The sequence below is a fragment of the Mya arenaria genome, chromosome 3 (assembly GCF_026914265.1).
Source record: "Mya arenaria isolate MELC-2E11 chromosome 3, ASM2691426v1".
Taxonomy (NCBI): domain Eukaryota; kingdom Metazoa; phylum Mollusca; class Bivalvia; order Myida; family Myidae; genus Mya; species Mya arenaria.
In genome coordinates this window covers 65,957,638-66,018,071 of record NC_069124.1, presented here as the reverse complement: position 1 = coordinate 66,018,071, position 60,434 = coordinate 65,957,638, and the positions used below count along the sequence as shown (strand labels likewise).

Genomic DNA, 60,434 nt, shown 5'->3' with positions numbered 1-60,434 from the left:
AAACCTTTTCACAATACGGTCGTCTGACGGAGCACTGTCAAAACATGATTTCGGAAACAGGTTTGTCGAAGTGTTTGATGAAACTAATGACTTTATCAAATTTCGGTAATAATACAAATGCGGGGCTCTTTAAGAGGCATAGACTGCCCTTTGTTTCATTTAAAATGGTGTTGCACAAGAAAAGTTATCTTTGATTGAAGTCTTCATTTTAAGCAAAATGTTGCCTTCCGACGTAGCATATAAAATTATGACGTAATTTATCACGTGGTATACACATACTGTGTGACAGGCCATTACAAGGCCATTTCCTGCTGGAGAACTGGAGAAAGTCCATAACCAATCAGAGCAATGAAAAGACCTAAGAAATTTATTTTCATCTATCTGAGCGGTGAAAGAAGCCCTCTAACCATAAATATTAATTACCCGCTGGTTGTAATGGCATACTGGTGATATATGTAAACCGTTTTCTGTGACAATTAGACAGCATACTTTTACAAGGGTTTCTGTTGTTGTTGTTTTTATCATAATTAAATTCCTGGAAATAAGAGGTACATAGAGTTACCAGCGGATGATTGAAAATTTGCAAAACAATGAAAATTTAACAATTTTGGGTGGGTTTACCTGTCGTAAGTGTGGATAAGAAGCACGTCAAGCAGTTACCGCAATAACAGGCGGACATGAATATCGTGCTTATGGAATTTTTTTTTAAATAGCTCCTCGATTGTCTCACAAGATATTTAATGCGAACTATGACTTTCGTATGGTGGGGGATACATGTTTTATGTAATATTTTACATGCTTCAGACAACATGGCGCTCTCATGCATGTCATCCCTGCTTATTTCCATCACTTGAAATACAACCTATATTTTTCATCATCACCTGATTTTAATATATTCATTGTTTTCATAAAATGTATATCATGTGCCATATCATGTGCTCGGTTATGTATTATTCATTTGTAGTTTTGAAGATGACGTTCTGTGAACAAGTCTAAATAAATGATATGTTCTGTTCTGCTTTTATCCGAAGAATTTCAACTTCTGTTAGTGTTTAAAGCTCCTCCTACTGCCACTCATCGGATACACACTCCCTCTATCAGATTTTGCGTTGACAATGTGTATTCTTTTTCAGTTTGATGATCTGAAGTTATTTAAATGTCATTACTTCTTGTCATCTATAACTATTATTCATTAGAATTTAAACTTACGTAACCATTTAATTCGAATTATGATAAATACTATATATTCACACCTGAACCAATTCAGTCGCGTCCCCGATGTCTTGTATAAAAAAATTCATCGTGTCAATTGTTCGGTTAAATACACTGTCCAATACACCTGGTGTCAAGTTCGCTGATTTTCCTGTCTCATGCTGCTGCGGACTGGCGCGTGACAACGACAGTGGCGGCTACGGTCGCGACGCCCTTAGAGTACCCTGCCCCAACGCCGCGGAACCAACTAAGTAGCAAATCAGACTTAATTAAAATTATTTTTTAAAATTTCACCGTTTTCAGAAGATTGTCCTAGCTTTGATATTTAATTAAAACATCTCTATGAGGACCTTACGTGTGGAAAGCGTCAAATAAAAATACGTAACTTGTTTTACCTTTCGTAAACAAGGTACTATGAACATGCTAGTTGTGCTAGTTATATACCAGTAACAATGTATTTGTATTTGCTTATTGTATAAAGCTCGAACGTTGTGTCAACTGAAAGATATTATCTAATAGTAGTAAAATACAGCCCCCTTTAATGTTCTTCACATATAACAATGACAAAAGGGTTAAATTTCAAATTCAAACAGATTGCAATTGAAAGATTAAAACAGAACCTTTCAAAGATGTCAACATTTTAATTACAAGCGCGAGCCTTTCATCACATCCTCGTGTGTATAACGGAACCACGCACTAATGATGAAACAGGATACACCCTTTTTCTCTTCGTTTAAACGCAAGGAGGCTATTGGGAGCGGGTAAACACCAATCAGCTCTTGATCCACGCAGATTACAACTACAAACCAACATAAGAGCAGCGTTCAACAGGAGTTTGTTATGTTTTCTTGGTAATATGCCGAGTGTGTTAATGGATAGTTCGAGGACACTGGTATTGTTTCTAATGGTTTCACTATGCCGAGGAGACCTGTGCACCGACAGCAAAACCAAGGTAGAGTGAAACATGTTTGCAATGTAAAACATCCACATGTGAAAATTAACTGTCATTGTTTAAGTTAAGATATCTGAAAGATACCGGTTAACAAATAGAAACGTATTTGTTCTCTAATCATTTTAACAATATAACATGACTTTAATATGGAATGAAGTTAAATATTGCATGAATATAGTTGTATGTTAATTTGATAATGAGTTACCACGTACGATATAAGATGGGTATATTCTGTTATCATAATTATGATATCGTGGTACCTGAAAGTCATGTAGACATGATATACAGGTCAAGTTATCTAGGAATTTTCTTGTTTCTAGTTCCAGTCCACTTTTCCTGCAATGAAAGAGTTTAGCGAAGATGGAATAGGCGTGGAATGTTTCTCTGACTTAAAACGTAAGTTAAATATCATGAATACTTTTTTACATGCAGCCGAAATCGAAGACATTTTAAAACTATTTGGATCGCTTCTGTTAAGTTTGAGACAAACATACACCTCTTGTGGTAAATACACTATGAAAATCCATCACAGCATCAATGAATGAAAGTCTGAGGGATCTAGGCGAAATACTTGAACACTATAAAAGTTTTTGTCTCCGGTCATATCCGCAAAGGAGGGAAATGAACTGTGCAAATATGTCAATCCTCCTTAACCAAGTGGTCGTTTTCCGAAAACCCTTCAGATTTCGCTGGTTATTGATCATCGGAACATGGACTCTTATTTAGCATTAAAGGGTTGTTTAATATTGTTTTAGTTCATGAACCAAAATCAGTGACGAGTCACTCAAAATTGTTATCGCAAGTTTCATTCATTCTTTACAAGATTATGAGATAAAAAATAACTGACGGTTACACTTATCGCGAATAAAGACAACATGGATCATTTGTCTCAATGCCTATTTTTTACGTGTTTTAAAACAAAGCATGTCGAATTGCTTTCATTTATATTTACATGCTTGTCATTGAAACTAAGACTATGTATTTATATTAAATAGTGCAATAATTATACATGCATTGTATACTAAACACATATATAATGACACAATAGTTATTATTTAATTCACGTGTACCATGTTACAATTACTATTGTTTAATCCACGTGTATCATGCCACAATAACAAGTCTTTAATCTACGTGTACCATGTTACAATATCTAGATTTTAACCCACGCGTTTTATGTCACTCTAGTTATTATTTAATTCACGTGTCCCATGTTACAATAACTATTGCCTAATCCACGTGTACCATGTTACAATAACTAGTGTTTAATTCACGTATATCATGTTACAATAACTAGTGTTTAATCCACGTGCACCATGTTACAATAACTATTGCTTTATCCACGTGTACCATGTTACAGTAAATATTGCTTAATACACGTGTACTTTGTAACAATTACTATTCTATAATTAACGTTTACCATGTTACAAAAACTAGTGTTTAATCCAATACACCATTTCCAACAAGTGTTTAATCCACACGGACCATTAATAACAAGTGTTGAATCCACACGGACCAATAATAACAAGTGTTTAATCCACACGGACCATTAATAACAAGTGTTTAATCCACACGAACCATTAATAACAAGTGTTGAATCCACACGGACCATTTACAAAAAGTGTTAAATTCGCACGCAACATTTATAGCAAGTGGTCAATCCACACAGACCATTTACAACGAGTGTTTAATCCACAAGCACCATTTATAGCAAGTGTTTAATCCGTACGCACCATTTATAAAAGTGTTTAATCCGTACGCACCATTTATAGAAGTATTTAATCCGCACGCACCATTTATAGCAAGTTTTTAATCCGCACAGGTCATTTACAACGAGTGTTTAATCCACATGCACCATTTATATCGTGTTGAATCCGAACGCACCACTTTTACCAATTTTTTTATTCTCCCTATACCATGTGACAATAACTTAATTTGTATTATGTCTATTTAAAAACACCAACAGTTACCTTTTTATATAGAATGTACGGAGAAAAGTCTGGAGGCAAGGTATGGGACCACTATGAAGGTTAATGACCTGGACGCACCGAAACCACATAACTTTGCCATCACGCCCTTTTGTAATGGCGATAAACCAGGCATCAACGTAACATGGAGATTGCCAAATAATGGTAAGTTAGCTAAGGTTTCACTTAAAGTATATGATTTAAATATCATTAACATACCACCATTACCATTGATTTTATCATATTAAGACAGTCAGTCCTTGCGTTATACATTAATACAGCTTAAGCATTTATAACATGTATGTAAAATAATGTACAAAAAGATAACAGCAAGCATGAAGAAGAACGTTTATTCAAGGAAATATAACACACTATGATGTGTAATTAGGAAATGTAACACACAGTATGTGTATTTGAAATAGGCCAACATGTTCCGTGATCAATGTTCATAGAATAAAATGGCTTACGTATACAAATAACGAACATGTAAACTATGAACATTCCATAAAAGAGATCCCCAAAAATACCTAAATAACAGTATTCTAATACAACGTCTATTTCTGAGTCACCATAATGGAATTGCAAATATTGTGGTAGTCGTCCGCCTTTCCTAAAACAACAACTGTCGTATTTTGCCTTTTTTACATATGGCTTCCATCTGTTACAGTAATGACTAGTCTTGTTAACTCTTTAAATCATGTTGCATTTCCTCATTTGTCTTGAAAAAGGTTACACTATCATCTGAATCAATCAATAGAAATAATTAAATTGTTTCAACATATATTTCTTTGGCCCCATTCAAATATAAAAACAATTTACTAAGTCATTTAGATGCAAAGAAAAATAAACGGGTTTAAACATTCCCCTTGACGAACACCAAGAAAACTTTCCAAAAAAAATAATACCAGTTTCTCCAAGAAGCTTAACTGTTGTTTTGACACTTCTTTATATACCTTTATAACATTAAACAGTATCCCTCGAATACCTAACTTACATCATTTATACCAAATGTTAGGTTGAACAATATAATCAAATGCTTTAAAATAGTCAACAAATAAACAAAACATTTTTTTCATTCAAATTTTGGACATGATTTATCAAACTATGTAAAACAAACATATTGTCAGTAGTTCCCATTAATGAACGAAGCCCAGATTGTGATTCAACGTGTTATTTTTTTTAAGCTCATGATGCCAAACGTTCATTGATACATCTAGTAAAGAATGTTCAATGCATATGGTTACAATTCAATTGAGAAATGCTTCCAGTTGATACAAATTGGCAAACCTTTAAAACCTTGCGATCTCATGATAATGCATTATTCATTTGTGTGTATGTGTGTAAATAAATCAATTAATAGATGTCTTAATTGCAGTTACACATCTCACAGAAATTGCCAGAATATGTTCTATTAGTGTGCTTTTTCAATCAAGTACGTTTATTGTGCTTGATTTAACTGTATTTTGAAATAGGTGAGCAATGACGTTGTTTTAATTTTTTTTTTAAACATTAAAACATGTATTCAGTTTCGAAACTGATATAGTTTTATTCTTTATTTTTCAATATAATATTTTTATTACAGGCATATTAGGTTTCTTAACAATAAAAAATGCAAAGTTACATAAAAAATGTAGTGCCACTTTGTAAAAAAATATGTATAGCAAAGAACGTTGAGATAACGTCGTTATTTAATGTTTTTCAAGTTGCACTTTGAGTGTAGTTTGTTGTCGATGTTAAAAGGACAGAACATCATACGATAACTTTAGACTGCAATATTCAAGAATATATAACTGGTATCGTTCTTTTAGAGCATTTTTAAACAGAGCACTTTACGGGAATGAGAATTGACGAAAAGTTATAAACAATGCTGTGCCGTACACATTCCGACGGCATCAATTTCTATCACCCACTTAAGTAATACACCTTGAATCCAGCAGATTGGGTTCATATTAGTTTATTAATTTGCTATTTTGAATATCTTACAAATAATTCATTAGAGCTTTCAGCCACAAAGTTTGATAGCAGTCCATGCATGTATATATGTTTAATCTTTAAAGCATTAACACACCACCCCATTTTATACGGTATGCTTTGTCATAGCCTTTCATTGCTAGAACAATAAACAAAATTCGGAAAATGTCAAAGAATTAGGATTATTTTTCTGGCAGTATCTTTCACAGAATGGCTTTATTTAGATAATATACAAATGTTTTGTACGACGGCAATAACTTAATAACGTATTTAGAAAGTCTTCGTATTTTTAATGGCCCTTGTGTATATATTATTTTTCCAACCATTTTATTGTGGAAATTATTCCGTTGTTATCATACATGTCATCATGGTTTCGCTTGCCGTTTAAACGGGTACCACAATATTGAGTATGTTCAGTGTTACCATTGTGTTGTGTTCATGTTTTGTTTTCACTGTTTGTTATTCAGTTTTTGGATTTTGATTTTACCAATGTTTAAGTAACTTTGGACTACCGTGCTTGTCCCTATAGCATCTTGTGTACTGTGAAATCATGTTTGGTAACCGTAAACCATATTTCAGCTGGCGCCAAGTCCATGAAAGCATTCATCGTTCGAATAGAGGTGCCCCGTCATGAGTATAGATGTGTGGTCGTTTCATTGAAAGGAGAAGTGAACCTAAGTAACGCCAATGTACGATATTTTGAGTTTCTTTTTCAAATGGAGGTTTACGAAAAAAGTTCATGGAAGGAATTGTTGTCACTCTTGTCACACTTGCAATATCCTTAATTGAATACGAAAATCTCCAAAAAATAATACCAACAAATATTGATTAGTAAAATGCACCGGGCCTGATGAGGTCTTGAGACTAGTTTAAACATTATATATTTAACAAAGATTGTTAAGTAAGTTGTGATAACTTATACTGAGTCACTCTCGTTGGCAAGTTGTTGTACGAGTTGTCTTGTGTTGTGGGGGAAACCGGAGTACCCGGAGAAAACATACTTGCCCGGCTTGGTGACCACTAAATAAACCCACATGCGCCCAGGCCGGGAATAGAACCCGGATCGCCTTGGTGAGAAGCGAGTGCGCTAAACACTATGCTAACCGGACAACCTGAAAACAATGAGACTTGATGAACGTTCCTTCGCGTATGTTGTATCATCAACAAATACTTTATGTCTGAACTACTTAAATAATCTGCTTCCAATCCATCACATACCACAGTTCGTGTTTGTTATATATTTCAGTCTGAGTTTCTTGGCAGTTTCATGGATTTAAACTACAATCAGAACTTCCATGTGTCAATAAGGAGTCTACCCTCGCAAAATGGAACACATTCATTGGCCTTGGTCACACGCACCACAGACTGTGGTATATTACATGTTTGTCATTTCCTTAATCTATTTATAAGATTGTTTTACATGATGACCCTATAATGTCACTTATACACATACCTATTTGTTTACAGCAATCATTTTTTTTAATTAGTACATTGTGGTATTACTAGTTGTAGTCTAGGATTAGAACAAGTCATGGAATTTTTCCTGTCCATTTTTGGAAAAAGACCCTAGACAAATTGGAATATTTTGCGACGTAAAAATTTACTTGCAAATCATTTTTTTGAGAAATGAACTTGTTTGAATGATATAACATTAAAAGGATTACAAAGGTCAATAATCATTTTTTTTTTAAATTAGTGTAATTCTCTAGTTTGATCATTTTAAATGTTTATGATCAAATACAAACATAAATAACAAGTTGAATTATGCATCTTAAACGTTTTATATTACTTAACAACATGATAGCGAAAAGTGTGATAAAAATGAAACCTTTGACTGAATGTGGACAAATCTCGCAGCAATGTTGAATGAAGAATGTTGAGCACGTCAAAAAGCGCCCCTAAAACTGAATTTCAAATGAGAACCCGGCAGTCACGTCTAGGCTTGTCAATGAAAAGTTTTCTGGTGGAATCCTGCTGCTGATGGGAAACTGCTCTTTCGTTTGTTTAATAAATAGTTGTTAAATAATGCATAAAGAGTCTGAACGCATATCATGCTTAAGAAGGGATATCGGTTCGTCAAATACCAAGCTAGAAGACGCAAATGTATTCCTTTCCATTAATCCTTCAGGCTTGTCCGATGGCACAGACAGGTGGTGCCCACCGTTGGAGAGCTTCCATACCGAGTACGACTACGCCAACAGGACGCTGTTTTTATCATTCCAGCAGGCAGAGTTCGGGAACCTCGATTTCGAAATTTTTGAAACGAAAGTAACAGACTATGCGGTTTTCAAAACACTGGTGAATACGGTAAGTAGTGCTTAGTCATTTTTTAAATATATGGTCGCGAATTATTCGTCTCTCAGTTCTTTATATTCCGAATTTGATGAAAACAATATGGACGAAATCTAGAATTTTTATAATCATGATACCACGTACCTGATGATACTTGTAATTTGGGGGAAAAAACACAACCTGAAAGACCTACTGTGTAGTGGTCAAGGGTTGAAGACATACTGTGTACTGGTCAAAGGTTGAATATATAATGTGTTCTTGTCAAGGGTTGATGATATACTTTGTACTGGTCAAGGTTATAATTATACTGGATACTGGTAAAGGGTCGAAGATATACTGTGCACTGGTCAAGGTTTGAAGATATACTGTGCACTGGTCAATGGTTTAAAGTATACTGTGTCCTGATCAAGGGTTTAATTCTTTTAAATAATCATGTGTACTTTTCTTCCAGACAAGTGTCGTCTTTCATGGTTTTGAACCAGGAAATTACAGCTTTACAGTAAGTCTGCTTCCGTTTATATATATTAATATAATTATTATGCAGGATGTTAACTTGTAAAATTGTTACATCGAACTGATGGAATGTAGACGGGATACCATTTTCGTCTTACTGTGCGTGATTGTATTCGCTTCAATGTTTAATGATGAGTCCAATAGAGGGAATATGTTTTATACGTGCATAACACATAAATATCTTAAACAATCTGAAGTTCCATATAACAGGATCCAACACCGCACACTGTTTTGGTGTTGGCATGCAAAAAATTGTAATTTCCCCTTTTAAAGTGTTTTAACGGATATTATTATGGCAATACACATGATATTAAATCTAATTTTGGTCGTCTAAAATCCTGTTCAAAATAAAAGTCTTAATATTGAGAATATTGAGTTGAGTTGAATTGACTAAAACGTGTACCGCTTCAGATATTTTGTGCAAATTAGGCCAGCCGAAATTATCACGAAAAGTCAATTTCTCAAGCTGAACTAATTTTTCCACATAACACTATGGCATGTTTCAAAATTACATAAGTTTGAGTCTTTTTAAAAGCCCATTATCTTATGCATTACGTTGATAAACCTTATTACTCAATATTCTTAATGAAATTATTTTTAGAGCACAAAATGTTCTTGAGTTTTTTATCAATAAAATCTATAGGAGAATGTGTTTTTGAAAAATGTATAAAACATTAACAATTTTGAATAACTTATAAAGTGAAGTGGTAAGTTGAGTAAAGATTGAGAATAAGATTTGACATTTGGTCCAGATGTGCAATGATTCACATTCCAATTTCCGTCCATTTAATTAATATATTGATTCTATTTATAACGTGAATAATTTAAAAGCAGAATTATATTATAAATTCTTCACTTGTTTTATAGATTATTGTCATATTACAATTTAAAAAATGTCATAAATGCTGTAAATTATCTGTGAGGCTTTTGTTATTCGAAACGAAAACATGGTGCGATTGAAGGGTGATAAATTCACTACTATTTATCAAATATGTGTCGTATTACAATTATACACATTTAATTTGGATTATACATTAATAACTTGTCACAACTATTGTAAAGTTCTCTTAAAATTGTATTTTGGCCTAGAGGCCTTGAACTTCAATTTATATAATGTTAAGTTATTCCAGATAACTGGTAGGGATCCCCTGGAGCACGATAGTAGCAGATGTCTTTGCAAGAACAAGTACGGTGGATGTTCGGCATGCCAAATGTGCAAGGATTATAGTGAGCAAAATTACTCTATTATTCTACTTTTTGTAAAAAATGGCATTATGTTACCTAGCAATACAAAAACTCCAAAAAAAGTTTACTATTTTGATGGACAATTAAAATGATCGAAATGGTCCATTCTGTGTTTTGAGACCTTGCCTCATCATGCAACATTGTCAGCAATTGAAATACAAAACTTTTGGAATTGAGCTGTTACCATGGTAGGCGTGGCTTATCAGAGCAAACCTTACAATGTGACAACATGAGTTAAACCAAACTCCCAAGTATTGAAAATATTAACATTGTGATTATTTTGGGCAATATGTAGACCATTTTAGTAGCAAACGTTATATATTGTTTTAACTATCACGTTAACAGTTATGAAGCTCTGAGTCACTTTAAAGACGAATACATGCTTTTCGAACTTTATTTTTGATAACAAATAATAGTCAGGCCCTTTTCGAAGTACAGTTTTGCGTTTCTGATTTTATTTGTGCAGAGTATTGATGATACACTTATATAAATATATATCTTTTATCAGTCGCAATAGCAGCAGCAAACTCCCGCGGAAATGATACAGCGTCTGCCTCTGCAGGTTAGCACTACATGTACATGAGTAAGGATAGTGTATTTGTGTTTGAGGCTCAATTAGAAATAAGCCTTTGTTTTATGCAAGCTAAACCAAGGAGACGTGGACATACCCTTCTTTAACCAAGGTTTGTCTTGGGGATGGATCTTCGGGGGGGGGGGATCTTGGGGATGAATCTTGGGGGGGCAGGTGAATCTTGGGGATGAATCTTGGGGTGAATCTTGGGGGTGGGTCTTGGGGATGAATCTTGGGGGTGGATCTTGGGGGTGAATCTTGGGGATGAATCTTGGGGATAGATCTTGGGGGGAATCTTGGGGATAGATCTTGGGAATAGATCTTGGGATGAATCTTGGGGATAGATCTTAGGGGGAATCTTAGGGGGTATCTTGGGGTGAATCTTGGGGATAGATCTTAGGGGGAATCTTGGGGTGAATCTTGGGGATAGATCGTGGGGATGAATCTTGGGGGTGGATCTTGGGGATGAATCTTGGGGATGAATCTTGGGGGTGGATCTTGGGGGTGAATCTTTGGGGTGAATCTTGTGGGGTGAATCTTCGGGATGAATCTTCGGGATGAATCTCCTTTTAATTCCAAATACATATCTTGGGCTTTACACATCATCCACTAATAAAGTTAACGTTCGGAATCGGATCATTATACAGTCAACGGGTGCCTTCAGACGTTAAGCATTGTTATACCACCGCAAGTGTTGTGTACTGAACGCCCATGTGTTTAAATTTTGTTTCTATGCAACTCTGCACTGCACCTTAGACCTCCTATCCCACGTTTAATGGACCTCCTATCCCACGTTTAATCATTGCCTGCTAAAAGGTATTTGTTTCGTACAAATAATTGTTATTATCAGAACATAAACTCTGCATTATCCACCCAACGCAAACATCAATATTCGGACGTTCTCAGGCGCAAAGCCGGTTCTTTACTGACCTCAAGGAGGTAATGTCAGCATTTTAGCTCTCTTTTGTTACATGTCAGCACTGAGCTCTCTATTGTAGCATGTCAGCACTAACCTCTCTATTGTAACATGTCAGCACTTATCTCACTATTGCAACATAACAGCACTAAGCTCTCTATTGTAACATGACAGTGCTAAGCTCTCTATTGTAGCATATCAGCACTAAGCTATCCATTGTAACATGTCAGCACTAAGCTCTATATTGTTACATGTCAGCACTAAGCTATCCATTGTAGCATGTCAGCACTAAGCTATCCATTGTAACATGTCAGCACTAAGCTATCCATTGTAGCATGTCAGCACTAAGCTATCCATTGTAACATGTCAGCACTAAGCTATCCATTGTAACATGTCAGCACTAAGCTATCCATTGTAACATGTCAGCACTAAGCTATCCATTGTAACATGTCAGCACTAAGCTATCCATTGTAACATGTCAGCACTAAGCTATCCATTGTAACATGTCAGCACTAAGCTATCCATTGTAACATGTCAGCACTAAGCTATCCATTGTAGCATGTCAGCACTAAGCTATCCATTGTAACATGTCAGCACTAAGCTATCCATTGTAGCATGTCAGCACTAAGCTATCCATTGTAACATGTCAGCACTAAGCTATCCATTGTAACATGTCAGCACTAAGCTATCCATTGTAACATGTCAGCACTAAGCTATTCATTGTAACATGTCAGCACTAAGCTATCCATTGTAACATGTCAGCACTAAGCTATCCATTGTAGCATGTCAGCACTAAGCTATCCATTGTAACATGTCAGCACTAAGCTATCCATTGTAGCATGTCAGCACTAAGCTATCCATTGTAACATGTCAGCACTAAGGTATCCAATGCAACATGTCAGCACTAAGCTCTCTATTGCAACATGTCAGCACTAAGCTATCCATTGTAACATATCAGCACTAAGCTATCCATTGTAACTTGTCAGCACTATGCTCTCTATTGTAGCATGTCAGCACTAAGCTATCCATTGTAACATGTCTGCACTAAGCTATCCATTGTAACATGTCAGCACTAAGCTCTCTATTGTAGCATGTCAGCACTGAGCTCTATATTGTAGCATGTCACCACTAAGCTCTTTATTGTAACATGTCAGCACTAAGCTCTCTATTGTAACATGTCAGCACTAAGCTCTCTATTGTAGCATGTCAGCACTAAGCTCTCTATTGTAGCATGTCAGCACTAAGCTCTCTATTGTAGCATGTCAGCACTAAGCTCTATATTATTTTATTTACTGTTCCAGAAACATCACTGACAGCAGCAAGTTCTGGTGTTGGGAATAAGAAAGACAATATGAGCGCGGTTCTTGCTGTCGTCTGTACGTGTACAGTAGTGGCCCTGGTAGCGATAGTAGCTGTCACATGTACGTTGTTTTTGGTACTGAGGTATTTGAAAAAAGATACATACGAATTGTAAATTCTTGTATTGTTTGGATACAATTATGTTTCATGTATCAATACATTTTTATGTAGAGTATGTATTAATGGAGATATTTTGGGGAGAAATAAGAACAATTATGATTTAATTTAATTGTGGTATTGATTTTCTGTTTTAGGGTTGTGTCATCGGAGGCGTAGAACAGTTTCTTCTCACGTCGAGGGGGGGAAAAATGAATGTGCAGGTTCAACACATGTTTGTGGTACAGTCACAATTTTCATACTGATATTAACATTCAGTTTAATTTTGAAAAAAGTACCTTGACCATATGTCGAATGTCCAAATAGGACATCCTGAAAAACAGTATGTTCGTATGTCCCGGCTGGATTTCCAATTGTAAATATGACCCCGAAAAATGGACGAAGTAAGGTTTGTAAACATGTTTAAAATATTTCGACCAAGTTTGATAACACTGGAATGACTGGCACTCTTCATCCATGAAAACCTTGTTTCTACATCATTTGAAACACGCAGTACTTATAAGTCAAGCCATGTTTTATAATCATGTTTTGACAGTATAATTAAGGCAAACTTAGTATAAAATCGGTAAAAAAGGATTATTCATTACTTCATTGTATTAATCGTTCTACAAAATGTACTTCTAAATTAAGTCAACTTCGCGTATCAGTTCGGTATCACAGTACAGGAGATCAATATGAGTTTTGTTATTCTTATTAATATTTTGTCTTTTAGACCGGTACATCATAATGATCATTGAGAAGACAAAATCTCCTCTAACAGAAGAAGTTAAAGAACACATCTTAAAACACTGCAACCCTGACATGAAGGTGATTCATACAATCGGTGTGAACGAGTTGAAGATCACTATAAGAAATCTAAGTTGTAACGTCGATAGAACCGTGTATACTGCGAGGGTAAAGGATACCGTAAACTTGGGTGTTAAGGATGTTGAAGTATTTGGTCTCGTTTTTGCTAAAGAAGACTTATCAATCTTCTATGCGGACGTTCTCAGGCATTTTCAGGACGCAACATTCAAAAACAATTGGTTGAAATATAAAACGGCAGCTGTCTTCAGAGATTCCTGCGATGGTCTACCGAAAGATGCTTGCTATAGATTGGACAAAGACAATAGTTTATTGCTTAAGGATATCTATGATTATTTTAACAAAACGCCAGATTTACAGTCATTTGAGGAAACTCATTTTGTCGATTTAACGTCGGAAACACCTTCCGCTCCTAACGCTAAATGTCACAAAGAAAGTTTGGTATCTAACGCTTCTTCGAACGTCTTTAGTGATAATTCGACTTATGTGCACACACAAAAGTGCCGCCCGCGGTGTACCTCTCAAGATTCAGCCAATGGTAGAAGTGTTTCATGCAGCGAAGTGTCTTTCAGTCCTTATGTCAAAGAGCACATTTTTTACACAGGAGAAGATGAAAAGCATTGCTGTTTAACAGTGCCACTCAAAGACGTTCACTGTTACACAAACAGTGTTTTAGACAAATTGGAATTTATAGAGCCAGATGAAGATGGGTTATCAGATTCAGAAACTGACGACGACCCAGATGGCTGGTCAGAAACAGATAATCTAATTGCACGAGAAGATACCACGGAGACCGGCAATTCAACGAGTAATGGAGACTGGAAACATTTTGTAAAAAAAATAAACTCAATTCAAAACAGAATGGCTGAATTGAATAAAAGAAATTTATTCATTTGAGAGATTTACTGTCAACAATATACTAAAGCTATTTAAGACACTGCAGACATAGGTCATTTCTTACATTTTGATGAGAATGTACCTAGATCCTGTTTCCCTGAAAGAAATCGGTCAACAATCATAAACGCAAAATGAATTCTCGTCCTTGGTATATATATATTGAATATACATGAACATAGTCATGTTACGTTTGCGATACACTGTGTATATTCCATTATAAGCAAGGAATAGCATTGAAATATCGATGTTTTTTGTTCGTTTATTACTCATATTTAAACAAGGGGCTTATATATTGCAAGTGTTTCTGGATTTACATGAACTGTTATTCAAATGTACATATACACTAAATAACTTACTGAAATGCGTCCCACTTCAACATAAAATAACATGCCCATATGCCAAACGTTTTAAAACTTTTTTGAGATAAATAAATTGACAATTATTAGTGCAATAATAATGTTACACAATAATTAATACTTATGTTCTCCTGTCATTAGTTAGTGAATATAATATCCATGACCGTCTTGTTTTTGTGCCAGTCTTGTTTGTGTGCCAGTTTGTTATGACAGCCGGTTTCGTATTTCTATAATTATATACTGGGTAGAGATTTTGTGATTGAAATTTTTTCTCACTTCATTTTAGTGCTTAATACTGTGTCAATTTTATTAATTATCTAGCTGGTACATAGACCAATGGTAACTTAAAACTTCTGTCCCATACTCTCTGCATTATAGTGGTAGTTTAGACATATTTCTACGGGCCGGGAATAGTCTATGTGCATGTGTCAATGTAAACGTCAAGACAAGGACAGCCAGGCGCCCACTTCACTTATACAGTTGCATAAAATCACACATTAAAGTTCACTAAATTAGGAGTACATCTACTTTCATCTACTCTCTCTCTCTCTCTCTCTCTCTCTCTCTCTTTCTCTCTCTCTCTCTCTCTCTCTCTCTCTCTCTCTCTCTCCCTCTCTCCAGCAATGATACATATCGTGTACCTATTTCTTAAATGTTAAGTAAAAATTCCACACTATTTTGTTTTAGAAACATCATCATCTATATCTTTGAAAGCAGCGTTGTTTTTGCCAGTCGATTCAATAAGTAAAAACCCGTTTGTTCTTGTTATTTTTCAATACTCTGTAGAATGTATACTATTGTTAGCATTGTTCTTACTATATTTGAATTCACTATTATTTGATTTCGTTATTTATAAGGTATACTACTCATGATTGATGTATATACTATCTGAAATAAATACGTGTTAAACCAAACAGTTTTAAAAACAATTACTGATTGACAACTTGAAATTAAATTACAAGTTGCTGCAAGTAGTTTATTATATCAAATAGATGATTGTTGATGTTAACGGACTATAGATGGGCGGTGCTCAAAGTGGAAGTATCAGTCACGATATGTTCTTGCCAAGGCCATGCTGCTATAGTCCACATACGTGAGGTTACCCTGTTTAGGTTACACCCCATCATTGTTATTCCCTATATAATTCAATGTAAAATTATAATTTTTAGACAAAATTTAAAGGCGAATGCAGGCTATGATAACCACATATATTCTTTAAGTACAAGCTTTAAATTACCTTTTAAGCCAAAAAAAGGGGGGGGGGGGGGTCAAGTTATTCCTAAGAAAAATCACTCCACTTGAAAAACAAACTCTAAAAATTGCACCGTCCGCCATGACAGTTCTTCCAAAATGACCTTTCAGCTATAGGGCAGCGGTTTATGCTTTAATCTCTACTCTAAATGATCATTCGGAACTAGGTTGTTTTCGATAAAATGGCCGAGGAGCTCCAAATGCTAAATGATAAATCAAGCAAGAATAGATACTTAAGGTATAAAAGTTTCAGGAATAATGAAATTTTTGATTTACAGTGTATTGAACATGTGAAAACATGTCTGTCAATCATAAGAACATTTTTTTTTTATTGAGACAGTTGACTTAGTATTAAATCGAACTTCATTTTTCTAATCGAATCATGGTAAAGGTACATGTATCCCTATACACGACTGACCTTGACTCGACACCTTCATAATTGTGTCGATGTGAAATGGTGGGGACCCGACCCCCGATTCCCAGGAACCTTTAAATTCCGTGAATATCGTAAAAAATATAAATACGATACCCGAATGCACCACTTAGAACCTAAGTTGGCCAAAATGTCTGCAGGTGAGCGGCCCCCACTTACCTGTATGTATGTATTTCTTTAGACCTTGCGGTCAAGGATAACCCGTGAAAGTGCAAGCACTTATTTCCAACGGGGTCCTTTGTTTTTGCTGAAGGGACAGCACACTGAAGAGACAGTGATGGGATACAAGGAAGTCCGGGTGCGACACTCTAGCTCTTTTTCGAAGAGATCCCTTGTTTTTTTACGTGCTCGGTGTTAAACCAGTACTGAGTACACCACTTTTCCAAGCACTACCCTTTAAATGCGGAGCGCCAGGCAAGGGAACTACTTGTACCAATTTTTAACGTCTTTTGGTATGACGCGGCCAGGGATCAAACCCACGACCTCCCGCTCCGTAGGCGGACGCTTAACCACTAGGCCACGGAGACGGTTACCTGAGCACTAATGGAGCGTTTTTTCTTGTTCCTGAGGAAGAAGGGTACTTCCTATTGAACATTTTTATAGATAAGTGCGGTGCGGGTGATACAGGAACCCAAACCCACTATAAACGTGAGAACCACTCAGAACACATTCGTTTTGATTAATAGATAAAAATTATTTTATAAATTTTGGATTATGCTTCATAAAGGTTAATATTTCAAATTTTATTGAAAATGGTCATAAAATGAAGAAGTGAGAGCAATACTTCAAATTTTATTGAAAATGGTCATAAAATGAAGAAGTGAGAGCAATTTTTCCAAAATTGATCGGAAATCGAAATGAAATCTAGTTTTCAAGAAGTGAAATCCACTTATAATTAAATCATTTTGTAACAAACGTTTTTTTTTAATTGACCATTTTTGTTAGAACGTTTTGACTAAATTTTGAAATGATTCGACGTCATTTCCCGCAAAATTTAATATTACACAGTTTCTGAATTTAGCGAAGAAATGGACGATGGCAGTGCCTCAAAATCCCAAGCGTAAGTTTTGCTACTTGACGTTGCTTTACTTTGGTTGTTTTTGTAGCTGAGCTTTATTGTCACTAAGAGTGAAAGAAATGAAATGTTCAAAGATGTATCCATCCGAAAAAGTTATCCGAAATGTGTGCGATGAGCGATCAGGGATACTTCTTTATTTATTTATTTATTATTTTGACATTTCTTATGTATCCTTGTAACGCTACAACTCTCTTTCATTTGACACCGGGCGAAAGAATATATAGTTATATTATGCATCGATGTTGAATAATATATTATATACCTGTCATAGTAAAAAATAATAGACGTGTTATACGGGATTCTTCTAATCCCTAACATCTAAACGGGAATGTGCAAAAAACGGGGGTGTTTTAAAAATATTGAAATTGTTTTAAATGAAGTATTTTATGGTTGAAATTGATCATAAAGAGTTATATTCATATTTTACCATGTAAATGAAATGTTATTTTGCACTTAACAAGCATTTAATGCATTAAAACAAGTTGTTTACCTTTCCAATAAATCGAAAGTTGACTGACACAGACAACAATTATGCAAAGGGGAACAACTCGATACAATGGTAATAACTCGGCCTCCTCCGACAAAGCTTCGAGATAGACCTCGTTATACAATCGTAACAACTCGGCCATGCCCGAAATGATCCGAGCAATTTAAAACTGTGCCCTGAAGCTTTGCAGGTGCCCTATATGTATGTATCATTATGTTTTGACAGAATGAAATGAAGGAAAGCCGTCAAACTCATAATTATAAGTTGGATATTTATTTTTTGTGTACAGAACTAATATAAAATAACATTATCTGGTAATATTTCTTGTTTTTATGATATTTTATAGACGCTATATGCTTTAACCCGGAATCCTGATCGGAACAACTACCCGCTTTTGATACTAAACAATTTGTACGTGATGGATTTGCCATATCAAAAAATCCGTCAACGTACAATTATTTAGACTAATACCTGTCAGTGATCTAAACTATCTAGATTGAAATTGTCATTAGAGTCGTTATTTTCACCTAAATATATTCTGGGTCAAGAATTACGTTTTATACATGTACACAACCTGTCAGATTTGTCCCAGATTTACAGATATCGGGATGCTTGATAAACAATCGACACATGCAAGTCATCGGAATATGTGTTTTGGTATAATGATATAAATAAAATTATGTGTTTAATAGTAGGCAATAATATTTTTATAGTTTTACTTTTTGTAGAAAAACGGAAAGTTGCCAATGAGTTTAATTATTTTTTTCTTGCAGGTTTTAATTACAGTCTGTTTGTATTGCGTAGGAAGTCAAACAATGAAGTCACCATTTCTTGCTTGGCTCCATCAATTTTTTTATCAAATTCTTGGTCTAGCTTTGCAGAATCCCTTTGATTGCTGGTCTGCAAGGTCGTTACCCCTGATGTGTTTTTTGTCCCTGTATCCAGTGCACTTTCAAAATGTTCTTGTTTTCATCAATATTGAACAGATGTGATTTTATGTCAAGTACAGTTTCAATGTTTATTGTAGCTCAGTAGAAATGAAACCTATGGCAGTCTGTAAATATTTGTTTCGTCCTGATATTTAGCCCGAGCGAGACTAAGAACTGCAGCGCTATTTCTATGCCGACAAGTTCTCCTGTGTAGTTGTTTCTGTGACTTGAGACACTCTTGTTTAGAAATATCTGGTTACTGTTACCCTTATAGCAGCCCCTGCTCCTGTAGGCCCTGGATTTCCTTGCGGTGTGGAGCTATCTGTGAAAGCCAGAATATCTGTCTCTTTGCTGTTTGCTAAAATTGCTTCAATGTTTACCATTTGGTTTTCTTTGCTTTCCGTAAATGCTTGTGTATTTACTTTTGCTTAAGTGTTTGATACACCTGTGAACTTTGTTGTACTGAAACTCATTTTCAATATTTTCTTGCTGAAGTTCATGTTGACTTTCATTTCATTGAAGCGGCTCATCAATAAACCAAACATGGTTGGTTTTCCTTTTATCAAAAAGAAATGAATCAAAAATACAAATTGTGCCTTTTGTTTTTATTTCATAAAACAATGCATTTTAAACACGATGCGAACGCGCAACAATAGCAGGAACCAGTTCGATCCGGGATAAGGCCCGGGAAATACACCGTTTCTGATCATCATCACCTAGACGCATGTAATTTGTCTAATGACACTGATTAATTTGATTACGATTTTCGATGTTTTGACTTCAACTTTCCGGCAAACAATAACAAATAATAAGTGATAGCATTACCTGATAGCAAAATGTAACATTCAACTTAAAAGTTTAATCATAAATATGTCACATAATTGCAAATACTATGTTAAAAGACTCAACAAAAGTGTTTTTTGTTACTTATGTATGATTTCAGTGTAACTTTGTTTTAATATTGTGTTTTTTAAGATCTTGCATTTAATTAACATATCACAATACCAGAAAGCAGTAATTGCAAATTCTTTTTTTGAGAAAGTGATAATGCTTTATAGGGATCATTTGGCACAAAAATCATTTTAATGTTCATTGTATTTTCCCAATTTGGGAATTAACGGGCTTATTTTCCCAATTGTAAAGCCACCGGTGGTTTTGAAAATTTAAATAAAAATCACTGGGTCTGGCATATGTATAGTGGATGTGTGTTCCCAATGAAAGTGTCCAGTCCTTTTAATGCTCTAAACCCACTACTGGTTTTCTCCTCAATTGAATTTTCAAATGACAATTTGTCATCCAGTGTGATACCTAGCATTTTCTTTGTTTTAACTATCTGAACTTCTTTTTTATTGAAAGTTATTATCCTGTCACATGATGTGGCATCTGATCCAAACAGAAGAGTGTGGATTTTCTCTGGTGCTATCGCACCATATCCTAATTTCTTCAAAATCTTTGTTGGTGGCGGCTGGCCTGTATTGCATCTCCAGGTGTTTTGTCACAATTCCATACACTTACGTCATCAGCAAATTCTACATGGTTTCCCGTCCATGCTGTCACTTGTATATGTTTTTCATTGACTTTTCTGTCACATGGCTGTTGCTAGGTTTGGTCCTGTGGCCATACCAAAGACGAATTATGCTGAAAAAAGAGGATTTTTCGCATTTACACCTAATATAAAAAAAAATATAAAGTAAAAATCAAGTATGCAATGTCTATATTATTGGCATTTTTGGCAGTTTATGGAGCACTTTTGAACAAGATGTATGCTCTTGCATCGATATGTTGAAGAGCGCCATGGACATGTAGCAAGTCACTTAAATGTCCCTGGTAACTGAGAAATTTATATGTTTTATCATTTCCATGGATCTTTCCTTAACATTTTTATAGTTCTTTTGGTGGAAATAAAAAATGAGTTACTTCAAATGTATTTAGCCTTTTGTTCAATTGTTTCATTTTTTGTGCATCATAAAATGTACACTGAGAATTCTCTATATTTAGTTGTATCCCTGGTGATTTCCAGGTTATATGGTAGTGTAATAATGGGACAAGGATACATTTAATTATATTGTGAAAAAAACAACACAATTTGTTTTTAACTGGAACATTGTTGTAAAAATCACCTATTTTAAGGCACCAAACAACATACAGTAACAGTGGACCAATTATTTTAGAATTATTCTTGACAGATCCAGTGGCAGATTTACCAACAAGAGGGAAGGCTACCTTGAGTGGCCTGATTACTTCATGGCCATCGCATTCCTGTCTGCCCAGCGTAGCAAAGATCCAAGGACACAGGTACATTCATACTTCCATATGGCAGATTTCACGTTTTGGTGACCAAAAAGTTCCCGGCGAATATTGATTTTTAAAATTTATTGCAGATTTGTAATTTCAACATAATCTTTTACAGCAATTTCTTACCTATCATATTTTAGAACATTTGCAATGATTTATTCATGCATTTTTATAAAAAAAAAGAATTTTGTATCACCATACCATTTGTGCTAGTGTTACAATATTGCCGGTAAAAACTTGTTTTTTTTTAATATTTTGATCCAAAGAAGTATTTTGTCTTGCACTAAATGGTTCATTTATCTATAAAACAGATTGTACAGACAAAAAATAAAGATTGTTTCGTTTTTCTCAAATAAATTTATTGAAACAAACCCTAATTGGACAACAAGACAGAAAATGTTTTCTGCAAACATAGGTTTTCTTTTTATATCAGATCAGATAAGCTATAAACATAAATGTTTTGTTGTGGTAATATAAATGTCTCTAGTATGGTGCAATTATCATTACCTTTGATATTAAACATATATATTATAAATTGCTAATTGTGAGTATGTGCTAGTGTTACCACAAAACAGAATGAGTAACATTAGCAGTATGTCACATTAGCAGTTGGACAAAATGTTTCACAACAAATTAAAATACAGACCTACCACAGACTGTTTGAGCTTGATACAGTATAAAACAAACTATATAAATGATTGATAAACACGGTCAATTGATAATCACAAAAATTCTTAATTCTGTCCAATAAATAACGATATCAAACACAAAAGCGGTATGAATTCAATATAAACTACGTACCTAATGAATGAATACTTACAAACGATAGTTTACAGACGACATTGTTATGTTTGAATAATTGACTCTGGGAAAGTCATCAAATTTCAACGATTTTCTTGCTTTATTAAGCGCTTGTCTTAATGCTAGCGTGACATAATGTTAACGTTACATCGAAGGACAGAATGAGCCAAACTTGGATTAAGTTTTTATCAACGGTATTCACCACTATTTTTATCATTTCAATGTCAACTGTGAACCAGTCCAATATAAAAGTAATCGCTACCCGGATGTTAACCCTCAGTCGGTGTAAATTATTCACGAATAGAAAAGGTGCTATCGTCATGCTAAAATGGGACAGAATTGATTTTGAGTAACATTAACACATTTTTAGACCTAAAAAACTTTATGATCGGGAATGACCAATTTCTTGTTACATGCAATTCTGTTTTTATCCGACACGTAGTCTTTGTTTTCAGTGATTTAATAAAAGTGTGTTTAGGCTTAAAACAGTTAGCAGTGGATCATGTCTGCTAATGTTACACAAAAATTCGAGGACAGATTACCGTAACGTTATCACCATGCGCAAATACCGAAAATTTAAGTATATTACGAACGAAATGCAATCATTTTAGATATATTATTGTTTTAATTAACATTTCTTGCAAACATTATTCAACAGACAAGAATAAAATACTTACCAGATGTTACTGAAAAGCATCCTCAAAAAAGTGGTATATTGGTACCGGGAAGATTTTCTGTCTTTTTTGTCCTAAATATCAGCATATTTTTACATTTTTTACCTTATTTAACACAATATTTTCATTATTTTAATACAAATCACTTCTATTAGGTGTTTTTATTGGGTTGGGAAAGGCAATTGCTGTATATATGACGTTGACATGCAATAACAATAAATGAAAGCAAATGGGCCAAATAATTGCCTTTTTTGTGAAATCTGCCATATGCGATCTAGTTGTAAATTAAAGTCAGACATCTGCATGAAGAATCTTTGACTTTCAGGCATCTTTGTTCACTTAATATATAATGTAAGTAAAGCAACTGTATTTATAAATTTTATGTATTCAAACTGAAAGATGACCTTGATTTTTATCCAAGGTCGGGGCCTGTATAGTAAATGAGGAGAAGAAGATCGTTGGTATAGGATACAATGGGATGCCAAATGGGTGTTCTGATGACCTCATGCCCTGGGCCAGGGAGGCTGACTCAATACTGGACACAAAACAGCTCTATGGTGAGTGGTAGTGTATTGTACTTTAAATGAAAAACAAGCTAGCAAAGTGCAACCAACAAGGCTTAAACAGTGGTCATTGTATTACAATTGTACAAAAATTTATTATTAGTTGTAATTCATTATTTAAAAATAGGTCTAGTGTAGGTTGTTGCAAAATAGAATGTTTTCTGCAGTGTTGAAATAAGCACAAACCCACAAAAAGTGAACTGTTGAAATGTTTACTCTGCTTGTCCAAATTCAGAATAATAATTTCATTGTATTCTAATTTTGATGATAGATTCTGTAAGACAAGGATATGCTAATAAACAAAAAATGCTTAAACATTAATGTTTTTTCTGTCATGTATAGTGTGTCATGCTGAGCTGAATGCAGTTCTGAACAAGAACTCCGCTGATGTAAAGAACTGCACAATCTATGTTGCACTGTTTCCGTGTAACGAGTGTGCAAAGGTTGTCATCCAGTCCAGCATTAAGGAGGTGGTCTACTACTCTGACAAGTACAAGGACCGACCGGCATTCATGGCTGCTAAACGCATGTTCGATCAAGCTGGGGTCACTTACAGGTACTTTGCTGATCTGCCTCAAATGCCAATGTTCTCATGAGTCGGCAGGGATCTTCCTAAACCAATCAACTACCAAATTTCTCCCTTTTTAAACTATAAGAGAGCCCACAGAGGCTGTAAACCAAGTTTTCACAAAGTAAAACCTGGTAAATAGAGCAATGTAAATCATTGTTTTATCAAGCAGAAGGTTGGCATCTAACTTTCCTCTCTTTTGCTTAATTAAATCCCCTGACAAATAAAGTTTGAGATGGGTATATTTGACGCACCCTGTGGTCGGTCGATCTATCTGTTGCAATTTTTCTTGTCTGAAGCATTTCTTAAAAACTACTGGATGGAATTTATTTAACTTCATGAGATGGGAAAGCACAATGAGGGAAAGTGCACTGTAAAATACCAGAACACAATTTCAGCTAATTACAAAGTTATTGCCCTTTGTTATTTTTCTTTTCCTAAGCATAACTTAAAAACTACTAAACATAATTTAATTAAGCTTCATAGGATGATTAAGCACATTGAGAGGAAGTGCATTGCACAAGAGCCATAATTTTATTTCAGCTAATGACAGAAATTTCAAGTTTTACTTGATCCCTGCTTTTAATACTGGTTCCAAAGTCATGTATCTTATGTCACATTGTAGCATTTTAATTGCATACATACATTAGAATACATGACATGTAGCCTTAAGTATTTGATTTACCTGACAAGTTTATTCTCATGTCCACGATTGAAAATATATCCTTCCATATTTCAGGCAGTATCAGCCGTCCAAGAAGAAGATTGTTATAGACTTCTCTTTGATCGAGGCGATGTCAGATTGTGTTATAGCCGACATGGACAGTCTTAAGATTAATGCTCCCACAGTGGACAGTCAGCCAGACTCCACTAGTTAGTGTGGCAAGTGTTGTAGGAAATCAGTGCTAAATGATGGAATAGGCTTATTAAAGCCCTTAGCTAATTTTAATCCTGATCAGTGAATTGAAAGTCATAATTAATCGTGAAATCAGGATTGAGAGCTTTTGACTTCAGACTATTGAACAGTTATGATTGTGAAGATTGTTTTCTCATGGGAAATTTGCATAAAACAGTTTAAAGTGCCTTGAAATAAATATAAATAACTGGAAAGAATATTAAAAGAGGTAAAAGCCCCGTAACCCTGTTGTGGGCATGAACCCTTCATACTTAAACCAACCTCTGGCTGTATTTCAGGATTGACAATGGTCAGCAGTTAGAACCCCTCCTTGATTCTTTATTTTATTATGACAAGAAAAGGATTTATTGTTTTGTTAGAATATTTGAACAATCTCATCATATGTGTACATGTCACATTTACATGTATGAAATATTTGTCCTTTGGTACCTGTTTACAAATATATTGAATGTAACCTTCAACACAAAAAGCTGCAGTTATTTCTGCTGGCTGTCTCCATACTATAGGTGCTAAATGATGCTTTGTTTTGCAGAAAATGATTTGTCATTGCATGACTTGTCATATTTTCTGAAATGTTAAATTTTATTGTATTTTTAACTAAACTATTTGAAGAATAAGGAAGGCTATACTACTCGCCCCTGCGCCTGCGTCAGTGTGGCGTTGTTCACTTAAAGTTTTGGGGCCAGATTTAGGGCATTTTCACTGATAAACTTTTGTACCATTGCAAGTTTTTCTTCTGGCTGTGTCCATACTTCGATTGAGTGTTAAAACATGCTTTGTTTTAGGACAAGATGGCATTTTCACTGATGAATTCCAATACCGTTCATTCAGTAGACTTCATACTTCACACAGTAGTTCAAGGTTATCTCACATTTTTCAATATTATCCTATTAAAATACAAATATTTTCCTATTGAAATACAAATTATGGCCCTTACTGGACATAAAACTATTGGTTAAAGTTTTAGGGCAAGTTTGGATTTTCACTTATAACTCTGATACCCTTCATTCAACTCACTTCTTACTTCAAACAATTGTTGACAGTCATCATACAATTAGGTTACATAACTCCATATTACCTGAATTTTTTACAAATTATGGCCCTTGATCAACCTAAAAATTTTGGTAAAAGGTTTAGGGCAACTTGGCATTTTCACTTATAACTCCAATACCTCTATTTGAATGGATTTCATACTTCACACAGTTGTTCAAGGCTATCAAACAATTAGGTTACATTACTTCATTTTATCCTATATACAAATAATGGCCCTTGATCGACTTTTAATAGAAAGTTTGCTTAAAGTTTTAGGGCAACTTGAGGGTTTAACTCGGATAATAACAATAATGTTCATTCAATGCACTTCATACTTGTTACAGTCATTGTTGTTCAGGCCATCACACATTTAGGTTACATAACACCATATTAACCTTTATACAAATTATGGCTCTTGATTGACTTCTTTTTTCTTGCTTGTTTTTGACATGCACACAAAATATCATTAATGCATTCATTTCTAAGACAAAGTGGCATGTAGAAGAGCATACTGTCCTATGACAGCTCTTTTTTGTTCAAGCCATATATGACTATATGATTTTTACTTAACATATATGTTTTTGTGATACATAAATATTATTTCATATGACCTGAAGAAAATATAATGTATACAACTGAGCTAATAAATTGTCTAACAGTTAATTGTTATTTTTTAACTGCATTTGTATGTACTTATGTCGGCTCTATTTAATTGACCATTTTTTGACAAATCTTGTCCAAATAATTACCAAATTAAATCACTATGTAATGCTTTTGGGTTTGTTCCATCAAAGGTTAAGGTCACTGCTGCTTAATATAGAAGTTTTGTTCTGACGAATAACTACAATTTCTTTCATTATATAGACACCAAACTTGGTGTATAGTAAGAACAAGTGGAGAGTTCGCTTGTGATTGCTTTTGGGTCTATAACGTCAAAGGTGAAGGTCACCATTACTCAATATAGGAATTTTGTTTTGCAGGGAATAAATACAATTTCTTTTATCATATGGACACCAAACATGGTGTATATTAAAAAGCTGGCTTGTTTAAGACATGTCCACAAAATCTTTAACTAAGCAAAAAATGGACATTTCAAACCCACTGTGCTGGTGCCACAACAGTTGCCAGACATTGCATCAGGAGATGACCATTTAGACAAAATTATAAAAGCATTCTGTGTAACTTAAATAAAAAAAAATGTGTTTGTACATACTTAGTGATTTGAATGAGTATGCTGAGCTTTAAAAAACAGAAAAAAGAGAAGTGATGTCACTCACACATATTGACCAGCTGTCCATAATCAAAGATGAACTGTGCAAAGGTGAACTCACACTGTGCTGTTAATAACATACATCAAACAATTTGGTAGCAGCTATTAGGTTCTTTACAGGCGGGTTTGGTGTCAAAATTGCCTTTGGTATTGAATAATTATAGTTAGGTTTGACATACAGTGACCAAACTTGGAATTGCATTTGGTGCCCTTATGGTCAAGGTTATTGAAACAAAAAAATAGAAGAACAGTTGGTACTCGATAACTTGTTAGGGTTGACATATTGCGACCAAACTTGGTACATGTATGTGGGAAGAGTTTATGGAGGACCTTCATGGGATTGCATTTGAGGGCCCTGCGGTCAAGGTCACTGCTACACAAAATAGAAAAACAGTTGAAACTAGATCTCACAATGAAGGCTGAAGTTCTTCTTAATAGAAAACCTGGTTTCATTGCATTGCAGTTTTTCTTTTTCCTAAATGTATTGGTAAACATGATTAAAAAAGGCCATCTGACCTAATACCATTATGGTATGATATGTTAAAATATTAAATATATATTTGTTAGAAATACCTGAACAAGATAAAAATTCTGAAGGCACCCATGGGTTGCATCAGGGCTTGACGGGCTGTTCCATCATGAATAAGTGTATTTAAATGAATTGGGATTACCTAAGGACATTTTTTGAAACTTCTACAGTCCTGTGGTGATTTTCAACTCAAAAAATGTCATACGATAAACTTTTCATGAAATGACTGGATTAAATCATATTTTTCTATTTAATTTTAGATCCTGCATTTGAAAACAACAACAGTAAAACACAATAGATCTGCACTCCTAATGCTTAAATGTTTTGGTCTTGTTTACATACGTGTTTTACGAGAACCCCACCCCCACCCCACTAGGATTCTTGATTGTTCAAATCATTCTGCACTTGCTGTATCATTGCATCCACTTGATTGAAATGTTCAAACCTTTATGGCAGCTTAAATAGGCATTGGTGTGCAATTGAGCCCAGAGGATCGTTCCAATAAAGGATTTTCGTTGAGCCATTTGACCACAAATTATGCTTGAGGCAAGTATCATCGAGTATACATGCGTCACAACTTCATCTGACAGAGTAACTGAAAAACATAAGAGAGTCAGCACCATGCCATTGGAGTTTGTTAATGTAGTAGACAAATAAATTATATACAAGGTGCTAACCTCATGGTAACAAGTAGTACTGGATTGCATTGCCCTAGTTTGTGCTACTTCAACTGTCATTTTAAAATTCAATCAGCAGACGGAAAACAACTGTCATATCCATACTTTGAGCATTCCTCTGAATTATGGACAACGTTATGTTTTGACCAAAGCATAAAACTAATTTACAAATTCAGTAAATGCTTTATTCAATTATGTTTAACAAGCAAAACAATAATCTCATATATTCGTTGTCATTAAATAAATATATTAACCAATAAATTTATTGCATTTTGATATTATACTTTGAAAATAAAAAATTAGTGTTAAAAAAAATGTTCATACATGACTACTACAACTGATCGAAACTTAAAATCTTTAAATGCATTCAATAAAAATACAAAGGTAAACATTTAAGAGAAAAGAAAATGGCAATTGATTATTTTTTGATAAATAACTGCACAAGGTAAGACCAAGTGTTTGACCAAAGATGACCCATATTCACACTGGTAAGACAAAGTGTTTGACCTGAGATGACCCATATTTTCACTGGTCGTGAATATCGTAATGAAAATTGTTTTGGATACACTTTAATAAGAAACTTGAACACAACATTTTGTCTTGAAATTTAACATAGTGACAAAGATTTTGACCCAAGATTATCCATATTCATTCATGTTGACAAATATTCTAACCAAGTTTTCATGATGATTGGTTTAAACAGAGTTATTGTCAAGGTCCTTTGAAATTCAACGAAAAACGAACAGTCCAAGTCCTCTCACATTTAAAGTCAACAGTCAATGTACTTTGACATTTAAAGTCAACAGTCAATGTCCTTTGACATTTAAAGTCAACAGTCAATGTCCTTTGACATTTAAAGCAAACAATGAATCACATGTTTAAATGCTATGTTTTTTGGCTTTTGTAATAAAATATTCTTATAAAATAACAATCTGAATGATAATTGTGATGTGAACAACAGGAATATTGCATTGAATATTGTTTCAAAAAATATCATTTCACTATTGCAGTGGTGTACATATTTAACAAGTCTACAGATTTAAACAATCTGTTTTAATATTTAATGTTCAAAAGTATTCAAAAAAACTTTTAACATCATTTAGCTGCTATTACAAGTTCCAAGTGGAGATGATTTAAGTAAGGAACAGGTTTTATCTATTGATACATGTATATATCATCTTCATTATTCCAGCACTCCAGATTAGAATGGCAGGTATCCCATTGCCGTCTTAAATGCCAGCTCTATCACTGTCTGAGGTGTTGATTCGTGGAAACACACGAACACCTCTCTCTTCATTGATCGAGAGAGTAGCCGTCTAAAGAAGAAAATGACAGATAAACCAATTAAACTTGTGTCAGTAAAATGTCAGTAAAAAATGAAACAAGAAGCACAACAGAATCAGAATAAGCACAATGTGGTGACAATAAAGAAGCAATTGAATAAAACTAATATGTAATACTAAATTAGACACTGATTCAGTACATGCATAGAATCTCATTATTTGAAAGATGGTATTCTTGTAGAAGTTTTATTTTCATTATTAAACAATTTTTACAACATTATATTAATCCCTCTCATTGGCACAACAGTGTGGTCCTATGTTGTGGGGGGAACCCGAGTACCCGGAGGAAACCCACTTGTCAGGCTTGGTGACCACAAACTAAACTCATTTGCGCCCTGGCCTGGAATCAAACCCAGGACGCCTTGGTGATAAGCAGTGTGCTTACAGGACAACCGTTTTTTATTCTTGCATATCAATTGATGTAATATGAATTGAAGTATCTTGTGAATGGGAATTATGCACAATATGTTTGAGAATGAGTGGATTTTCACACCTACCCTGTAACCCAATAGCACAGTGGTGGGGCCTTTTTGTCCTCGGACGATGGTGAACATGTGAACATGACACCTTCCTCCCGCACATGAACAAAGTCCTGGTTCAATCCACACACGTGAGCCTTCTCATTCTTACTTTGTTCCTGAATGGGGAATAAAGAGTATGTCAATAATTGAGTCAAGAGTAGAGGATTGAGATGCCTTTCATTCCGCTAATTGTTATTCAGGCCTGTCATAGTGCATCAAATCACATACAAGTTATTCTTTTAATTGGAATCCATGCAGTTCAAATAAACATAACATTACTGTTAAGGTTACAAGGAGAAACTAATTACTAGTATTGCAAATCAATGAGAGATCTAGTTCTCATACAAATGTTTGCCCTATTATTGTTAGACATTAATGCACTAAATAATAGCAGACCACTAGCAAATTCAAACTGAACATTTAATATGATGTTTTCAAAAGGCATTGAGTTTAGCAAACTACATACTTATTTACTCAATTTGCAAAATCTAAAACCTTTTTTATAAACATGAACACACCTTGACTTTCCTGGCATTGTCAAACACATGTTTGATTTTCTGAGTGGCAAGCTGGAAAGAGTGGTGGATTTCCGCCTCTAAGGGGCTGCATGCCCCACCCTGTTCCCATAGTGATGAGATGACCACACCCTCCAGGTGATCTATGTAGGTCAGGTGAAATAGACAGTTGTCTGCACCCACTGTCAGTCTGGGAAAGCAGCAAAGAGTGATATTTGAATATCATAACAGTTCTTGTAAATAAATAACAATCATATAACATCAAGTGCTGTTAATTTTGTAACAAAAAAACTAATAAAGCCCAAAACATCTTAAACGTCATTAAAAATCTGATTTGTATGATGCAAATTTAGGTATGGCTGTTCATGAAGAGCTTGAAAGTTCATTGGAAAATAAGCACATGATTTCAGCTAGAAAAGATATGTCCACTTACTTTCTGTGCGAGTTGAGAGGTGGATGGTCTTCACGTGCTTCAGATATGTTCTGTAGCAGATCGGCTGTTTCCGGGAACAGACGACCTTTCCTCGAAAACTGTAACACAAATAACAGATTGTGTATTTGAAACTGATATTGATACTGGTACTGACTGAAGTATATGACAAGTTTATAAAAAAACCTACATATTTCATAATATTAAGTTTGAAAGACATCTTAAACACTACATGGAAGATTTCCACAAAAGCAAGATGCATGTACAGTATTATGCATACAAAAGACAGTCTCTAAATTGGTGAGAAAAAAAATCAATAAAACAAAATATGCTGAATCTTCATAATTATTTCAATCCTTTACCTTAAAGAAAGATTCTCCGCTGCTTTCACTAGAATTATCAGACTCATATGAGTCCTTTCTCTTGCTCAGTGGTCGCCTTAGCAGTCCAACCTGGTCTCCCCCGGCAACCAGGTTTCCAAGCACTGGGATGTCCTTGTGAGGTAGTTTCTTCAATGACCTTGAGATAAGGTCATGTCGTCTTTGATCCGGGTGCAATAAACTTTCTGGCTTTGTGACTAGTGAGTTGGATGGGTAATTGAGGCTGGAAATCCGATGGATAAACATTAATTTAAAAATCCCTGCATTGCAGTAACGTGAATGTTGGAGTTTTTTCTTTCATTCCACATCATGTCTTCTGGTAAACTAATAACTGTCAGTACTATTTAATAAACATAGTGTCATTTATCTCGGACAAAAAAGTGCACATTATGAATCAAGACCTTTAATTACAATACAATTATTATGCCAGATATACATTGCTGCCATGACTTTTGAAAAAATCCAATCTACATGTCGGTACTTTGTCATGACACAAGAGAAGCATAGCTGACCTGTTTTGGCAGAGTGTAGCCATATTTTGAGCATACAGCTGTATGAGGACAGCGCGGGCCTGGTCAATCAGAAAGGGGTCAGGAGGGGACACACCATCTACACTGTAAACAGATAAGTTCAGTCTAACAACAGATATACAACCAATGAAAACAAAATGGCCGAAAATTTCATTTTCACTTTTATCCTATGTAAAAGTAAAATACCAGTAATAAATATGGATCCAAAATGTTTCAGAAACTTAAGTGACATCATTATTTTTTAACCATATGAACAGCTGTATGAACATTGTTAAATGAAGGCTAGAAAAAATATGTTGAAATAAAAATACATATTTTTACATATATGTTTTGTATACTATGTATTAAAGTACTCACACTTTTGTGCATCCACCAATTTCCAAAGAAATGCACATAATGAGATTTTTCTGAAAGAGATGCAAATTGGTAATATATATATACACATTCTTTCATTTTAACCATTTCAAACCTAGCGTGAGGAGAAATAGCAATTCTATTCACTTACACTGTAAGCAGTTACTTCATCCACAAATTATTAGCTTTTTGATAATTTCAATAACTTAGATTATGAGTACAGTAACATTTGCTTAAACTTAAAGTAAGATAAACTTACAGTATATAGTAATCAGTTATAATAACACAAGGCCTCGAATCAATCTCATGAGAGTGTTTATTTTACAAGAGCATGAACCCCAAATTACTCACATATCCAACAACAAGCCAGAACCACCTGGCAATGAGGGGCTCTGTGTAGCCAAACTGTTGTTCGTCAGGTACGGAGTGGCAGTGACCGGTTGGGTAAACTTCACGCCACACAACCAGCTGCCCAAGCCCCTGGTCAGCGGTGAGGGTGAGGAGGGAGTGGTATGTCAAGTACGTTGTAAAGTCCTCTAGGTCCTCCCGACACAGGTGGTTACTTATGAGGTAGTTCTGGAATGTGGCAATGTACATGGATCACTTTTAAAAAATCTGTCTATTAACTCTGAACATCTTTAATTTCTTAAGACTGTTTAAGTTTAATAAAAAGTTGGGACTAGAACCATGTCATGACAAATATTCTAGGATATGACTTACATTTTTTTGTTTTATTTTGGGGATAAAAACAACAACAGACAAATATAAAATACCTTATAGAACAGACAGGAGCCCAGAATATTGTAACTTCTTCTGCAACCATAGTAACTGTCAGACTGAAATTGGAAGTATACCATGGTGATATCGTTGAGCATAAAACAGATCTAGAAATTGCTACTTGGTCATTGTTATGCTTAAAAACAGTAATAGGAAAAACACACACACAAAACCCACATGGATTGGGAATTATTCTTACACCAAAAACAAGAGTGCAAATTTTGGCACTCTATTACCCGGTACTGTTCTTATAGCTTGAAGGAGCATAACACTGGTCAGACATAAAAAATGTTATTTTTTTGTTGCTATTTTTCTTACCATGTCACCAAAGTCTGCAGATTCAAATTCTGTCAGCATCCGATCAGTAAATGTCTGTAAACAAATAAAAGCATCATGTACAAATAACAATATGTTTATATCTAATTTGACAAATGCAATACAAATCTTTGTAAAAGATTGAAGTGGACATTTTTGTAATGGTGATTTTTTTTGCTGTACTGCTGTTGAACTTGCATCAAATAACATGATTCATTTCAAGTTTGCAAATCTCATTAAGGAATATGTACTGTATTCAACTTACTTTAATCTCATTTGGCAAGGTAAGGACTGTAGCTGATTGGCTAAGATTGCACAACTTTTCCTTGACTGGCACACCATTGTTTGGCTGAGAGACACAGTTCTGGTGCAGAAGTGTGAAAAAGCAGTCTAGTTGACTATGATTGGTTGATGATGTGAAGGCCTGGTGAATGGAACCGTGGGTAACTTGGAGGAGACGCACGAGGTCTTTGATGAGTGTGGTGAGAGAAGGGAGTGAAAATCTGCAATAAAAAATTGTAAGATTCTACATGTTCATCATTTTAAGTTCAATATAACAATCTGAATCTATTTTTACAGTTTTTTTTAAAACTTGGCATTTATGTACATGAAACAAGACCACTGCAAGCAGAATGCCAAAGCAGGCCATGCTATGTTTTTTTTGTTAAAGGGGCAGAACTCAACAGTTTCTGAAGCCAAGGTTATGAGCCTTGCAACACACGTATTTTAACCTTTGGAAACTTTTAAACATGTGTACTTAGTTTCATGGAAATTGCAATTGTTTTTTTTTTGCTTATAAACAAAGGCTAATGTTTTCAACAAGACCAAAACAAATGCAATGACAATACATACAACAATCAATGTATATTGTCTTCTAAATCAAGCCAACCATTAAGCAGGTAGACTGATAGTCATCTTAAACTTGCAGGTCAAATAAAGACAGACATTTTATAAACAAAATCGAATGCAGAAACAGCCTTACCTATTTTCAGGTGCAGATATGACAAAAAGGTTTTGTCCCTCACAGTGATATACAATATTTACAAGACTGTTGTCAACCATCAAGGTCGTGCTGAAAACAAAGTTAAAGTGGTTAAAGAGGTTGAGATGAAATATAGCTTCCAAAAACAATTAAAGATGATAGAAAAGGCTTCTTCAAACATATTTTTCAACTTAATTTAACATTAAACCTTTACAATAAGTCAATTTTAACACTAATATGGCAACATTCAATCAATATCTGTTTGTGAATTTAAACGTCTTTAGTTTCAAAACAGTTATATAACCCTCAAAATAAGTAACTTTAAAGTCTGTCACCTATTGTGAAACATAAAGGTCAATTTACTGAAGTTAAATTTCCTGCCATTACAATTTTTTTTATTCCATTCAGTATGAATTCAATTGATAATGTTACTTTCAATAATATACTGCAGCAAAGCAAATACTAAATAATTGATCAAGTACAATAGCGAAAAAGCTCTATCTTTCTTGCATTATATTTTTTCAAAAGTGGAATACCATAATTCTATAGCATTCCCACTTCAGTCAGTGATCTTTGTCATTATGGACATTCTGTGAGTGAATTATACCAACATAAATTTGAAAGGGTGAAAGCCCTACCTTTGAACAGTAGATTGTGTGGCGTCATTAACACTTCCAGCTAAAGTAATGAGCATCCCTCGAGAAGCTATCACTTTGTTGTCAACCCGTGGGAACTGATACACAATATCTTCCTGCAACAGATATACTCATTTATGACCTTTATAAATGACATTTATGAACCTGTTATGGGTTCAAATAAAAGTTTTGGTAAAACACTTTCCATAACAAATATTTTTAAACAAAAGTTTCACAGAATGTCAGACTTTTGCATGATCAACATCATTTACCATTGGAACAGTGCCAGGTGGTCTTGATTTTAGAAAATAATAATCTAAAGTAAGTCATTACTATTTTCATCTCTAATTGTAACAATAAACATGTACATTGCAGCTTCTTTACTCTTCATGTTTCACTGCATATAAAAAAAATTATATTGTGTATAGTCATCCTCGCATAATGTCTAGTAAAATTAAGTACAACAACCATTGTAGTCCACATAAGAGGGTCAACAATCACATAATAAGTATACCTATCCTGCATTTTGATCACCATGTTGGTGATTGTGTACATTTGCAAAAGTTAGAAAGTGGACACTGACAATTCCTTTAATTTTGTCAATTCAAGGGCCATAGTAAGGTGGACACTGACAATTCCTTTAATTTTGTCAATTCAAGGGCCATAGTAAGGTGGACACTGACAATTCCTTTAATTTTGTCAATTCAAGGGCCATAGTATAGCGGACACTGACAATAATTTTATTCCTTTAATTTTGACAATTTAAGTGCCATTAATACAGGGTACTGGGACATTCCGGCTTGTTATATGTGACCACATTTAGTGGTGTTTAGTGTACAGTTACATTTTTCAGCTGTAACATACATGTAATCCAAGCTCACCTTAGCTTGCATATTATCTGAATTGACTCCATCCAGTGAGAGGTACATGGCGCCATAGAAGGGTTCCCAATTTTCCGAAGCAATGTCAGCCAGACTCACAGCACTGCTATTAGAGCCAGTAACCAGCTGAACCAGTCTATTGGTTGGCTGGGACTTTGTCGGAACAGCTGACCTTTGTTTGCCTGACTGCCGTATCAGCAACTTGGCCTGCAATGGAGGGAAATTATTTTGATAATGAACAAATATACAAACAAAAATGTTGTTGTTGTTCTTCTTTGGGGGAGGGAGATTTAAAACTCTACAATATGCTAAGAAAAACAAATTATATTGCATCAAATTGTATCAATAACCTCATCTTAAGGTTTTATATTATCAGATTAACATCAACAGTAAAAACATGGACAGCAAACAAGATCACTGTAAGAGAATGCTCAATGAATATGTCTTAGTTGTTTTCCTCAGTTGGCCAAGGGGCATCAGGTAACAAATGTCAAAGCTAGAGTGATAGACCATGCTGAACATAAGTGCATCACCCTTGGTAACATACTCATGTTGAAATTCATGTACATGTAAATATATCTTGAAGGGTTCAGTGTAATGACCAAAAGTTTTCAATAACTCTGCCAACATCTAGAACAACATCCGTAGTACGAGAATGACAGTTCCTCAAGCTTTTGCTTCTGGAAAGTGACAAACTAAACTTGTAAAAGGATCCTTTTAAATACACAAACTATGTTTCTAGTTAACAACTGGTAAAGCATCTGAGCATCATTTAAATTATGTGTTACAACAGTAGCTGACCTGTCTCTGGTACTGAAGGACAGTGAGCACGCTGTCCAGGTTGTCCCAGGTCACAGTCTGGTCGTTGATTGACAACAGGCAGTCTCCTGCAAATCAAAAACATCAAAGGTGTTTATATAAATGTACAGCAAACAAAATACATAATTAAAATTCTATAATTTTTCATAAAAGTAAACAAATTTATTTTTATCTGATAAGTCTCCTTATCCAAGTATAAAATTTCAGTAAATAAAAACAATAGTTACAAAACCTGTCTCAGAGACAGTGTGCATGGCTATTCCCCCACTTTTAGGTTATAGGATTACAAAGTTTCGGAGAAATGTGATTGGTTCACAGTAAAACAAGATTACATGCAAAACTAAAACAGAAAAACATTAAGGGGCAACATTTGCATTACTGTATATATATGCAAGATAGAGTTAACATACTTGATTTTATAAAGTTTCAATACAATATATATATTAAGTACATGTAGTTGCAGAGTTATTGACCTATATGTGCTTACATGTAATTCATAAGTCTACTAAGAAATGAGCAAAATTTATATTACATGCAAAATAGAGTTATCTTAATTGATTGATTAAAAATTGAATTGTTGGGAGCCCTTGTATAAAGTGTCAATGCAATATATGATGTATTTGCTGAGATATTGTCTTAAATGTGGTTACATGTCAATTTGCATAATATTAAAAAACCAGTTATCTTACATGCTTATTCAAGTAGGTTGGATAGTTGAGTACTGTTGTATAAAGTCTCAATGCAATACATCAAGTCTTTGCTGAGGTATTCACCTATATGTGCTTGCATGCAAAATCTTAACCATAATAATGATTAAAGGCATTAAATGCAAAATAGAGTTTAAATAGAGCAAAATAATTGTTTTAACTTTAATAACTTTAAGTGGCAACTAACAGTATTCAAAGTCAGATTATCACCACGCTCATGTAGCAACTTACCAACTCTTATTTCTGCATATTTGGAAGCAGGTCCTGTGGGTATAAGTCCCCTGATTTTAACACGTCTGTCTTTTTTTCTGCCATTGCTGTTAGGTGTCTGACTAGATCCATAATGTCCAGGAACTATTCCAAGTATAAACTCACATAACTCAACTGTTGAAAGCTTATCCTCTGGTAATATTTTAGGTTTTAACTTGACAGTTATTTCTACATTATGCTTTGATGTAGAATTTCTTTTTTCACATTCACATTTCTTGGAATCTGACATATTCTGAGACAGTGAAGACAATTCTAGAAATGTATTGTGTTTTTCTTTTGTTTGTTCAGATTTGTTCTTCACAGAAACGTCTGTGTACATTTTGTCAAAGCTGTCAGTTTTAAAGAAGTTATCTATGTTGAGTGTAAAATCTTCTGAAAGGTCTGGTACTGTAATATCTTCACTGTGACTGACAGATGGATAATCAATTTGTGACTGGAAAAGGCTGTCAATGTCTCCTTCAACTCTCTGAAAGTCCTGTGAGGTTTTGTCATCAAAGCAACTAGCAAAACTACTGTTTAAAATATCATCTACATCATTAAAATCATTCAAAGGGTCTTTTGTTCTGAAGTCATTTTTCCGTAAACTTGAATACAAATCTGTATCTGTACCATAACCAGTGTCATCTGTGGCACAGTCACTACATGAACACAAACAGTCTTTTTGCACACTGGCCAAGCCTATCAGTGTTGAAGAATTTGCCTCCTGTTCCAGCTGCAGTTCAAATATTTCACCGTTTTGGTTTACCTTTGACAACCACAAGGAAGGCTCTTTTAAGCAACTGAAATGAAAAAATTAAATGCATAAAATAATATGTTTTTATTTTTCTATTCAACATCTAATGACATGTATGTGATTAATTATTGTATACTGTAATACGTATACATGCTTGTTCGGCATTTTTAGCATTTTTAAAGACAAAAAGTAAAAAAGAAAGGTAAACAGTATGATATCACATTATTGCCCAACTAACAAGTGCATTTTTCAGGTCGACACCATTTCTGTAAAGGCTTCTAGGAGATATTCAGGTCAATACCATAGCACAAAGACTTCCCCACTGAAAAGCAACCATATGGGAGACAACTATCATAGGTTAGTAGATATATTTAGAACGGAGTGCTCCCAAATTTCCAGTTCTTTTCTGACATTGACTTTCGCATCTTGTTTAATGACTTATGTATCTTGTTAAAACAACATATCGTAATAATTCGTAATCATTTTTGCTTTTCATGTGACATTTTGGGAAAGGGCCGTAACTGATGTTGGTAAAACTCGTGGCCCAATCCCTTTGCATGTCCTTTTTATATGTACGTAAACTTTGTTACATTGCACTGTTTCTGTTCCTTTGTTGTTATCATCATCCTATAATGTGTAAATGTATCGTTATGCAATAAAATATGTTTAAACTAACAACATATTGGCCCACCACAATCTCAAAATAATGATTACATTCGAACGCGACATTGTAAACATGGTTAAGGCAAGATATGATTGTATTACAAATATACTTTTAATAAGGCCTTGAATATAATGATATTTTAACAATCCCGACAACAACACATGATAATTGTTTAAGTTACTTAGTCGTTTTAACGAGAAAAGTACTTCGTTTAAACATGATACTTAGTCGTTTTAACGAGAAAAGTAAGTTGTTAAACAATATACTAAGTCGATTTAACGAGAAACATAAGTCGTTCTAACGAAATACATAGTCGTTCCAATGAGTTACGTTAGTTGCTATAACAAAGTAAAAAATAAAACACATATGCCAACATACATTTCAGCGAAAAACTGCCGGTAAAATGAAAAATAGACGAAATTTACTTCCTTGTTTATTATCCGGGCATTTCGTAGTTCGGTGTCGAAATAATAATAGTACATGAATATTGCAAATAAGAAGTTTATTTTGCGGTAAATTCAAACATAAACAATTAAATATCAGATATTCTTGACGACATTAAGATAGAGTACCTCAAGTTCAGAAAATTTATTTCCTTGAACAAATATACTCACTTAATTTATTACGTATTAATCTTAAAATATCAAAAACGAATTAATAATCACAGACATTTGGTTCGTTGTATGTGCCTTAAATGTGAGCTGTTTATTATTTTGGTGACATTTATACAGGGAGAATTACAACACGATCCTGCAGGACATGTAATGCCTTTAATACAGATTGTGTACGTTATATCTATATGGTTTCCAAAACTATAAATTTCGCTCACAACTAGATTAGATGCATGTGTTCCCCACAACAACTTTGTCAAAAAGAAGCTGAATTATTTAGTTTGTTCGTTTAAATTGACTGTTATATTTAAATTATTTATAATAAATACATAGAAATGTAACGACTCTTATGACATATATATATATATATATATATATATATATATATATATATATATATATATATATATATATATATATATATATATATATATATATATAAGCTAAGTTTATATGTGAAACAGTACTTAAAAAGTCAATGACTCATGTTTTACAATAACATATTTTTCATTGCAAAATTTCCCAAATCGGATTATCAAATTGAGTATGTATACCCTCTACAACGAACACCTTATACACCTACCAAGATGCATGCTTTCAGAGTTCATTTTTATCAATGTCGATGAATCATAGTTATGCAGTATTAACATTTTTATACATGTTCACTCAGATTTTAGACACATGTGTGTGTGGGGGGGGGGGGGGGATGGGGACAAAAAATATCAACCGGCAATTTCGTACCCAAAGGCATAATAGCTTTTATGATAAATTCAAAAAAGCGGATTAAAATTTCCTTCAGGTTGAACGAATATTACACGTTGTTTAAGAAGCCGAAATCCGCCCTATTTATTTTATTTAAGCCTTGGTAAAACCCCTGCGAATAACGATTAAAGAAATTAATGCGAAAAGATGGAATTAAATCTATAACTCCATTTCACATGTTTATATTATATTAGTCAAATACGGGCCACATCAATGTAAAATGTATGATTTTAATGAAGTAGGGCGAGTAATGATCTTGACGACTATTTAAAGCAGCTTAGTCCACTCCTTATATTGACACATTTGCCAAAATATTTAAGTTTGGATTAGTGAAACCAAACAAATAAACCGTAGGTTATTCATAGAACCATTCAATTAAAATTGACGAAAAAACCTTCTTTGACCTAAAGCAAAAACTAAAATTATGCCGTTGCAAAATGTATGATATTTAATGACCTTATTGCTTACTTTTTATTCAGTTTACTTCCACCCATAGTTTGAAGCTATGTTGCATCATTTATGATCATTCTATCAGTTTATCGAACATAGCAGTGTTTGTTTCCTGTCTTAAGGCAAGCAATCATTTAGTATTAGTAGTATGTATTATATGTACAACTGATAAAATTTAGATGAAGCGGTCTATACGCAATAGGTTCATTAGCAAGCCTTAAAACGAAGTCGGCGTTTGCATTCCATCAGTATTATTCACAATAGAAAACGAATCAACTGAAGAAATTTGTTTTGAATGACATTTTACGGGTTTCACAAAAAAGCCTTGCGCAAACGTAAATGAAAATTGAACAGAAAATATTACCATAATAAAACACTAGAGGTCGTGGAGCGAGCTGGTGTATTGTAGGGATGACATTTATCATTTAGCCTTCGATCCCGCGCAAATAAATCTATTTACTTGATAAAAGAAGTACTTGAAATACGGTGTGAGGTAAACATTTAGTTTTACAGGTGCCCAAATGAAGAATCTCAAAAAGAGACATTAACCTAATTTATAATATTACAGATACACGGGTCTATAATAAACAGAACACCCTGTCGAGACATTTAAAACAATGCATTTTTTGTTCTTATTCTTTGCTTGACATTTATGCTATTCCTAAGCATTTAATAAAGCTGTTTGCTTTGTACTTCAATGGCACCAAATAAATACATATTCTGATAAAACAGTCGCAATGTGATATATACTGTATACACTAATATAGTCTTTTAGAAATATGCATACATTGAAGTCACAATAATTCATCATATTAATAAAAATGAACTCAAAAATATTTTTTGAAATGGGATGAACGTATTCTTTCGTCTGTAAAAAACTTAAGGAGTTTTCAATACGAACGTTGTTCGAACCTGCCTTAGGTGCATTACTTGTTCGTGGTAATTGCAATTACTGATCGATTAATGCCTTGGACAATAAAGTGTCAAATGTCATGCATGGGCACGAATTCCTTTCTATCAAATATAGTTTGTCTAAGCTAAACAGTATTGTGTTGGACATATGTGGAGCTTGCCTGGCATGTCTGGTGTATTCTTTGATTATAAGAGGCAATGATTGTCCTGTAATAGGACTGTGAAAACAGCTCTCTAACTCTTACATGTTGAAGTGTCAATATTTGAACAACAATCCGCACCGTAGCAGTAAAGGTTTTCCACCTAATTAACTCTTCGATATAACAACATTGTGCAAATATCACATGAAAGGAACTTCGACATGATAACCCGAATATACATATTTAATAATGTACTATAGCAGGAAAAAAACTACTGTGCATAAAAAGAACTGTGTATACATTACGCATACCAATGTAACCCTGATATAGTATAGAGGAGTACTGTGGCCTTTTACAAAAATGAATAATCAGTCTAAGTTGCTTTTTAAGCATTAATTTTTAAAGGCAGTATAGTTTTGCATAGGCAATTTCTTTATTCCGCTAGTTTATAACGTCGTAAATTAGCGAATACCCATACGTTCGTATTAAAATATAAATCGAATGAATGCTAGTCATTTCGATGTGTTTTAAAACGTTTACAATTTATGTTCATTAATCTTAAATAATAAAAAAAACAGTATCAGGAGTATAAAAACTATATTTAGACGGCATTTCATAACAAGTGCTCTGGAAACGGTACTTTATTGAAGGTACTCAAAGTAGCTTAGAAGAACACACCCCCTCCCCCACCCCTCAGCTACGAGTTAAAGCCTCTTTTGCGAGATTTTCCAACGGTCGAACATCAAACAATAAACTATGGACAAATAAATATGGACACTAGGGACGTTACCAACCTGTGATTTAGAATGGTATGAACCCCGTCGAAATCCGCGGAGCCGAGGCTGTGCACCAGCGGTACTCGTAATCCGAACATGACTGAACTTCCAGAACCCGAATATCACACATTCCACTGAACCACTTGATCCTCGGAACCCGAAATTAAACTTGTCAAATTAATGTTCCGAAATTCATCCTGGCATCATCATTTTTTTAACAATGCGTTAAACCTTGTGTCCCCGTTCACTTGATCGCCGCGATAAGGCGATTTTTAAAAATCTTTTAAAATCCTTAATCTCATTTATTAAATCCAAACCATAGAACAATTTCTAATAAAGTGATCGACCCTATTTATCACAAGTTTTCAAGTTGTTCACTTTCGTTGTATGAAATCTTCGGCAATACAATAGACAATTTATCAAACTTCAAAACACGCTCCTGTCCAGAAACTGTATGTCCTCTGTATGAAATCTTCGTCTGTTAGTCTGAAAATATAATTAGCAGAACATAATGAAGCAGCAGCGGAATTAAGATAATTAGCTGAAATATTTAACATTTAAACGAATGTTTCAAAATAATGTATATTGCTTTCTATGTATTCCGTCTTGAAATCATTTTATTATTATTATACTAGCGGTGCTGAACCTGCACTCGATGCCCCCGGATCATGAACGCAACATCACTTTCTATGTGTCCTAAAGAACTGTCACGGATTCTGAAAAGCGGTGTCACACCTGGTCTGGCAGAACGTGATGAAATCAATAACTAGATCAATATTAATTAAAAAAAACTATCACTTACGAGCACCATAAGTCACCGCCGTGAGCGCCCGTACAAAGAACTAATTATTACGTTAATTTAGCATCATTAAATGTACGTCTTATTACCGCAAACACAAACGTGTTGTTCCTATGAATCACCAATAGATGTCACTAATAATCGATCTTTCTATCATTTATCAATCTTTAGACAGCCGGAGCATTTTCCGTTCTTCTTGTATATATGATATTTACCGTGTGTACGAATACTGTTGTTTTACTTCAATAGTTCTGATCACAGATCGACCTTTTTAAACTTTAAATCGAGGTTCTTTTTGAAAGATGAATCGTTTGAAAATATTAATGACCATTAAGTCCAATTAATTTCTATAAAATAAAACACCACACACCTTTCAACTAACCATACTAAAAAGACTGGCAAATAGAAAATAAATCAACTATCATTTCAAAGAACTCAAATAAAATAAATTATCAGAATAACCTTAAATGTCTATATTTACCAATTTCCAATTAGCAGTAGTGTTATTTTCCCTTTTAAACCGTATGTTCGCGTCTGTTTGATACTAACACTTTTACTTTCTTATTCTCTTTGATCCACAAACATTACAGAATACACTCCAATCCGCGCAGTGTTAGTCTTTCCAGCCAATTCCTTTCGCAATTTGATGCCACTATTGGCGATCGAACGACAATGTATTTACTATTGGTTGCGAAAGTAGTTGAAATTTGTACAAGTCGATTTGTTGTACCGTATTTGTCCACCATAAACACCCCTGTGGTATTTGAAGGCCAGCACTTTAACGACTACGGAGTAGAAATAATATTTCCTTAGAAATACCAGTATTTGAATAAAAACACACACACACATATGATAAACAAAATACTTTGTCAGAATATTTTAATAAGCACGTTTTAGTGGTGTCATCCTCCTTTTTAGCTAAGTACCGTTTTACCAACGGTAAATTCAAACTGATTCCAAATGCTTAGTACATACGAATAAACGTTATGGCTGTATTTCTTGGTTTTAAAAGACATACCTTTTTGTTTCATGATCTGATTGGAGAAATTAAACGTTTGAGAAATATACTTTTACTAGATTTGCAAAATATACATGGGTTCTAATCCCTGTGCTTTATGTCACCAGTCATGGAAACTGTACGGATATTACTGACATTTTCCCCTGTCAGGAGCAGATGCTTTACATCACAAAAATTGCGTGGGATTGAAAAAAAATATCGCAATAACATGCCATAAAAAGTGCCGTTACTTATGGCAAACATACCTCTGAGGCTTCACATTTAGATGTAGAAACCATATGAAAGAGCTATATAATGTTTATTTCAGTGTTCTTCAAGTGACATAGAAATGGGAACCCCTATAAATACGGTAATGGGCGGTTTGGTCAAGTCGCTGTTAAAGAGACAGTTTGTCATACAATATAAAGTAAACTAAACAATGTAAATAAAACATAATCACAAAAATTCTTTGAAGTCTTATAAGTAATCTGAAAGGATTAAGGATTACTATTCCGGCTGATTAAACTAGACCCCCCTTCCCAATTGTGGTACGCATTATAAGCGTATGTATTGATATAAGCTTCTTAATAAACCCAAGTTCATCAAATGTTTGAAATCGATTAGCGTACATCTGAACGAACAATGGAATTGAATACCAACGTGTCGGCTGAATAAATGATTACAGGGTCCGTATAATGAGCATACATGGTGACATCACAACTCTGCGAGAAAGTAAACATGCCACAAAGTCGAGATCACGCCCTAGAACGACCGAACCGTAACCCTATACAAGTGCTGCTAAGACGTTTGTTAACTCAGAACTGCTGTTTACTTCAATGGAAACAATGCTGCCAATGAGGGTTTTTTTTGTGCATTGGCAAACTGTACTTTTCACACAAAAATGAAAAGGAACGCCGACTTCTCAATTTGTTAATCCATTCTGTGTCCCATTGCAAGCTCCCATATCAACTTACCTTATCAAATGAATTGTATTTATTTATGTGTTGTAATGAATATCTCCCGTTGAACTTTAAGCTATTGTTGTATTGATGTTTTACAAAATCCAGAGGGTCACATTGCACCTTTATAAGGCAGCACAACAATCGGTTACCGTGTGGAGTAATATTGCATCCGAGTACGTTCGTACACTTAAGACTTTTCGACAATTTTTATGATAATTTATCGGTAGGTGGTCATATAATGCACTTAAAAACCTGATTCTTTCATAAAGGAAACGTCCAGGTAAATGCCATAATAAATAAAGTGGCATGGGCAGCGTTGTTGTTAGTTGTTAGCAATTGCCTAAACGAAAAAGGAAAATACAAGCAAATTGGAAACCGTTTAGTATAAATATAATAATACTGCTACTAATAATAATAATAATAATAATAATAATAAGAAGAAGAAGAAGAAGAAGAAGAAGAAGAAGAAGAAGAAGAAGAAGAAGAAGAAGAAGAAGAAGAAGAAGAAGAAGAAGAAGAACAGAACACTTGAAAGCAGGTTGTGTTGCAATTCCCATGACCCAGTTTCAATTTATTGAGGAATGCCCCATTTTAAGAACTAAGGACAACGGATGACCTATGGCGTCCACCTTGCGATGCTCTGTTAGTGCGGAGAAGGGCTACCTCCAAGTTTAAGGACTCTTTTAAGAACCCTAAACAAGACGTGAATATATAGGATTTACCAGGGGTCATTTAAGGGTCACTCAATAGTTCCGCCAGTGAACCGCAAATACCAACTTAATATGCTTAATAACAAAATTGTATTTGGAACAATTTATCAAGTGTTTGAATGTTTACTTTAGTGAACGTGTTATAAAGTCCTTAAGAGTAAGAATTCTGATAATGTATTTAAAGCAAAGCAAAACATCCCGCACTCTCAAAGATTTAAAGAAAAGCCATCAATTAGCGACAAGGCCGGGCGACACACGGATACCCCTAATCAGCGAGTCAATATTTGCTAAAATAGACTTCTAAAGGGTCTATCTGCGGGCTTCCCTGCTGGGGTTCAGACTTGATATCAATGACATAAAATCAAAATAAGCACATTGCTGAATAGGTGAAAATTGTTAGGAGAGCGCATAACTGCACGCAAGTCTAAACGCACTATGAATGTATGTCTGCATTCTGCACCCAAAATGCTGGTTCGTGAGATTGAAACATGACATTAAATTGATTTAAATACAGAGAGCGCAGAATGAAGGTTAGTGTATCCTAAATTCTCGACAGTGTAACACATTTACATGTGATCTCGAAACTACAAATTTCAGCATTACATAAAAAGATACCCGCACAGATGAAAGAGTGCATTTAAAGGGATTCGCTCATGGTTTGTTAAATGCATTCTGTTCTATTATACGAGATAAAGTGCGGCTAATCATTAGGAGTGTTAAAACTAAGAAACTGACAGCTGGAAGCCATCAGCAAATGTTGACATTCAAGTATTTATAGCTAAAATATCGTCTCTGAATTCCACAATTTTCAATCGCGTTATTAACGGCATTATGCGATTTCATTGTTATTGCGTGATTGGTTGATTGACATTATCACGTGATGTTATGAATGTATTGTTAAAAAGTCAAAATATCCACCAGAGTTGTTTTAGTCCGTATGGCCTTGTGCTGAAAGTGACTCTTATCTGATTTTTTCTTGAATTTACCGGCGTTGGTTCGCACACCACTAAACCACTTTTTTGTAAGAAAAATCCCTGCAATTTTGATATCTAATAATAATAAAATAAGTTAACCAGGAAAACTAATTTTTGGTACAAAAACATGAGTGAGTCCCTTTAAATGATAAATAATATCTTACAGATGATCTACAATTATACAGGGATATGAAAGAGTACATAAGTCCTTGTGCCCATTCCTTGGCCAACAAAATTATGTTTTCACCACTGAATATGACTTAAGTATTCAGGGATATTCATGTAATGGATAAGATATCGAGCAAATTCGAAAAGCGCTATGAAAGACACGCGATCAGTGGATTTGTGATGATTTGCTTTGATTTTCTATTTTTCGTACTTTACATTTTTAAAAATTACGCGGCCTCCCTTTGCTCCCGATCAACTTTCTGTAAAGAACCGAAATTGACGACTGTCATGTACAAAGTGCCACGTACAGTACATAATTGTACAGTGATATCAAACAATTATCACGGTGCCGTCTGGATTTTTTTCTTGAAAAACTTGACAATTCTTAAACCTAATGATGACATGATAAGTACAATATGCAATATATCATGTGTGCATTATGACGTCTTTCATCTACGATCTGATGTGATCGTATGTGGAATTGAGGGTACTCGGCAACACAGACAAACAGTCGTATAAAAGCTGTTGCCATTTTGATCTGATATGAAAGACGACACGAGTTACCCTTGGTGTAAGTAAACTCCTAACGCAGTACAAAATTAAGTGAGCCATTGTCGGTCTTTGATAGAAATTGGAGAAGACAAATACAACTTATTTAAAATACATATGGCACACAACCTCTATTTTTCCGTTAATTTCATTCCTTAATCGTTTTGGGGCGGAATCCGTTTAACTTAAATGTAAATGTTCTTATTCTTAGGATATTTAACCACATACACATACCTGTGAAAATTCGGATTTGTATTGAAATCATCCAAACACACCTTCAATGCAAACTCTACCGTACTGTCAATGCCACGATATCGTGAATCTATTACAGGCACACTTCCTTGATTTGTATTTTTAAATACTTATGAAATGTGTGTATATATATATATATATATATATATATATATATATATATATATATATATATATATATATATATATATATATATATATTAACGGGGTCTTACTTTACATGCATTTAACATTGTTTGTTCATAAGTTCACAAATCACAATTTTTTACAATTGATCACGATATTCACAAACGTGGATTTTGTACTCGATAGGGCCATTTCCAAACGTATCGAAGCCACATTTTCACAACAGGTGTTTGTACCTTTCCGTCAGCAATTTTGACAGTCTTTCACACATATTCTACATAGACTTTTGATTCTTAATCAATATGTATGTTTATATAAATGAAATCAGGAAACAAAGGCCACAAAAGTCATTTGACCTAAGTATGAACTTGATCTTATGAATGTCGCCTTTACTATAGGTCTGGAGTGCGACACACCACGTGCACTAGCGAATCTAGGCGGTGGCACCCGGGGAGCATCACAATTTCACACAATTTCCAAACGATTGAAATCCAGAAGTCAAAAAGACAACGATTGTGAAAATGTGCCTGTTGACCGTTCATATGTGTCACAAACCCATTTGTCAAATTTGCGATCATCTATTTAATAATGTGAAAAATGTGATTTGTGAATTTTATAGGTTACTTTTAAATTCAATAAAAAATGCTTTTGTACCAAGGGTGTTGGGGGTTGTTTTAAAACTTTCCTTTGTTTTTATAGGCAGAGCTTATTGACGTTCAGTAACTAGCATGCGAATAGACTGCAACGCTATTAACGTATACTGCACTCTAGTTATTGAACGTTGTCCTTGACGACATTGTTAAAAACAGTCCACTTCCCTCGTTATTGAAATTAAAGATTTAACTTCCGATTCTGATTAATAATTTAGAAAGCTTCTTATAAAATCCACCGCCAAAGTTCCATTTATTTGATAATTGGTTTCATTAAGTGCGCTAAACAGCGGTTCGTGCATGCGCATTGGCTAGTATAGCAACATTCGCGCCAACACTAAGATGAAAATAAAAATAATAATTATTATCATACTTTCTCTGTACTAAACAGTTCAATTGGCTGTGCCCGTCTCATGTTAATTTAATGGTTAAGTAAAGCAAAGTTAAGTATAATTGTTACGTCTACTACTAGTATTTTAGAATTGTTTTATGCCAATATTTAAAAACAAACTACAATACTAAAATGTACTTTCCGTTGCGGCTGATGCTTTTTATCCTTACTTAATAATAATTTAAGATAATTTGTTTCTTTCTATCAAAACGATTACGTGCGTCAAAAACCTCTTTCAATTTTGACAGCAAAGATTAAAAATATTTCAACTTCAAATTTGAAAACGATAGTTTCAAAAATAGATTTGAAATTAAAAGGCAGTGTCAGTATTAATTTACTCGCAAGATAATTGAAATGGGAATTATCGCCTTCGATGATCATATAAAGATAATATCATTTCAGGGCTTCACTCAAAACAGACAAGTATTTACACAAATTTCGATTTCATTTTCAAGGCTGACGTTTATAAAACGAGATATTACAATGATATAATGATTCGAATATTTTCTGCATCATTTGAAATGAATTGCTCAGTTACATAGAAATGAATACACATTTCCATGCATATGGAAAAGAAATCGCAACCATTAAGATAAACTGTGGGCCACTATATCTCTGACTTCTCGAGGACCAGTGACATGTTTCAATGTATAGATTGTAAACGTGTATTTATTCATTTGTTTATACTGATTGGTTGCTTGAAATTATATAATTAATTAAACCTAATTTTGAATACAATTCATTCATTCATTCACTCACTCATTCACTCACTCACTCACTCACTCACTCACTCACTCACTCACTCACTCACTCACTCACTCACTCACTCACTCACTCACTCACTAACTCACTCACTCACTCATTTCATCCGGGTTTTTTACGGTCGTTCGGTCGTTTGTTTGTTTGTTTTTCTGGTCTTTCGTTCGTCCGTTCGTTCGTTCGTTCCTGCATGTTTTTATCATTATGTTATTGATTGATTGATGCCAATTCATTGTTGTACAATAAACTTTTCCTTATGCCAGATAAGATGTATTCTATATTCCTTGACACATTTCTTCACTAAAACTATACACTGAAGGTTATTTGACTTCTCTTTTATTATCTTACCTTAGTTATATTACATATACGACAAGATGTTGATCTTAAATGAACATTAAATTAACTTGTTGAGAGAAATATTGATATACGATACATGAATGATTTATACAGATGAACATGCATGAAACAGACCTAATCATTTAACGTAATTCAAAATACCTTTTAATATATCCATTGACAGTCAGAGGTTTTTTAAATACACTCCACATAAAAAAGCAGCTTATCGCCTTTGATATTTGTGATTCGATTTCCGAACGATAACTTTCACCTAAAGCGTCTGAACCAATGTTCACTGAATTAGGGTAGGCGCATTAATAGGCCAATAAGTGTCGTCTATTGGTAACTTCTTTAAATGGGTTTACACGGGACCATTCTGTTGAATGGAAGCAAATCCAAGGCTATGTATCAAATATTCAGAAGAGGGACTGTCACAGATCAATGTAAATATGCAGTGAAAGATCCTCCAGCGATGTGTTGCAGGTTAACTATCCAAAAACTCGTATACCAGACATTCACTAATCTGTGTATGAAAGTGAACATTACAGAACACCATATCGAGAACCAGCCCAAAACGTGCATGGGCACGCTGTCAAAACTGCTTAAATCAAGGACTAAGTACTCATTTACGAAACAGTACAAAAAAGTCATATAATACGGGTGAAAACGATATTGTGAACGAGGTAGCGGTTTCATTTATAGGTGAGAAGTTGGTTTATTATTCCGTTTTCTTTCATTTGCACGACGTATTACTGAACAGGGCCGTCGCATTGCCATTCAGGAGAGTTAAACATCACAAACGACCACGAGAAGGTAATTGGACACACCATTCTCAAGCAATACACAGTGCAAAGTGTCCGGAATAAGTTACTTGTTCGGAAAACGTGACATCAGTTACGTCCAATCCTGACCCAAACCTCGGTGTATTCATCATCTGTATGTGTCGAAAGTCCTACATTTATTTCAATAGAGTTCCTTTTGACCTTTAATGACAATTCTTGCCTTGAAACCCTGGTGAAAATGGAATTGTTTTGACTTCCAATCCCCCGTAGCTTGTTAAACACCTTGCGGACCGCTTTAATATGTCGAAATAGGGTTATTAATTACTGAACACATTGATTAACGGTATGGGCTTATTTAATACCACGCAGATATGTCATTCATACTCTCCCAGATGTCTTAAGTCAGTGTGCGTAGTCAGGAAAGGCAGGGAAATCAATGTTCACATGGCCTTTGCGGGCAACCTTCTGTATTATAAGCTTTACCAATCAAATACATTTATTTAGCGTTTCAATTGATCAAGTTCATAGTCTTGGACAATGGTCAGTTCAGAAAGCTTAGCACTTAAGTTAAAAGGAATATTATATAATATATAACACTTATGATAAAAATCGGGTCAAACGAACAGAGGAACCACGTCCTGCATGTAAACCCGACAGTAACTATGTCATTACCGCAGCTATCATCTGCTCAAAGTGAACAAATATGATCCAAACGGTATTGCTTTTATTTCTAATAATTCGATATACTTCATTAATTATGAATATATCAACCAGACTTATAATTGTTGCATTGTAATAAGTAGTTTTTTCATTAACGTTTAGAATATTTCAATCATGTTTTATCCTTATGTTTAGATATTTATACTTTATTTGGCATGCTTGTAAGTCATGTATTTAAAAAAAATTGTTCCAACATGTATAATATGTATACGAAAGTCAAATGATATTGTACTAACTTTGATGAATTACAATAGAACTATTTTCAGTGCACCCTTTATATGTCAATAATAGAAGTCGCTCACTCTATAGTATAGTAGTAATGGAGATACATTTATATGTAAATATAACACAAAAAACTTTAAAGTAAAATGTTCTGTTCTGTTCTAATGGAACTCTTCTTTCATTACTAGTCTAATAGTCAATCAATTGTCATACATATGTAGACCATTCGTGTTGTTGTTTTTCTTTACATAGTGCCAGCACGAATTTGTTGAAAGACCACCCGGCAAGAAGTCCAAACATGCTGTTGTATGGTGGTCATTAAAACAAACACAAACATCTTTTTACATCAGAAAAAAAAGAATCCCCTTACCTTCAAGAAGCTTGACAAAAATCCAAGATATCTATTTTGAACTTATTATTGAATATTATGTTTATGTAACCCTGACTAATTGAATTGATATACGGCGTTCTAGGTCGTTAAAAAGAGCGATATTTTTGGAAACCTTTAACGAAAGTTATTTTTCAAGTATCATTTTTCTTTAATAAGTGTAAAGAAAGATTACAAAAGGCAATTATACGTATTATGAAGTTTCTCAAATATAGACCCATCTCTATAATTGAATTGGGCAAGGTATTTTGAAGCGCTCTATTCTCTTGTCAGGTTAACTTAACGACAATTAAAACGAATAACAATACCCCTGCATTCGATTACTTGTAAGCACAAATTAGACATAGGAATTATTGTTGTCAATTACGGGCTTATTAGTTATTGAGATATTTGTTATTAGGAGCCAACAAAAGCCTACATACCACACTCACGCGCCAGTATCCAAAGAAATAATTCCACATCATTTACTTTCCCATCAGACTTCATAAAACAGAAGTCTTGCACATACACTGCAACATAAATAACAGCCAGGTATTTGTGAAATCCTCAAACATGATATGTCGTGATTAAACCAATTTAAATCAATGAACAAACCGCCGGTAAAGGTGATTTCTAACACTTTCAAATTAATATTATTCCTAAATCCAGCTCATAAATTAAACCAAGACATGCGAACAGATTTAGGTTTATTGAAAACTGATAAAAAATAGTTTTGTCACAAAACATATTTTAATAACAGTGAAATTAAACGATATGGTAAAGACGACAGAATGTCAATTCAAAAATGACATTTTCACTTAATTAGTTTTCTTATTAGTAAAATATTTGAAATATCCTTGAACTTTCAGAAAAGCTTCCACTGATTGCTACGTGTAATCGTCTTATAAAGTAAATTGTACTTTCAATCGAAGCATTCAAAAACATATTTTTCGTCATAAAGCATGATTTATGAACGTATAAAAGGCCGCATAGACTGAATAGTTCTACAAAACCACACAAAACAACACTAAACATATTTGTTATTCAAACAAACTAAAACTATAAGATTAAAAAATGACAAAATACCTTAATAATCTACCCCGTATGCGGTTAAATAAATCATCAATCCAAAATATGTACAAATGTTTTCGTTGTTGGTGAAGCCCGAGTTCCTCTACATAACACTATTTATATATAATTCGATATGTAAACACGCTTTTTTTTTATGACATAGCAACACAAATAATGGGAATATCGCAGTTACGGTCTCCAAACATTTCTTCAAAACCAAAATATTTTTTTCAGTTAATTATTACATCAAATTTCAACAAGTTGACTAACACTATTCTATATCCTTATAAAACATATTATTTTACATGTTTCACTGTCATAATATACCTTTTGTTAAGCTGATGCACCACTGATATTGAAATAAAGCTCTCAAATATCGACCGTTTAAAACAAATGTTAACATGACACCTCGTCAAAAAATGTTTTTTTTCTGAATAATGTGATGTCAATACCCACTCACGTTTTTTAAATCGCTTTTCAGCATCCTCCAGGTTGATATCAATTTACAATCTAAAGTGTAACCCCAAGCAACCTATACAAGTTACGCGCGACGCGGAGCCTTCATTTAATTGCAATATAGTTCGTACCATTTGACTCTGAAGGCAATGGATACATCATGGTAATACACAAATATTATAATGTACAGCTAAATAAAATCAAACGTTATTATCTCATAAAGTATGATTTAAGAAGTCAAGAGATTTCTCGTATCAGTATCGGTGTACCATACGGCTGTTGTACTACGTGCGCGGGGGGGGGGGCGTCTTCTTATGATGGTTGGTCACTTATGCCGAATCATTTAGGATTTTAACCACGATGGCAGTTAATGGCCGGCCAAGAACCACTTCCACCAGTAAGGCCTATATAGCAAAACTGATGAATGTTCTACGACATGGGTGTGCTACACGAAACGCCGTAATGTTATTGTGGCCCTTAATTCGAATTTTTTTTTCCATAATGAATGTTAAGTCACACGACCATTATCATTTGTAAGGCTTATATAGTAAAACTGGCGATGTTTTGAAGTACATAGCGACCTTGACCATAAAGGTAAAAGACCCGGCTTTATTGCGCGAGACGTAATCTTATGATGTTAACTTATTCGAAATTATTTCGCAGTCCCACCATGAATAACAAAGTTATTGACCGAACAAAAATCACAATCATTGTGGTGCAAGGGTATATTTACGAAACAATAGAGCCCACGAGCGAACACCAAAGGCCTAAAAATGGGTTCAAAGGCCGGGACCTCGTGCTGGGTGCCACAGGACGGGTGCCCGTGTTGGATGCAACAGGACGGGTCCTCGTGATGAGACCCACAGGACGGGTCCCCGTGTTGGGTGCCACAGGACGGGTCCCCGTGATGGTCCCACAGGACGGGTCCCCGTGATGAGACCCAGAGGACGGGTCTCCGAATTGGGTGCCACAGGACGGGTCCCCGTGATGGTCCCACAGGACGGGTCCCCGTGTTGGGTGCCACAGGACTGGTCCCCGTGCTGGGTGCCACAGGACGGGTCCCCGTGTTGGGTGCCACAGGACGGGTCCCCGTGTTGGGCGCCACAGTATGCGATGTCAGACCAAAACTACTCCCCCCTTTTTCGCTACACCAATGAAAAGTTACGGCTCTGTGAACATTCGACTTCCACGGGCAGTACATTTAATGAAGGCTATTGGACCATGGCTCGTTGATGTGATTCTGCTATGCATATTATAAAAAAATAATTACATCTTAATATGCACGTTATTTGCGTTGCCTACTCCAGAATATGTCTGTCTTTTTACATTGTTTCCATACAGAAGGTTTTGATAACTATATCTAGGATTTATTTACACAAAGACTGGGACAACAGAAGGTTGTGCGTCAGCAAACAGGGAAATATTTTAAGTGACAATGAGAAGGCGATAATCACATACCTTTTATTTTTGCAATAGTATTCATTACAGATGGGCTGTCTTTCATAGTTTTTATGCATTCACTTAAACACCTATCAACATTCTTGTGCAACGCTTTACAGACAAGTTTCCAATGCAGTTCCATAAAACAGCCATTTTAAGAGTATTCGCAGCCCACCTTGAGAGGACCTAGGACCATCGAACGTCCGTATCCAGGATTGCAGTCGTGCAGTTTCTAGGCATTTCTCGTCAATTACGGAAATTTCGTCTGACAACATAAGCCTGGGTATTACTGTGCATTGTGCTATTAACAAAACAAAGATAAAGAAAGTAAACAGGGTCAAATATGTTCTCTAATTTTGTAGTGGCAAATGTTTAATTACGCTTCATAAAATTTATCATACCCGTGATAGTGTTTTACCGGGTAAATGTTTGTGACCTCTGTGTGTTCAAGACAAAATCCGCAAACAGTGAGTCCAATATCTTATAAATCCATCATGTGACAATGCAGTATTGCCATGTGATGCATACATATCTCAAGCGAATTTAGACGGGGGCACACGGCGCCCGCCCCTCTAAAACTGTTCAAAGTTTGTTTTTTAAGTCAATATCCGAGAAACAATATCAAAAGATTGCACTTGGATGCATTTTTTTCGGCGAAAATGGCTCATTTTTTCTTGCGGATGATCTTACCCAATTAACTCATTAAACCCGGTATTTTTCGTCATTTTTGAAAGGGGGTGTACTGCCTTAGTTGCGCTCCCAAACGCAAATTCCTAAATTCGGCCCTGCATATATTTGCCATGCATGTCAACGATTATTTAAGAAGGGCAAATATGGAAAAAAGGTGGATGGGAATGAAATATTTTAATACATTTCATCAGAAGCACAATTATCAGCAAATAGAACACTGTTATATTCATAACCGATTATTTGAAAAAGACTAGATTACTTTTTAAAAAGTTGATTTACCCTTCGATCATGATTGTTTATGTTAATTATTATCGTTTTGAATGCGGACATGTTTACATCTCTGACCCCAGTGTGTCCAAGGCAAAAACAGCATTTATAAAGGTTTCATCATATTCTAATGTACACGCAATTAATGTCGAAGTCAATATTATGTTAATCGAAGGAAAAAGTGACATTGGTCATAACATAAATGAGAGTCCATCAGCTACTCAACCTGCATCGTAATTAGCAGCAAATAGAACAATAAGCATATTCATAACTACATCACAGCACCAAAGACCATCGCAATTATTTGAAGGAATGTAGACTAGATTAATATTTACCTAATGATCATTGGGACTCCTAATAATGACTCCTTGTCGATGAAAGTCAATAATAACGATCACTTTTATACAAATTGTTTACAACCTTTCAAGAAGATTTTGAATGACATAATTATACATTTTCAAGTATTCAGTTTACTTGAATGTCTATAATAATTTTGTGTGGCATGCCTTTGAGAAATCTTACAAAAGGAAAGAAAGAAATATTACTAATATACCTTAATTATGTAAGCATAAAAAATGTTTGGTGGAGGCATATAGCCCTTTAAAACACAAACTATATAATTTTAAGTGAACATTGGTACGAGTTTTTAACGTGAATGGTAAATGATTGTCTGCTTATTAAAACTGCACTGTCCTGGACGGCTATGTTTTATGGAGCGGAGATTCAATGCGCTGTGGGACGGCATGTACTAGTTAAAATGAACGCAACTTGAATGGTAATACCTAAACCTGAATGCAATACAGACAAATTACAATTTAATTGCATTCAATTTGTGAAGCCAATCTTAAGAAGGGCAAAACCTGTTATGAAGCACAGACTTGCCATTTCCGCACAAAGGCGTTACATTCTGGCGAAGAGAAGATACCCTTTGTATTCCTTGTTCCTCAATTATCAATGAATATTATTTGAAATGATAAAAAAGAAGAAAAAAACATCATAAACTAGACATGGCAATAATTTACTGCTGACGAAAACCGTAAATAAGCCGCCATCGATTGTGAATGAATTAGAAATTCGTAGTTCATTTATTAAAACACATTTTTAGCATTAACATAATCTATGAAGATGATTGGATGAATTATTTCGCAGGGGTGATCTTTCACGATTGCTCAAAACCCTTATGAAATATTACCATTTAACGCTTATGTTTAGCGTCATGTTCCTCAAAATATACAATACATTAATGAACTAATAAATCAGGATCTACATTTCACATTTTATTAATTTGACAGGTGTTATATCATTGGACTATTTATCTATAAAATGTACTAATTTAGGAATGCATTATCACATGCCTCCCGATAAAAACTAACATCTCGAATTACTGAAATATAGAATACATTAAAAATGCATTAGCGGTGCATTTGTTTATTAGACCGCAATACGGTATTTGTCGAAAAAAAAGTTGCAAAAAGTGCAAAAATAAAATGAAAGATTGCAATGAAGAGCAATGGTTGCAATGTTCGGTATAAATGCTGATACTCCAGTGAAGGAACAGTGAGATAAGCAAAAACTTAAAGATGTACTCTTACTCCCAAATAAGATTTACCACAATCAATAGTATTGTTTTAATATTCCAAAAAGGATGAATAAATTTCGAAAACAATTGTTCTTATGAAGGATGCCAATTTAATTTGAAAGAAATGTGCATAAAACACGGAATTTTTACCTTAGGAGACTATAGTAGATCACAATAAATCGTTTAGCACTCACCAATCGTTTAATGATTTTTTCGCTTTCTGATATTAAATACACGATTAGGATCTTGTTATCAGTAATTAATATTTTCCATAAATACTTTATTTAGTAAGTAGTTAAAGGTTTATCAGTCAAAATCGATGTTTGATATACATGTGTATGCATTGAATTTGAATAAGAGTGTCACTTTAACAAACACGAACATTTCAGTTATTTAAGTGCTTCAATATTGTGATGGCTGTGTTTCACATGATGTCGTTGAACCTGAAATCTTGAACTGAAATATCACTGTCACTTCATGAAACGTTCTAAGTGCTGGCCATTTAGCCATGTTTCTTTGTCTAAATTAGCTCTTTTCTGAACCACAAATCGTCCGTACTGTCCACACAGTCTACTTGAAATCAATTTACCCTGCCAAACATTCACAGAAACAATGAATTCATAAGCGGAATTGAAACGCGATATTATATCAATTTATATCAATATAGTTTCATTGATTACAGTTTAACGAGTCCTCGAAACAACGCTTTGTTGATGTTTTCTGTCATTTTTTATCGATTATATTATTTACAATTTCCATTGACCCATAAATCATGTTTTATACTAAATAAGTTGAATATTTGAGAATCATAAAAACACACTTTGGAATAAGGCAACACAATATAAACGGACCAGTCAAAAGTTGTTTTATTGCACTGTTTCTGTTTCTTTCTAAACAAACCATCCAAACTGTTCAAATAAGGCAACAGCATAATTTATACACAAACCAAGATGTACGAATTAGGCAACAACATATACACAAACTAGTCAAAATGTTCAAATAAGGCAACAAAATATAAACAGACCAGTCGAAATATTGGAACAATGCATTAAAATGTTCGTAAAAGGCAACTACATAGTAACGGACCGGTCAAAATGTTCGAATGAGTCAACAGCATAGTAACGGTCCAGTCAAAATGATCGGTCAAAATGTTCGAATAAGGCAACAGCATAGTAACAGACCTTTCAAAATGTTCGAATAAGGCAACAGCATAGTAACGGACCAGTCAAAATGATCGGTCAAAATGTTCGAATAAGGCAACAGCATAGTAACGGGCCAGTCAAAATGTTCGAATAAGGCAACAGCATAGTAACGGTCCAGTCAAAATGATCGGTCAAAATGTTCGAATAAGGCAACAGCATAGTAACGGACCAGTCAATATAACCGGTCAAAATGTTCGAATGAGGCAACAACATAGTAACGGACCAGTCAATAAAACCGGTCAAAATGTTCGAATGAGGCAACAGCATAGTAACGGTCCAGTCAAAATGATCGGTCAAAATGTTCGAATAAGGCAACAGCATAGTAACAGACCTGTCAAAATGTTCGAATAAGGCAACAGCATAGTAACGGACCAGTCAAAATGATCGGTCAAAATGTTCGAATGAGGCAAAAACAGTAACAGACCTGTCAAAATGTTCGAAAAAAGCAAAAACATAGTAACAAACCGGTAAAAATGTTCGCATAAGGCAACCGCATAGTAACGGACCGGTCAAAATGTTAGAATAAGGCAACAGCATAGTAACAGACGGTCAAAATGTTCGAATCAGGCAACAGCATAGTAACGGACCAGTCAATATGACCAGTCAAAATGTTCGAATAAGGCAACAACATAGTAACGGACCAGTCAAAATGACCTGTCAAAATGTTCGAATCAGGCAACAGCATAGTAACGGACCAGTCAATATAACCGGTCAAAATGTTCGAATAAGGCAACAACATAGTAACGGACCAGTCAAAATGACCTGTCAAAATGTTCGAATAAA

The 60,434-nt window shown here is 34.5% G+C and overlaps 3 protein-coding genes across 8 annotated transcripts; 2 read left to right on the top strand and 1 right to left on the bottom strand.

The window, feature by feature from the left end:
* The first annotated feature begins 1,984 nt into the window (after window positions 1-1,984).
* Window positions 1,985-16,063, top strand: LOC128226830 (uncharacterized). Of its 2 annotated transcripts, XM_052936900.1 has the most exons (12): window positions 1,985-2,164; window positions 2,485-2,560; window positions 4,147-4,296; window positions 6,682-6,791; window positions 7,349-7,472; window positions 8,231-8,409; window positions 8,846-8,893; window positions 10,038-10,134; window positions 10,661-10,714; window positions 12,941-13,060; window positions 13,253-13,336; window positions 13,828-16,062. In XM_052936900.1, exons 1-12 carry the CDS (start codon window positions 2,069-2,071, stop codon window positions 14,814-14,816), a joined length of 2,127 nt encoding a protein of 708 aa, XP_052792860.1. In that variant the 5' UTR covers window positions 1,985-2,068; the 3' UTR covers window positions 14,817-16,062. The 2 variants fall into 2 exon arrangements, with proteins under 2 accessions (XP_052792860.1, XP_052792861.1); XM_052936901.1 differs by lacking the exon at window positions 10,661-10,714 and having other exon boundaries at window positions 13,828-16,063.
* A 1,765-nt stretch (window positions 16,064-17,828) lies between these two features.
* On the top strand, window positions 17,829-26,856 carry LOC128226760 (deoxycytidylate deaminase-like). The gene is made up of 5 exons (XM_052936796.1): window positions 17,829-17,916; window positions 21,537-21,645; window positions 23,542-23,677; window positions 24,026-24,239; window positions 24,991-26,856. The coding sequence occupies exons 1-5, from the start codon at window positions 17,885-17,887 to the stop codon at window positions 25,127-25,129; spliced, it is 630 nt and encodes a 209-aa protein (XP_052792756.1). The 5' UTR covers window positions 17,829-17,884; the 3' UTR covers window positions 25,130-26,856.
* A 2,006-nt stretch (window positions 26,857-28,862) lies between these two features.
* Window positions 28,863-53,505, bottom strand: LOC128226518 (protein inturned-like). 5 transcript variants are annotated; one of them, XM_052936429.1, is made up of 18 exons: window positions 53,390-53,505; window positions 43,201-43,668; window positions 38,096-38,913; window positions 37,140-37,225; window positions 36,339-36,545; window positions 35,461-35,573; window positions 34,823-34,912; window positions 34,106-34,343; window positions 33,844-33,897; window positions 33,522-33,584; window positions 33,100-33,324; window positions 32,752-32,801; window positions 32,377-32,478; window positions 31,847-32,087; window positions 31,488-31,585; window positions 31,058-31,244; window positions 30,516-30,655; window positions 28,863-29,991 (listed from the first exon to the last, which is right to left on the bottom strand). In XM_052936429.1, the coding sequence occupies exons 2-18, from the start codon at window positions 43,278-43,280 to the stop codon at window positions 29,877-29,879; spliced, it is 2,907 nt and encodes a 968-aa protein (XP_052792389.1). In that variant the 5' UTR covers window positions 43,281-43,668; window positions 53,390-53,505; the 3' UTR covers window positions 28,863-29,876. The 5 variants fall into 5 exon arrangements, with proteins under 5 accessions (XP_052792389.1, XP_052792392.1, XP_052792391.1 ...); XM_052936432.1 differs by lacking the exon at window positions 53,390-53,505 and adding an exon at window positions 52,950-52,973; XM_052936431.1 differs by lacking the exon at window positions 53,390-53,505 and adding an exon at window positions 51,018-51,112.
* Between the last annotated feature and the right edge of the window lie 6,929 nt (window positions 53,506-60,434).

Bases quoted from the DNA above. Each gene is read 5' to 3' on its own strand.
- LOC128226830 (XM_052936900.1), top strand. From the start codon at position 2,069: ATGCCGAGTGTGTTAATGGATAGTTCGAGGACACTGGTATTGTTTCTA. The intron at 2,561-4,146 runs GTAAGTTAAATA...CTTTTTATATAG, and splicing joins ATGTTTCTCTGACTTAAAAC to AATGTACGGAGAAAAGTCTG. The intron at 8,410-8,845 runs GTAAGTAGTGCT...CTTTTCTTCCAG, and splicing joins TCAAAACACTGGTGAATACG to ACAAGTGTCGTCTTTCATGG.
- LOC128226760 (XM_052936796.1), top strand. From the start codon at position 17,885: ATGGACGATGGCAGTGCCTCAAAATCCCAAGC. The intron at 17,917-21,536 runs GTAAGTTTTGCT...TATTCTTGACAG, and splicing joins AGTGCCTCAAAATCCCAAGC to ATCCAGTGGCAGATTTACCA. The intron at 21,646-23,541 runs GTACATTCATAC...TTTTTATCCAAG, and splicing joins GCAAAGATCCAAGGACACAG to GTCGGGGCCTGTATAGTAAA.
- LOC128226518 (XM_052936429.1), bottom strand. From the start codon at position 43,280: ATGTTCGGATTACGAGTACCGCTGGTGCACAGCCTCGGCTCCGCGGAT. The intron at 34,344-34,822 runs GTAAGGCTGTTT...TTTTTATTGCAG, and splicing joins ATATCTGCACCTGAAAATAG to ATTTTCACTCCCTTCTCTCA. The intron at 33,325-33,521 runs GTATTTTATATT...GCCACATTCCAG, and splicing joins GCTCCTGTCTGTTCTATAAG to AACTACCTCATAAGTAACCA.